The sequence below is a fragment of the Carica papaya genome, chromosome 9 (assembly GCF_054855325.1).
Source record: "Carica papaya isolate Zhongbai chromosome 9, ASM5485532v1, whole genome shotgun sequence".
Taxonomy (NCBI): Eukaryota; Viridiplantae; Streptophyta; class Magnoliopsida; order Brassicales; family Caricaceae; genus Carica; species Carica papaya.
In genome coordinates this window covers 21,282,235-21,354,323 of record NC_142317.1, presented here as the reverse complement: position 1 = coordinate 21,354,323, position 72,089 = coordinate 21,282,235, and the positions used below count along the sequence as shown (strand labels likewise).

Here is a 72,089-nt window from a genome sequence, read left to right as displayed (position 1 = left end):
TAATATTAAAAAAATAGTTTTACTTTTTATTAAAATATAAACTTTACATTTTCAGTGAAACTTAAACTCGTAAATCTTAAATAAAACACAAGTTTAAACTACTACTATGTTGTTAGAATTTATTATAATTGTTAATAGCTATAATTATGCAACCAGCAAAACAAATTTTTAATTAAGTAAAACTCATACTGTATAGTTCTACAAATTTAAATTCAGTTAAAATTTTCACAAAATCCATAAGAGAAAAAGATATATATAAAAATAAAATTCTGCAAAATATATAAAATAAAATATTACCTCAAGAAGCACTTTTATTTTTTCCTTCATCAATGTGAATTCATTTTTTATTGCATCTAATGCCACTACACACTTTTTTTTTTAAAAAAAGAAATTAAAAAAATTAAAAAAGCACAATAAATAGATATGTTAATTGATTTATGACGTCAATTATGTATGAAAGCTTACCCTTCCTTACTCTTTTCATCAGATGCTTTGATGAATTCCTCATATTTCAGTGCCAATCGACAAGCACCAAGGGTACAATTAAAATTAGCTAATTATTTTTTAAAATAATTACAATTCAACGCAACTTTCAAATGATAACACACATAAAAGTATAATCTCAGTCGAACTTATGATCTCTTGTAAAAGAATAAATGCATCAACTATTAAACTAATTAATTAATTAGTTAAGTATACACATATACCAATCAAATATATATCCTACTAATAGATATTTGGTTAATTAAATTATTAATTATTTATCTATTGGGTTGATATCTATGTATTTTTATCCTTATCTATAAGAGTATGAGTTCAAATCACACTATACATCTCATGACATATCATTTAGTTATTAAAATGTATGAATTTATACCAACAAAAATTATACTTGAGAATTTTTAGTATTAAATACATATTATTAGATCAATAATGACACACATAAATACTTTAAATTAAAGAGTTTTGAGCTGTAATGATTAGCATTAATTATATACCTTGAGGCAGCTTCTTTTATCTTGAAGTAAAGTTCGCAAATCTTAGGAAAATATGCACTAAATACTTTGTCCCTGCAAATTAAGAGAAGAAGACCAAATAATTAAAACTCATTAACTAATCAACGTGGTTAATAACAACTAAGATCTATATCAAGATATATATTATGTACACATATAAAGCTTTAGCCATGTCTGATAAGGTCATTTTAGATTCAGCTACGAAGATAGAGAGCATATCCGAGAAATAATTAGGATTGCAACCAAGTACACCTTTAATTTCATATGCTATTTCAAAAAAGTGATCTATCATATCCTTTAACAAATATTGAATCCAAATTAATCAATGATATTGATATATATACATGATCAATAAATAGATAAGAGAAAAATTGATAAGATGTTAAGCACAAAACCTCTTGTTCCATCGAGTGGATCATGCTAAGGAGTCGTATGCTTTGATCCATCCTTTTCGAGACGATTAGAGAAGAGAAAAATGGTTTTGCCAAGAGAAGGGAGATTGTTTTTTTCTTCGAATCTACAGTGCTAACCAAAGCAGCAGAGAGTTATAATGAGTATAGTATTTATAAGAGATTGCTAATAGTCTAGGTCATTTCTAGTAATTGATATTTAGGTTATCAATATTGTATGCATTAATGAATTTGCATTTTTTTGAATTTTGTGTTCCAAGTTTGGATTAATCTTGCTAAACATTTTATGAGAAATTTTTTTTTAAAAAAAGAGTTTTGTTTAATCAATTATAATATTGTGTAAAAAACAAATATGGTTTTTCTCTGAATAAATCACTTCAACTGATAAAAGGAATTATATTGGCACCTTTGAGAACAATTAATTACTGCTAAAAATTAGACAATAGAGGATAAAATTCTACCAGCAGATTTATATTGTCATTAAACGTAAAAATGCAACAAAGTAAATTTGCGACAAATAGGGGAAGCCACTTATCCATTTGAAAAAAAAAATTATTTAGCTTTTATATTAACAAAGAGAAATACAAAAGAAACCGAAAATAAAATAGTTTATCTTTATGTCAAAATCTTAAAAAAATTCAATCTCCTTTGTTGCAAGATACCAAAACTTCTCTCTCTCTTTGTTAGTTGCATCTCATTACAATCATCACCCATCACCTCTCATTATTCATTGAAATATCAGTTTTCCTTATCGGTCATTAAATTTTGTATTTTAAATAGTAAATTTATGTTACTTAACTCACTCATTTGTATGAGATTAAATTATTAATTTAAGTTAAATCATCATTATTATTTGACAGATTACAAATATAATCGTACTTCTTTCTAAAACTATATAAGTCTGTAAACAATGTAAGTTAGTATAATGACATCCAATAAAACATTTACTTTTTCATTTAAAAAAAAATCATGGATAAAAACCATTCTACTTAAGCAAGTGAACAAAAAACTAAAACTCATGAACTATATCTTTTAGAAGTCCTTACTACATCTCTAGCTATGTTGTATACTATCTAATTACACTTTTACATCTAATCATGAAAAAGAAAAACAAAATGTGGAATGAAAGTTACTTTTAAATCCAACTAAAAATTAGAAAATAAACGACACAATTTTAGTGGGTGATAGACATTGTCACTGAAAGTCAAAATATCACTAACTAAGTATACAACAAATAAAGGAAGCAACTTGTCCTTTTCATGCACAACCTATCCATTTCTTTACTTAGAAAAAAAATTTATTTAACTTTTATATCAGCAAAAAAATACATAAGAATTAGGAAATAAAATAGTTCATCTTAATGTACTCAAACCTAAAGAAAATTTGATCCCCTCTACCATAAGACATCAAAGTTTCTATCTTTGTATTAGTTGCTTCTTATTGCAGTCATCATCAATCACCTCTCATTATTTATTAAAACATCAGTTCTCCTAATCAATCATCAAATACTATATTTTAAACACTAAATGTACGTCATTTTATTTATTCATTTGTATGAGTTAAATAATTCATTGAAGTTAAGTTCATCTTTGTTATTTGATTAACCTACAATATTAGACATATTTCTTTCTACTATGGTATTAGTTTATGCAATGTAAGTCAATATAATAACATCCATTACAACATTTACTTTTTTTAAAAGAAAAATTCATCATCCGTGAATAATAAAGACCATTTTTCTCAAGTAAGTCAACAAAAAACTTAGGCTCATGAATAAATAAATATATTTCAATAGTCCTTACTACATTTCTAGCTAAGTTATGTACTATTCGATTAAAGTTTTAAATCTAACTAAGAAGAAAAGAAACAAAATACGAAATGAAAGCTTAAACATCCTTAAGTAAAAACCTAAACTTTAGAAAAATATTCATCAAGTGTAAAATTTGTACCTCGTACCTTTAAAAAATGTCCTATTACAATTAGAAATTATACAATAGACGATATAATTTAACAGTTGATTTAGACTATCACAAAAGTTAAAATGTTGCTAGGTAATATGCGACAAATAGAGGAACTCATGTGTCCATTTCGTGCCCACCCTATCTATTTCTTTACTTGAAAAAAAGAGTTGTTTAACTTTTGTATCAACAAAAAGGAGTACAAAAAAATTAAAAATAAAATAGTTCATCTTTGTCTTAAAACATAAGGAAAATGTGATCTACTTTGTTGCAAGATACCAAAGCTTTTATCTGTGTTGGTTGTATTTCATTGTAGTCACCATTAATCACCTCTCATTATTCACTGAAGTGTCAATTCTCATAATTGATTGTCAAATACTATATTTTAAACAATAAATATACATCCTTTGATTTGCTTATTTATTATAATATTAAATAATTCATTCAAATTAATTTCTATTTTATTATTTGATTGAACTATAAATTTAGTAGTAGTTACTTTTAATACTAATTAAACTTATACAATGGAAGTCAATACAATAGCATCCAATATAACATTATTTTTTTAAGATAAAATCATTATTCATTAACAATAAAAACCATCATGCTCAAGTAAATGAAACAAAAACTGAGGAGGTTCATGAACAATTATCTATCTTTTAGAAGTCCTTACTCATCTTTAGCTAAGTTATGTATTATTCTTATTCTACTTTTGAATCCAACTAAGAAAGGAAACAAAATGCAAAATGAAAGCTTATACATCCTCAAGTAATATCCTAAACTCAGAGAAATATTCATCAAGTAAAAAATTTATACTTGTTACGAAATTTACCATATAATTAAATAAAACAAAATTGATACTAAATTAAATTTTAGGACAACAAATTTGTATCTTAGTGCAACATAACATTAAGAGAAAAAAGAAAAGACTAATACCGCAGTTTTAGAGCTTTATTAAAACCTAATACATGCTTGAAACCTCATAGTTGTCTTACGATAGGTCTAGAATATGAGAGCAAATTTAAAACTCTACACAACCTTTTGGCAAAGCTATCTTGTAAGCTCATAGGTATCTCAAAATAGCTCTAAAAGCCAAAAGCTTCCTTATCCTCAACTACTATTGAACCTTAGCATTGTTTATCCCAAATTAGGTAAGCAGTCCTAAAGCACTACACAAGGACCCATGAGTTTCCCAACTTGGTATTATTAGGATGTTGATGCAATACATTTCGGTTTTATCCAAGTAATACCTTATAAAGAGTGTTACTACCTCTTATACCACTTGTTAGAGAAATTAATATTACTTTTAGACAGTTAAGTAAAGACATTAATTGAGAACAATTGAAAATGTTATATCGTTTGCTAGACAAAATGATCTAGTAAATCCTTAATTATATATTTTTATAAATATTGAACCTTTCAACATGAATTTCATTAAAATTTCTTGCCCCAATATATAAATTACTTAAATCTCACTTCTATTTAGTTATTAAAATTTGATATATATAACAAAACATATATCATGTAAATTAAAGAATAAATTTCTTACTTCCTAGTAATACTCTATTGAACTCTCTATAGTACTAGCAAATGCAACAAACTCCTAACAAGATACAGGAGGAGGAACAAATGGTAATTTTATTACATCTCAAATATGCCCAATTAAGCCCATCAAAAAATTGGTGTCATTTGATTGCCATTGCACCCATTATGGACCCCATTCGCCTGGTGGGGTCATTGATTAATAATCAAGTGATCAAATCCTTTGCTGGCTCCGAGACCATGGTTTCTTTGGGAATTTAGGTGCTCGAGCCACAATATTCGCTAGGGCCAACTCTTGGTCAACTTCCTTACATAGCGTCATCCCATATAACATTGTGAATATGAATATCCCTAGTGCCCACCAATCAACTGCATTTCCATGCCCTTCACCATACCCAATTTCTGGTGCTAAGTACTAGTGGGTCCCAACATAATACATTAATTGAACATTGATTGGCTCTGTGATGATTTCCACAGCTGCACGATGTGTTGACTTTTTTCTATTTGTGTTGACTAGGGCGTAAGCAGGAGGCTACATCAGGTGTGATACAGTTGACTAAAATGTATGATGAATTAGAAAAATTGGGTTTATGATCAGGATAACAACTTGTTTTGTGATTGATGATGTATTTTGAGCAGAAATTATGTGGATTATTGATGTCGGATTATCATCTTTTAATGAGAGATTGAAGTCGGTCAACGAAATGTAGTCGTCGAATCTTACTAACACATTTTTGGGTTTCAAATCATGGTAAATTATCCCCATCACATGTAGTTATTCTAAGGCCATTATGACTTCAGATGCATAAAACCAGTTCAAAAATGAGAAGGTTACAAATTTGACTCCAAGTAAGAATACACACAAAAATACAATTTGACCCGAGATTAGTCAAGTGACATACACTAATTACAATACAATACAATACAAATAACTTTCAAATGATGACTCACATAAAAATACAATCTGACTCAAACTTATAATCTCTTATAAAAGAAGAAACGCATTGACTATTAAACTAATTATTTAATTAATTAAATATACACATATATAGTTAATTATACTAATAATTATTTATCCATTAGGTGGATATCTAAGTACTTTTATCCTTATCTATAAGAGTATGAGTTCAAATAAGACTATACATCTCATGACATATCATTTAACTATTAAAATGTACGAATTTTTACTAGAAAAAATTGTACTTGAGAATTTTTATTGTTAAATGTATTTTATAAGATCAATAATAACACATATAAATTCTTCAAATTAAAGAGTTTTGAGCTGTGATGATTAGTATTAATTATATACCTTGAGGAGGCTCATTTAATCTTGATGCAAAATGCATAAATCTTATGAAAATCCGCATCAGATATTTTATCCTTGTAAATTAAGAAAAGAAGATCAAATAACTAAAACCCATTAATTAATAAAATATGGTTAATAACCACTCAAATCTACATCGAGATATATATTACGTACACATACAATGCTTTAGCCATGCCCGATAAGATGATTTCAAATTAATCCCTGAAGGTGGAAAGCAGATCATATAAATAATTAGGATTGCAACCAGTATCTCCTTTCATTTCGTATGCTGCTACAAGAGAGTGCTCTACTGCATCCTTAAACAAAAATCAAATGCAAATCAATCAACAACTTCAATATATATATGATCGATAAACAAATAAGAGAAAAATAGATTAGATGTTAAGCACTAAACCTCTTATTCCATCGAGTGGATCATGTGGAGGAGCTATGTGCTTCAATCCTCCTATTTGAAATGATTGGATAAGAGCTGTAACAACCCATACCTCCATAGTGAGTCAGGGTACCGTAAGAACTTATATTGCCAGCGAAAAATACAATAAACTTCTATTTCTAAATAAAATTAAGTACATCCAAGCACAGTGTTCACATCCCTCGCTAGTGAGGGTTAACCATTATATCTATCTAAAATCAAGAAAACATCTAATTAAAGTTTGTGTAACTCATACTTTCCTACACGTGCATCACAGAGAACACTGTCTCTACTCACCTAGATCGGCTCCCAGAGTTTATTTGTTCCATTGTCAATCCTATTCTGACTTCTAAATAACACCACTTTCAACCTTATAGAGAACACTGTCTATGCTCACCTAGATTTGTGTAAACGGCCCCGAAAATTTAAAGGAAGTGTATATAAAATTTTTAAGTGTAGAAGCGAAATAAAATAGATTATGGTTAACATTCCTTACACAATAACCAAAACGTATTAAACATATGAAAGAATAAGCTAACTAAAGTAAATACTAGAAATGAATACTATAAGGAAAGCTATAAAATCTTTAGGCATCTTCTCACCTTCTTCCTGAGGAACGGGCTCGGGAACCAAGTCCTCCTGATCTGAAATGGTTAAGTAAGGAATGAGCTACAATAGCCTAGTAAAGATTTCACACTATCTAACTATCACAGAATTCAAGGTTGGTGGAAAACAAAAACGACCAATAGAGCATAATTTATAACAAATTCATTTATCAATAATAAAATCCTTTATTGTCCACTTACCTCGGTGAGATTTATGAAAACAACTTATGAAAACAATAACATTATAATATTAGGAAATCATACGCACTCTGTAACATAACACATGTCATACTTTTAATATTTCAATCATCAGGCAACAAATTTTCTCTTTTACCAGCCTACCAGTATCCATGGGGATCCATAGGGGTCCCTGCTACACGTGAACCATTCACCTTAATAACTTAATTCCAGGGTCGTCTCCATACCCTGTCCGGTATGGGTGCCAAAATCATGAATCTCAATACCCCATCCGGTATGAGCGCCAAAACATTTAAAGTCTCTATACCCCATCTGGTATGAGAGACAACGTTCCCAGTAGGGTTCCCTATGGACCTGGTCCATCCACCATCTCCCAGGATATCTAGTGAGGCTGTCGACTTATCCATTTGTCAACTCACATACTTTTTCTATTTTTCCTTAGTTTTCTATTTCTCACATAATCATAAATATTTAAACCAGTAACGAGCATCCAACAAGGCAGACATATCATCGGATTCACAAAATCAAGCCATAATGAAGTAAACAGTGATTTATGCATTCAAAATCATAAAATAAATAGATCAGATACCATAATGCATTTAAAACTGGAAAATAACTAAAACAACAACTGACCAAAAATATATCAGATTCGAGCTCCATTAGCAACCTTAATTAATTATACATATCTATTAATTCATAAAATACCATTTTATCATTTATTAAGCTTTAATGTCGTGATAGAAAATAGGGTGAGAGATCCTTACTTGATTCGGAGTCTAAGACCGATTTTTTTTTCACTGCGCCTACGGGCTGCCGCTAGATTCTCTGAATTTTTTTCGAGAACCGAAACACACTTACAGTACCTACACGTGTCCCCAAATAACTCAAAATTAGACCCAGGGCCTATTCGGCCAATTTCAGAATTTCAGCATGGCGGCTCCACTGTTTGATTCATTTATATCCGTTTAATCATTCATATATTATGTGGGAATATATATATATATAATTGGGTGTGTATATATAAATATAGATAATTTTTCTCTTTATTTAACTTCAGTGAAAAATCGGAGGTGGACTTTCACAAGATTGGAGAACTTATTTTCAAAATCAAAGGGGCTTCTTCATGATAATCAATTATATAACCTCGGATAAACTATATAAATGATATTAATGTATAGATCATAATAAATATTATTGTGTGTGTGTGTGTATATATATAATCATGGTTACTATACTACTCTAGCATTGGTGCTTGTCGCATGGCACAGATCTGTCGTGAATTCCTTAAGCCTATTGAGGAACAATCTAAGCAACAGTGAGCAAACATTTATTTTTCTGTGTTTTTTTTTCATCTCTATAATATTCTTATACAAATATACGCACCAATACATATATATCTATTGAAATTTCATTTACTCAAATATTGATGATCAAATTAACTTTGGTTCAAAAATTCATCTTGAGACACTTGTGTCTTTTCTATAGGTGTATCTTTCAATTAGAAGCACTCAAACATGAATTCTCAATCTGGAAAGAAAAATTAAGCAATCTTCATGAGGTAATTAATAATTATTGTTGGTATTTTTTATAATGGGTAATCATTTCACATTTTCATTAATAATCTTTTTAAGCTATTATATTGTATATTTATTTTTACAACACAATTTCTCAATTACTAGTGTGATTTGACCCACAACCTAAATATTTCTATGTAATTTCTTCATTTACAAATTGAAAATATATACATATATATGAGATTAATTTCTATTGTTGTTGGAAATATATTTATTTTTTTATTTTTGATATTTTTTGTGGTACAATTTGAGAGAAGGATTGCGGCTAATGCTAGACCTAGATGAAGTAAAAGTTGTTAAATGCTATATGTTTAGTTTCCTTTATGAGCTGAGCTTTAGTTTCTTCTATGAATTGATCCCATAAACTTGGAAGTTTGTAACAGAGATTTAGTTTCCTTCATGAGTTGATGCTAAGAACTAAAATTCCAACAGCAATTCATACCCATAAAATGTTTTGATTAATATTTTTATTTTTCTACTGCATTCATTTCTTGTCTGCTATATTTTTCCTTGCTGCCGCAGTAAATTTGCCGTAAGTTTGAGTTTAACAAAGCTCTCTTCTCCAACAATAGTGGTATCAGAGCAAAGTTTGGTTGTAATTGGGCGTGCATCTCATGGCGACAAATGGCAATGTCGTGAGTATTTCTCAACCATCAATTCCTATTTTTTCATGGTGAAAGCTACAAATTTTGGAGCATTAAAATGAAAACATTATTCAAGTCTCAAGATTTATGGGACTTTGTTGAGAATGGGTATCCTAATCCTGATGAAGAAGGCAGGGTAAGAGAAAATAAACAAAGGGATTCCAAAGCACTATTTTTCATCCAGCAAGCAGTGCATGAATCTATTTTTTCTAAAATTTCAACTGTAAATACAACCAAAGAAGCATGGACGACTTTGCAAACAACATACAAAGGCTCATCGAAGATAATTATGGTAAAACTTCAATTTCTCCGTCGTGACTTTGAGATGTTGTAAATGAAAATTAGAGAATCGGTACAAGAATTTCTTTTACAAGTTACAACGGTTGTTAATTAAATGAGATCTTACAGGGAAGAGATTTCTGATCAAACCACTATTGCAAAAGTGTTAAGGTGTTTAACTCTAAGTTTTGATCACATTGTTGCAGCCATTGAGAAGTCTAAGGACTTAGCTACTTACTCATTTGACGAGCTGATGGGTTCTTTGTAATCCCATGGGCCAAGATTGAATCAGGTGAATGAAAAGACTGAAGAGAAGGCTTTTCAAGTGATGGGGGAGTCTCCCAAATAACAAGATGATTCAAAGAAGGCACAAGTAGAGAATGTCGTGGAGGAGGTTATCGAGGCAGCGGTAATCGAGGTAAAGGTAGAATTGCTTGACAAGTTGAACAAAGGGAGATGATTGGAAAACAAATAAATTACAAAAGTAATATTTAGTGTTATTATTGCAAGTGATACGGGGATGTAAAGGTAGACTTCTAGAAAGAGAAAAACAAGCAAATTATGTTGAAGATGAGGAGGAGATTGAGCTATTTATGGCCTATCAAGATGGCACCAAAGCATCAAGTGGCATATGATTTTTGGATAGTGGTTGTTTCAACCATATGGTCGGGATCAAATCTCTATTCAAGGAGCTAGATGAGTCATGTAAGGTGAAAGTAAGACTTGGTGATGATGGCAAAGGCACGGTGGCGTTAAGCAATGGTCATGGTAACACAAAACTCCTTCACAATGTCTATTTTATTCCTACTTTATCACAAAATCTATTGAGCATTGGGCAGCTTATGGCTAGTGGGTATTCTATAATGTTTGATGATATGTCTTGTGTGATTAGAGATAAAACATTTGATCGAATTATTGTTGGTGTTTAAATGGAACTTAATAAGCTTTTCCAACTTGAGGTTTTTAGTGTTAAAAACCATGCTCTTATTGTTAAAGAAAATAAAGAGTCAAAATTGTGGCATTTATGATATGGACATTTGAATGTAAAAGGTCTACAATTTTTGAGTTAAAAGGAAATGTTGTTCGGGCTACCTAAAATTGAGTCCTTAAATTTTTGCAAATGGTGCATTTATGGGAAACAATGTAAAAAACCATTTGCTATAGGAACGTCTAGAAGGGCATATGAGTGTGTTGAACTTGTACATACAGATTTGTGTGGTCCTATAAAAGCACAATTTTTTTGTGGAAGTTAATATTTTTTGTTGTTTACAGACTATTACAGCCATATTAGTTAAGTCTATTTCCTCCAATTCAACTCTGAAACGTTTGAGATCTTTAAAAAGTTTAAAGCACTCGTTGAGAAGCAAAGTGGAAGAAGCATAAAGGCATTGCGTACTGATAGAGGAGGGGAGTTTCTATCTGATGAATTTAATCAATTTTGTGAAGATCAAGACTTGCACAGAGAATTGACAGCACCACATACACCAGAACAAAACAAAGTGGATGAACATAAAAACTTAACAGTTGTTGAAATGGAAAAAAGCTTGCGAAAAGAAAAGGGGCTGAAAATGTTGTCGTTGCTATCTATCTATTGAATTTATCTCCTACAAGGGCTGTTCTCAACCAAACACCATATGAAGTTTTGAGTGGTAGGAGACCTTAGGTAAGCCACTTAAAATCTTGGGTTGTATTGCCTATTCCTTGATAGATTCACATAATCACAGCAAACTTGATGAAAAATTTGTGAAATGAATCTTTGTTGGTTATTGCTCTCAATATAAAGCATATAGGCTCTATAACCCTTTGAGTGGAAAGATAATTGATATAATTGAATTTTATAGATATTTTTCTATTTTATTTGAGTTGATTTTGATCGATTTTTGTGAGATATGCTGTTGGATTGTCTTTTGCACTTTTCAAGAATGATTTTAGAACTTGGAAGCAAATTAGAATGGGTTGGAACAAGATTTGGGCAAAAATGGGTTGAAACATGAAGATGTGGGAGAGATGGCCATAACACACAACTATGTGTTATGGAGCCAACATTTTTATTTCTTAGGAGGAGTGAGACATGGCCGTGTTCCTGAAAGACACGGCCATGTGCCCTATACTGGGTTAACACACAGCCATGTGTTAAAAAGGCAGCGTTTCTATTTTGTTCGACAAAAGAGACACAGCTATGAGCCTAGGAGACACGGTCGTGTCATGTCTAAAAGCTAAAAATTGACATAATTTCGAGGAAGACACAGCCGTGTGTCGATTCGACATGGTTGTGGGATGTGTCAGATTAGAAAATTAGGTTTTGAACGATATAAAAAAGAGAGGATCTGAAAAAGAAAAGGGGAGACTGGAGGAGGAGAGGAGGGAAGACAGCTGTAGACATCAAGAACTTCTTTTTGTCGGTCATTCTTTTCACGTTTCTTTTAGATTTCATTCTTGTAATTTTTGTTAGGATGTGTAACTAAACTCTTCTGTTGGGATCTTTGATGAAACCCTAAGGGATACTTTGTGATTTTCTTATTCAATCTATGAAAAGCTTTTTCCCCCAATCCCTATGTGTTATCTTGTGGCTTAATGCATAAATAGATTGATCACCTATTTATTGATTTATGATGAATGATTGGATTGAGAGATTGATTGTTCATTAGAATAGCAAGTTAGCATAATAGATTGAATGTGAGAAGAGATATTAAGCATAATCTGTATATTTGATGATTGAATGTTAATGCATTGATTCATACTAATCCATAGAGATATGTGTGTTATAATGAAGTAGGTAAGGTAATTGATCTTTAGAAAGAGATTAATATATGACTGAATGAAATTGGGAAAAAGTTCTAGTTGTAGATTGAATTAAGGAAATTCATAGTTGAACTTAGGGTGGATTCTAAGATCTTGACTATTATTATATCTTGATTATTAATTGAGAAGAGATTACTACATGATTGAACGAAATTGGGGGAAAGTTCTAGTTGTAGATTGAATTTAGGAAATTCATAGTTGAACTTAGGGTGGATTCTAAGATCTTGACCGTTATTATATCTTGATTGTTAATTAATCTTAATTCATTGTTTTTGTTGTTGTTGTTAAGTTTTAGTTTATACTCATTCTCTTAGTCATTGGCCAAATAATATCAATAAGTAGTGATTCTAGTAATTGTTATATTAGTCCTCGTGGGACGATATCCAAATTTATTGCTATAGTACGTGTTTGAACTAGTGCACTTGCTAGGTGAGTTCATATAACAACAAAGTTTTGGCTCTGTTGCTGGGGACTAATACTAGCAATATTAAAGTTGACTATTTTTTATTAATTTGGTATTTTTACCTTGTTTTTTTTTTGTTTTGCTAGCTATTTACAAGGGGTTCTATAGGGCATGACAAGAAGAAACAAAGAACCATTGATTTTTGATACATAAATCGAGAGGACTCACCACAGACTGAGAGCACAAGCAAGAAGTAGATTTCTCCCATCTCGTGTCAGAAATTTGTTGAGAAGAGGAACAACAACAATGGTTGATGAACCAGAAGGGCGAAGAGAGCACACAATGATGGATTATTCTATTCTACTCTTACTGGAATTGAACCGAGTGTCACATGGTTAGCTGTAAAAGCTAACAACTTTGAGATTAAGTCAGCCATCATCCAAATGATTCAGCAAAGTGTACAATTTTTTGGGTTCCCAGCTGATGATCCTAATGAGCACATTGCAAATTTTCTGGAAATATATGATACTTTCAAGCATAATGGAATGAGTAATGATGCAATCAGATTGAGACTTTTCCCTTTATCATTGAAGGATTGATCTAAGGCTTGGTTGAATTCATTACCAGCTGGTTCCATCACTACTTAGGAGGATATCACTCCACCTTTTTGAGCCAAGTACTTTCCACCTTCAAAGATAGGTAGGTTGAGGAATGAAATCACCACTTTCGCATAAATAGATGGAGAATTTTTGTATGAGTCTTGGGATCGCTATAGGGATCTACTAAGGAGAGTTCCTCACCATGGTCTACCTATGCTGCTTCAAGTACAGACATTCTACAATGGTCTCACAACCAACATCAAGATAATGATTGACATAGCAGCTTGAGGAACACTGAACAACAAGACACCTGAGGCTGCCTAGAAGTTGATTGAGAATATGGCAAATAATAGTTACCAATGGGAGAAGGAGAGATCTTCATCAAGAAATAATTGCAGCTTGCATAGTATCTGCACAAATTGAGGCCTTAACTAAGAAGATAGACAGCATGAATAGGGTGACAGCACAAGCAGTGCAAGTTCAGAATTATGAAGTTCAATAAGGGAATCCTTATTCTAATACTTATAATCCTGGATGGAGGAATCACCCTAATTTTCCATGGGGCAACCAAAATAATCAGACACAAGCTTCCCCGCTAGCTTTAATTATATATTTTTATAAATATTGAACCTTTCAACATGAATTTCTTTAAAATTTCTTGCTCTAATGTACAAATTACTTAAATCCCACTTTTGTTTAGTTATTAAAATTCAATATACATAAAAAAAACATATATCATGTAAATTAAAGACTAAATTTCTTGCTTCCTATTAATACTATATTGAACTCTCTATAGTACTATCAAATGTAATAAACTCCTTGCAAGATACAGGAGAAGGAACAAATGATGATTTTATACATCTCAAAAGTTCCTAATTAAGCCCATCAAAAAATTGGTGTCGTTTGATTGTTGTTACACCCATTGTGGACCCTATTTGCCTTGTCGGGTCCTTGATTAATAGCGATGTGATCAAATCCTTTGCTAGCTCTGAAACCATGATTTCTTTGGGAAACTCAAGTGCTCGAGCCACAATATTTGCTAAGGGTAACTCCTAGTCAACTCCCTTACAAGATGTCATCCCATATAACATTTCGAATACGAATATCCCTAGTGTCCACCAATCAGCTGTGTTTCCATGCCCTTCACCAGACACAATTTCTCATGCTAAGTACTCGTGGGTCCCAACAAAAGGCCTTGATTGGACATTGATTGACTCTGTGATGATTTCGACGGTTGTGGGATGTGTTGATTTTTTTTTATTTATGTTGACTAGGGTGTAAGCAGGAGGCTATTGCAGGTGTTATACAATAGGGTAGAATGCATGATGAATTAGAAAAGTTGGGTTGATCATCAGGGTAACAACTTGTTTTTGTGATTAGTGATGCATTTTGATTAGAAATTATATGAATCGTTGATGTGGAATTATCGTCTTTTTGTGAGAGATCGAAGTCAGTCAATAAAATGTGACCGTCGAATCTTACTAACACGTCTTAAAATCACAGTAAACTATCCCCATCATGTGTAAGTATTATATGGCCACTGTGACTTCAGATGCATAAAACCCGTGCCAAAAAGAGAAGGTCACAAAACTTTTTAAAAAATTGAATAAATTTAAATAAGTTCAAAATATATAAAATTGAGTTTGATAAGTTATGTGAATAGCTTGTTTAAAATTTAACACTTTATTCCATTTAATATATTTGAGAATATGTTTAATACATTATTGAAATATAATAATCTCTTGAAATATTACTTAGATTAATAAAAATATATAATATATTTAATTTATTAATATATAAACAGGTTCATAAACTTGTAAACCAAATTCCTTCATATTTGAATTTGGCTCTTATACTTTAACATTTTAGGACCGTATTAAAATATGAAAAAAAGATTTTATTAATTAATAAAATTGAAAATGAAGATGGTATCTATATATACATATATATATTTATGCAAAAATATGATAGAATCAAGAAGGTGACATGGGGAAAAGTTAAAAACTTCAAAAAGAAGATACTTATAATTGGGAATTATATAAATATATAATGTGTGTGTCTATATATATATATAACCTTCTCAATTTATCAATATATATGTGTGTGTGTGTATAGATAATGTATGTACGTATATCACAATACTAACTGCGTTAAATGTCATAGTAATAAATTAATGATTCGTATAATCATTTAATATATTTTTATTGATACATATAATTAATATTGTTGTACGTCTGTAGCGGGCAGCAGCTTCATTGAAGCATTTATCCGGCTACCTATGATGGAGGATGTGAAGATAGCCATCGGGATAGAACTTAATGAGTAAACACGACCACCGATCACAAATGAACTTCATACCTATTGGTGCCACATATGATTGCTCATACACCATCATATATATGAATTATATGTTTATATATATATATACACGTGTCAAGACATGTGATGAAAGGAGTAAGGAAGGGTAAACTTTCATACATAATTAACGACATCATAAATCAAATCAATTAGTGAATATAGTAAATTAATTTCATACTTATTTTTTATTGTACATATTATTAATATATTTCATTACTAAGTTTTTTTAAAAATTGTTTTAAATTTTTTCGAAAAAAAGGTGCATAAGCAGTGGATGCAACCAAACATGAATTCTTAGTAATGAAGGAAAAAATAAAAATCTTTCTTGAGGTAATATTTTATTTTATAAATTTTATTTTCATATATATCTTTTTCTTTTATAGATTTCGTAAAAATTTTAATTGAATTTAAATTTATAGATTTATACATATAAAATATTCTACATTTTAATAAAAGTTAAAGTTATAAATTTTAAATAGAAAATAAGTGTTTTAACTACTATCATATTGTTATAATTTATTATAATTATTAATAGCTATAATTATGGAGCTGACAAAATAAATTTTTAATGAAGTAAAACTCATGCTGTATAAGCATGCAAATTTAAATTTAATTAAAATTTTCACGAAGTCCAAAAGAAAAAAGAAATACATGAAAATAAAATTTTATAGAATATGTAAAATAAAATAATACCTTAAGAAGGATTTTCATTTTTTCCTTCATTAATTATTTATTAAAAAATAAAAATTGGGTACATCTATTAATTAAGTGGTATGCATCAATCATAAGACAATACAAAAACCTCCAAGTAAGAATACATATAAAAATACAGTTTCATCCGAGATTAGTCAAGTGATATATACTAATTACAATACAATGCAGATAACTTTCAAATGATGACACACATAAAAATACAATCTAACTCGAACTTATAATCTCTTATAAAAAAAGAAACATATCAACTATTAAACTAATTATTTAATTAATTATGTATCCACATATATAATTAATTAATTTAATAATTATTTATCTTTTAGGCAGATATCTAAGTAATTTTATCCTTAACTATAAGAGTATGAGTTTAAATCAGACTATACATCTCATGACAAATCATTTAACTGTCAAAATGTACGAATTTTTACTAGCAAAAATTGTATATGAGAATTTTTATTGTTAAATATACATTATAAGATCAATAATAACACACAATAATACTCCAAATTGAAGAGTTTTGAGCTGTGATGATTAGTATTACTTATATACCTTGAGGAGCCTCCTTTAATCTTGATGCAAAGTGCACAAATCGTAGGAAAATTTGCATAAGATACTTTATCCCTGCAAATCAAGAGAAGAAGATCAAATAATCAAATCCATCAATTAATCAAATATTGTTAATAACAATAAACTTTTATCTCCAAATAAAAATAAGTACATCCAAGGGCAGTGTTCACATCCCTCACCAGTGAAGGTTAACCATTACATCTATCTAAAATCAAGAAAACATCTAATTAAAGTTTGTGTAATTCATCCTTTCTTACATGTGTATCACAGAGAACATTGTCTCTCCTCACCCAAATCAGCTCCTAGAGTTTGTTTGTTCCGCTGTTAATCCAATTCCTACTTCCAAACAGCATCACTTTTACCCTCATAGAGAACATGGTCTCACTCACCTGGATTTGCCTCCTAGAATTTTATATTTATATTGTTTTTAATCCCTATACAATTCGTTTCTTTTTCTCTACTCACCAATGCTACCATTTTCGAAACAGACATCAAGAGAATTAAATATAAAAGATAACAGAATAATAATTCCCAAATAGATATCAGATTCAGACCACAATTTCCCTTTTTTTTAAATTTCCTATCCCTCTCCTGTTCTCATCCTTTCAATTTTCCTCCTATGTTTTTAGCATATCTCTTATGTCCTCTCCTCATAGTTGTCCACACGATAATTCCATCGTTTTGTCCGATCTTCTTTTTATCCTCAGATCTCACTCTCCATTTTTTTTGTTTTTACTTCTGGTTCTAATCTGATTTCAAGAAAATGTCCCTATTCCAAGATCAACTCATTTCTTCCCAAAAATATCTCAAAGAATTTAAAACATAAATTCTACTCAAGTAGTGAGAGTCAAATTTAACTTTGTTCTCAGTGACGGCGTTAATTTGATTGTTGGATTCCTCCCTTATTCTGCTCCCAATTCCACCACTAGCTAATTAATATGATTGAGAAATCGCACATAAACTCCCTCTTAGTGTACCCTAGCTATGAATTTTCTTCCACTCCCTCTTCCCCTGCAGCCCGACATCCTCTTTGAAAGTGAAGGAGGAACCATCAAAACCATTGAGGATGGCAACGAAATCCCTAAATTAAATAAGATTACAAAATATTTTTTGATAATTGAGACATAATCAATATTTTTACTTTTAATAATTAAGGTAGAAACAATAATGTCTTCCTAAATATAATTATATAATTATATATTTACTTTTTGAAAAGAAAATTTTTATCTCTTTAACTGCTTAAGTAGTAATCAAAATTTTAAATTTTAAAGACTAATGAAGAAAAAAAATCTCTAGACTTTGACTTCTAACAAGCATTCAATTCTCTAATTTTAGATATTCTTTAAGTGTAATCTTATAATAGTTCTTTTATAGATAACATAATGAAAATAATGTTAAAACTCTAAAATATTTGATAACGACACTTCTAGTTTTTTTTTCTTCCTTGATGCTTTCAGTTTTTCTTTCTTGATGCTTTTAGTTTTTCTTTCAATCTTTCTTTAATGATATAATTTATATCTATGACGCAATGTTCATATAGGAAATGATAAAATAGTTTCTTTATAAAATTAGCTCTATTTATTTCTTCACCACAATATAATTTCTTCATAATCTGATCCTCACATTTATTACTGTGTTATGATGTGATCAATTTTAGGTGATCTAGAAATATAAAAAGAGTTAGAAAATAATTGGGAAGAGGAGGAAAAACATAAGGAAATGAGATAGGAAAATAAGAGTTAGACTATAAGTATTATAAAGTTAAGTTCTCTTTTATTCCCCTAACAAATAACGCATAATTAGGTAGTAATTATAAAGTAGATTCATTATAAGGATTCATATTTTTCAAACAGTTCCTAAGTTTTAGTTAACGACCGCGAACTAACTCAAATCACATATTTGACTTTTTATTAAATTACTTTTTTACTCTAAATAACAGAAAAACATAAAAGTACAATCTAAATTAAATACATCCGAAAATATATACGTGTACTTACATTAGATATTCTTTAAATGTAATCTTATAATAATTTTTTTTATAGATTACATAATGAAAATAATGTTAAAACTCTAAAATATTTGATTACATAAGTTCAAAATAATGAAAATAAGATTTTTATCTCTTTAATTTTTAAATTTTAAAGACTAATGTAGAAAGAAATTTCTAAATTTTGACTCCTAGTAAGCATTCAATTCTCTATATTTAGATATCTTTTAAGTATAATCTTGCAATAATTCTTTTAAAGATTACATACCTTAGAATGAAAAATAATGTTAAAACACGAAAATATTTGATTATAAAAGTTTAAAAATAGATTATGACACTTCTATTTTTTTTTCTTTCTTGATGCTTTCAGCTTTTCTTTCAATATTTCTTTAATGCTATGATTTATATTTATGATGCAATATTTAGATAAAAAACAACAAGGTAGTTTTTTTTATAAAATTACCTCTATTAATTTTTTTCACCACAATATGATTTCTTCATAATCTTATCCTCACATTTATTATTGTGTTACGATGTGATCAATTTTAGGTGATCTAGAAATATAAGAAAAGTTAGAAAATAATTCGGAGAACGAGGAGGAAAAACATAAGGAAATGAAATAGGAAAACAAGAGTTAGATTGAAAGCATTATAGAGGTATGTTCTCTTTTTTTTTCCTAATGCATAACGCACAATTAGGTAGTAGATTCGTTATAAGGGGTCATATTCTTCTAACAATTCGAAATTTTAGACCGCGAACTAACTCAAATCTCATATTTGACTTTCTATGAAATTACCTCTTCATCCTAAATAACTGAAAAATATAAAAGTACAATCTTCCAAAAGTATATACATGTACTTACATTAAGCGGTATTAAATCTATCTTGTTCATTTGATTCAATTTTTACTTTTTTATGTAATTATTAGTAATCATTTACATGTTGAATGAGGTATATATTCATTAATTTTATTTTTGAACCGCTTATATTTTTAGCTTGAATTCATTGAATGAAATTTTATTTCATAATTCTTCATATATAGGAAGATCAACTAGAATTTAGTTCATAAATAAGAGAGTTTAAATATTAAAATTGTGATATATTGTTAAATTATAAAATATGGGACAAATATCGCAAGTAAATTTCTTAAGAAAATGATGAAGCTTGTTTAGAAATTAAAGCAAATGGGACAATTAGCTACATATACAAATATTTTAACTTCTAATACTATACTATACTATATCTATTTTTAAAATATAGTTTCTCAATGAGTGGTGTAATTTGACTCACAACCTAAAAATTTCTACATAATTTCTTCATTTACAAATTGAAAATATATACATATGCATGAGGTTAATTGAAATTATTATTGTCATAATCGAGCAATAGAGTTAAAATAATATAAGAATATTCTCAATTTACAGTGAACTCTTTAAAAGAACACCTTTCACTCCTACAGTACTATATATATGATATAAAGTCTATAAACAGGAAACAATTTGTTTATTGTCCAATCCAGGAAGATGTTTCAAGCTAATGCTAATCCTAAATCAATATATCATCTTTACATTAAGATCCAATGATACCGAATCACTGGTCAAAAGCTTTAAACCCCCAAATAAAATGAAAAATAAACATTGTTATCATCACCATTATAAATTTAAGTTATTCAAATAGGTAAGTTAAGCCACAAATTGAAGTTAACTATCCTTTTGTGAAAGCAGCTTAAGAATCTTATATTATGCAAGTCTTTTGGGAGTTCTTCCGACCACACTTTTTCTTGGGGTTAACACTTATCATGCAAGAGAAGGCATTGACAAGCTCATAATCATCTTCAATTATCAGAATTTTGACTGCACTTGGGTCTGCAAGTAGAAGCTTAGCCACAAGGCATCCAGTAATTGACCATGTCTGGAATAATCGTGCTTGCTTCCTGATGAACTTTCCTCTTTTTATGTCATAGTATTAAGGTTAATTGTCTATTGATATGTGTCTTTCCGCAACTTCAAAAGATTTAGCAGTGATTTCTAGTCTTTTCATCTTTATGGGTGCAACAGTAAGCTATAAAAAGTCCATTTTTAAAATCTTAAGCCACATTGCCAACATTCCTTCATTATTACTTTATTTTATAAAACATCAACAAGGTGCCATATCCTATTGGATTCAAGTATGTGAACTTAAGAAACTTATACCTAAATATAACTTATACAAAGGGTTCTTTGGAGCAATGAACAAAACATTAGTAGCAGAGAGAATATTTAAGCATAACAAACTAACCTACCATAGCAGAGTTGGCCAAGAACCACCATTGTGGTAAGACCAAGGCCTGCATGAAAAGGAAACATAGTGAGAAATGCTGAAGATAATGAAGAAATAGATCATAAATAAATAATACGAGAGTAGATTCTTATGTGTTCTTAGGATCACTACTAGTGATTATTTGCCACACCTAACCTTCAAGAGCAGGATAACATATATTGAATAACATATCTGCTACCAAATCTACTTCGCTTCAATAAGATCTAGTATGGCATGTGACTAATCAACTGTTGTCAGACTGCTTACAACAGACCACATGTTTCTTAGAGAAAAAAATAAAAAATCCATATGTGCTGGTTGTAAGTTTCCAATTAGATAACCTCCTTTATTGGGCATCCATTCCACCAACCAAGGAGAAATTTGATCTGGGTAATTGTTGAACTTATTAACTGCATCATATGAGTACTCCTCAGTCTTGCAACTATAAATCTCTTTTAGTTTTCGCAAATTAATCAAATAATACTCCCTGATGTGGAATGAGAGAGCAAGTAGGCAATTATTCAGAGCCGAAACAAATCAGCTGATCCATCTTCTTGAGCAAGCATTTCACGTGCACAGAGTAAGGTAGATTAAAATAGTGCCTTCAAGAAAAAAAAAGGATTAACTAGAGATACCACAACAAAAAAAGGTAAACAAATAAGATCTCTCTATTACCAACTTATAAATTTAAATAATGGTCGATTCATGTAGGCTAGTGAGTCAGATCATAATCTGTTGTTTGAATCCAATTTGCTAAAACATGGATCAAAACTAAAACGATTGGGATTAGTTCTAGATAAAAGTAGCAAAACTCCCTCAGAAATTCCCATAGACATAATGATAATCAAATAATTATAACCTTCTCAATCCTCAAACCCTTCTTTTATCAAAGTGAACCCAAGAAATTCTTGACTCAATTGAAATAATACCTTTTTCTACTTCAATTTCAAGAATGATTAACCTTAAATCAGAAAATAAGCAAAAGAAACAAATCAAGGCATTAGATTCAATGTGAGTATTTTAGTGAAAACTTTCAACTAAATCAGACATACAACCCAAAAGTTAAAAAATCAACAATAAAAAGGAAAATAAACTTTGACACTCAAGGAAAACTAATGAAATGATGCTACGAATATACATAATACGTCTCTTTTTCCCCTTTATTTTTAGGAACCATAAAGAATTATCTTCTAATACCTAGAAGTCATATAATAAGAGTACTCAAAAGGTGAGAAAAACCTGATCAAAAGCCAAAAGCTAACGATTACAAGGCACCAATGCAATTTTTTTGTAAGAAACAACCAGAAGCATCTAAATAACTAGTCAATTTGTGATAGAACTTAACAAAAGTCTTACTATATGGACCATTCATAAATCAAGGATTCCAAAACAAGAAAAAAAAAATCATAGCTTAAATCCAAACCTAGATGAAGTGATATTAAAATGAACATATGGAACTCACTATTTCCATGCCCCTTTTAGATAAGGAAGAAAATGAGGAATTGCAGGAAGTCCTACCTTCGGAAGTCTATGAGGATCCCATGGATCCACAAATCTGAGTGCATGACTGTTCCCGCACTCTAATGGATTCAATGGCATAGTGAAAGAAGTGGTCGTTATGTCTTGTATTTTGTAGTCGTTTCTAGCCTCAGTTTATGTATGTATTTGGAACATTATATATATTTGTAAGGAATTTATTATGGTCTGATTCCGCTACATAAATTGTATCATGCACTCATTATTTTGAATCTATATCTGATACCCATTTGCCTTAATTAGCACTTGGGATGTCACAACCCATGAGTTTTCCTGCTTAATATTATCAAGACCTTGATGCAATAAATGTCCAAGTAATACCTTAAAAAGAGGATTACTACCTCTTATACCAAATATTAGAGAAATTAATAATTGAATACCAAATGTCCATTACCATTTCAAATGAACCATAAAGGCAATTTTTTCCTTTCTTGAAATAAACAATTGACGAGCACATGCGGCTATTCAAACAACTGTTAGAACAAAAAACGAATCTACCCTGATGATTCCTTCATTCCATTTAATAGAGTTAATTACCTCCCCTTTTTCCCTGAGAGGGTTAGGTTTTGAAACTTACAAAAGTAAATAGAATGTAATAGGAATTGACTTAGTCTAGTACCAAGTTAGTGTTGGATGACCTCTTCTCCATTTTCTTTTTTTGGTTCCAAGAGGTATTGTTTCCAACAATGAAACCTTTTGCACCATAGACAAGTTATTGTTGTTTCTCTCAATAGTCTATCAATTGGCATGCAAAGGGTGACCGATGGATATGGTGGATGGCATGGCATCATTATTGATCGTAGAGGAAGAGGATGGGGACTTGGACTTAATTGAACTTTTCCCTGAACAACAAGAGTTGTATGACCTCTATTTGGTGGGAAGATTCCTGACAGAAGCACTTGTGAAGTTTAAACTGATGAAGAATACACTGCAAACCTGTTGAGGCCGATAGGGGTAGTAAATATTGTAGATCTCAATTTTGGCCGTTACTTGTACAGATTTTTCTACGAAGTGGATATCCGAAGAGTGCTCAACAGAGGGCCATGGACTTTTAATAACAACTTATTGGTTGTGCACCACCTTAGGGAGGGAGAATATCCAATGAAAGTAGCCATTGACACGAGCCTCTTCTAGGTGCAGATTCACTCACTCTCGCCAAGTTGTGTATCGAAGACAATGGCTAGGCAGTTTGGGAACCTGTTGGGGGGCTTTATGGACTATGACACACGTTTGTCTTCTATGGCTAGCCATTGATGTCTGAAAGCCTCTATTCAGAAGAAAGAGGTTCAACCTGAGAAATGGGGAATCAACATTTGCAATCTTCAAGTATGAACATCAGCCTTTATCCTACTTCCTGTGCGATTGGTTGGGGCATTCAGAATCTTTCTACAAACTCCACATCCATTCTAGTGCAGGAGAGGAGGGTTGATTCCTTCTGTGCAAATCCCCCACAGAATTTTTTCTCTGACGAGCAGATGGTTACGGGATGAAAAGGGGAAAAACTGACAGAATCATGGGCGAATATCCTGGCAAGTATCTTGGGGATAGGGGGAAGGAAGGAAGAGACGAATATCTCGGCCGAAGCGGGAAAGAAGGGAGATTCTTAAAATTTATTAAAAAAATATAAATTTATACATTTTTATTAATTATATAATACTTATCCAGTAATAATAACACAACTTATGAATAATAATATATAGAATGTATAGTTCATAGTCCGAACTATAAGTTCAACTTTTATAGAAAATGGTGAAAGTACAAATGATTTATCTAAAAAATATTAAACATTGATAAATTTATATTTAATTAAGTTGTAAAATGTTAAAATAATTTTTAAGAAATGAAAATTAATTTTATGTAAAATTAAAAGAAAAAATTTTTAAATTCTTTCAATTTTTGTTATTTTCTAATTCGTTTCATCTCGTAATTAAATGAAATATGAATTTATTAATCACCTTAGTGAATAAAGTGGAGTTAACTTATATTTGTTATGCTTTGATAATTGATACATACCTAATATAAGTAACTACAGTTATTTAACTTTTCATATCATCATATCTTCTTGAGAAATGCACACACAAACACACAAATATATATGTGTGTGTGTGCATTTTATAAATTTAAAGAGCTATTGTAACTTGATGTAATGCTAAATCACTATAAAATTTTCGGTGGAATTTATAATAGGAAGTGGATATGATGATGATGACTGTCATATCATACATGAGAATCACTAAATATATATATGAGAAAAAAATACATTTTTTGGTTCTGATAACTAAAAGTTGAAAAATAAAGGAAATAAAAATCTTAATATTTTGTTTGGTTTAAATTTATAAATGAAAAATAATTACTATAAGAAAGTAATTAATAATATCAGTTATTAATATAATGATGAGTTAGCTACCGAGAATCAAAATAGAATTTAAAAAGAAATTAATCCTTTCCTCTTTCCTCTTTTGTTAAGAGTTCTTGTGTGGAAAAAGATTTATCATTCATGAACAATAGCATAATTACTATTTAAATAATAAATAATAAATATTTTAATATTTTAGTATAAAAACCAAGTCTATTTCTTCTTCTTTAATATTTATGTTAATAAATAATTTAAGAAAAATATTAATTTGAATTTTTTCGTTTAATTGTTCTATTTAAAAGAATCTATTTGTTACAAAACATTATTTTCGCTTGGATATATCATGACTCTTTAGGACAAAATGCAATTTCATTACTATATCTCTACCAATGCAATCATATGTTAAATCTTTTGATTCTATTGAATCAAATATTATAAATAAATCATCATTAATCCATATAATTACATCTAAAAAGTGATTAATTTTACATTTTAATAAGATTCAGACTTGTTGTCTTCAAGAAAAATTTAAGAATCGTAACCATTCAAACACTATGTTTATGATAATTTATGAAAATTCTTAAAAACTTCATTGTAGTGTGTGCTTAATTGTGATAAATGAACAATTGTCACAAACTTTAATGGGTGCATTTTTGGTGCTTGAAATGCATGTTCCCATGTTAATGTATGTTAGTGGCTATTTTCTCTTTTTCAATGATATCGTCCTATGTTTACCTTATAAATAGTTAGCTCCTCTACTCTATCCTATCTTATTGCTACATATCTCTATTGCTCTCCCTTTTATGTCTTTTCTTTCACTTTCACTTTTCTTCAAATTTTCTTAAAAGATTTCTAACTTTTTTACTTTTCTAGTTGTGCAAATTAATAAAATCTATGATCTATAGCCAAGCTTATTGTATCATGCAATTAACATGTCAAAAAGCCCTTTTCTATACTCACCTTATCTGATTGAGAAAGGAGCACTATTTCACACACATAACCTGATAAATTTACAGAGCAATAAGCAAAAACTTAAGATTCAATCATCCTTATACGAAATTACAAATTATGAGGCTTATAAAATTCTTTACACTACATGACTATAATATAATTAAACTAACTTTACAAGATGAACTTTCACTGTCACTAAAGGTTCTACAAAGTCTTCCTTCGACCTTAAACTTACTCTTGATTTGGACTAATCTGCATTGGGGGGTGTTAATTGGAGTGAGATTCACGAACTTAGTAAGGAAAAAGGGCAATGCCCATAACAAAGACATGCAAACACTCAACCACACAAGATTTACAAAACATATGCATATTTTCTTAAAACCAATTCTAAAGCAATGCAGTAACCATAATTTCACATATCTCAATAATTCACTCTTTCACATGTGATTTCATAAACATCATAAATACTCTAACATCACATCTACATAAATAAACAATATTATTCACTAGTTTCATAGCACTTGCACTTGTACTTTCTGACAATCACTTGCACTTGTTATTGAATTACTTATCTTTGCATATGTCAATATGACTTTCACCTTACATTGTTCACTTATCACTTTTCAGTTATACTTTCATTCTCAGTTACCTTTCTATTAAGGTTTATAATTTGTATTTTTTTGTCTTTTAAGAGTTTCATAGTGCGATGCCGTTTTTGCTGGCATCAACGAAAGCAGTAAGGATCCCCTCTACCATATGAATACATTCCAATTTAATTCACAGTTCATAATTTACAGTACACAATATACAATTCAAAGTTCTCATTGCTTCACCACATCCGGCAAAATTCGTATCCACAGTTAGGGTTCACCACAGTCACATGCCAAAAGACTACACACACACCCACCCTTTATTGATACCAATTAAATGGATTTCTCATCTTTTAAAGATTCTTATGTTATTCTTTTACTAATCAAGTTCATCATTGGATGACCGACTCAGGCATGGAGCTACTTATATATCATATATGTTATACATCAACATGCTTATACAATAAGCATAATATATACCCTTTACATACACAGTTATCAACTCAAATAAATATATATGTACATGTAACACATATAACATGAATATACTTGTATATTTACACAATTCATATGTGTATCCTATAAGTAGGCACATACAAGTTGTTCACTCATATATATACACGTTACACAACCTACAATTATACATATATATGTATCACACACACTTATAACTCGATACTTAGCATGCATAAAATCTACATATATATACAAGTAACAATATGAATACATAAACATATGTCATACACAACATCATGTAGGTCTCCAATCATATACAATTGCACACATGCACATAAGTGAGTTCATAAAACTCGTGTTAGAAAACTTAAATAGTTTGCAAAGTCTGTAAAAATTCATTTTAATGGAAAACAAAGTTTCATAAAAATAATGGGGTTTTTGATTGAATCTAACCTAATCCCTTACCTACATTTGAATTGACAAGTTTTGGAATCCTTATTACCTCAGGTCTATGCTCTCTTCTAAATCCGATACTGTTTAAATAATTCTCTCATTTATAAATAAAAAATATGTGGGTTAATGATGGACACTTATAAAAATAATTAGAATACAAAAAGAAGATCAAGTTTTATCGTAGTGCGATCCTAGTCACCAGAATCACCACACGCCACCATACGCGTATCCTTGATTTCCTATGCATCACTGCAGAGAATTGCTACTGGATCATCATCACCAGAGCACCATTTGGCCATCGTACACCGCCACAAAACTATGTGAATCGACTGAAATTCACCACAAAATTCCTTGTGCACTCAGATCCAGCACGTATATGGTGAAATCGCACCAGAAAAAGCCAGAGATAAACCGAATTGTGCGACCAACTGTAGTGGATCTACTTCTTCTTTGAATGCATTTTGTCATATGATTCTCCTTCTGGTTTCTAATCGCGCAGATCATAGGCCACTTAGACTCCTCTACTTGTCGTGAGGAAAGTCATGCACCATCATAGACTGCCTCGTGCAGGTCGAAGGAAATTTTCCTCCCTCATTTTTTATGCCAATAATCTTTCCCCATCTCTCTTCATCTAATTTTGCAACTTGGTGCGAATCCAATGGTTCAAATATTCTATAAATTGCCCTTCTCTTTTTGTTCCTCTCCGTACTTCAACTTCTTCCATTTCTCAAAGATTTAGAGAGAGAGAGAAAGAGAGAGAGATAGTAAATTAGTGAGAGAAGAAGAGAAAGAAAGGAAAATGGTGAAGAAGAAAACATCAAAGTTTTGGTAAGAACTCTAGTATTACTTTCAACATCTTAAGGAGTATTTTTTAGATAAAAAAATTTAATATGATTGTTATTTTGTCTGTTTTACATGCCTTTATGTTCAATTGAGTCGAATTGTTCTAATTTTCAAACATGCTATGTGAATTACTGACATTTGATGAATTTGCATGTAATATATGTAACATGTAGTTCATAATAGTAAAAGTAAAAAAAAAATAAAAAAGAGAAAAGTGGAATGAAGCCTGCATGGTCTGAAGTGTATCTGTATTAACATGCATATTACATCAAGTATCTTGTTAGGCTTTTTATCTCTGAGGGGTATCGTTTCCCCTTGCCCTTCGGGGTATTTATTTTTTCCTCCTTTATCTGGTCTGGAAAGACGTAAGAGGACCACTCTTAGTGGATGACGGCGTGCCTTCTGACGAGAGTAGTATCGCACTATCTGTAGGGGCCACTAGTGGTTAAGTAATGTCGTGACTATAGATATCTATTAGGACCACTATAGTTAGTACGGTCATGGTCATAGATCATACCATGGTTTGGCTAGCCAGAAGTGGGCATGAGAAAATTGTTGTATCTCTATCTGATCTGGTCATTTTACTTAGGCAGTTAGAAATCTATATTTGCCCTTAGAGATGGAAGTTTGTAACGACTTCGCGAAGCATGACACGAAATATCTGTGCATTTCATGATTTATTTAATTTTCTCTATTATTTGGCATGATATATGATTTTATGTGCTAATGTACTATTTTGATATTCAAATAAATGTTTTCTTTTTCTAATGATGAGTTAGGTAAAATCGAAGCTAAACGATGAGATAAAATAAAAAAATTTTGAAATCTTACGAGGTTAATTTAATACTATTGTCCTTACTGAGCATATGAAAAACATTCATTCCATCTTCCTCCTAGATGAGGAAGAAAATGATGAACCGTAGGCAGACCTACCCTTATAAGTCTATGAGGATCCCGTGGATGCATAAGTGTGAGTGCATGACTGTTCTTGCATTCTGATGAATTCCAGTAGCATAGTGAAAGAAGTGGCCTTTATGTTTTGTATTTTGTTGCCACTTCTGGCCTCAGTAATGCATGTATTTGGAACATATATATATTTGTAAGGGATTTTTTAAGGTTTGATTCTGCTGCATAAATATTATCATGCACTCGTTATTCTGAATTTGTATCTAACACCCATTTGCCTTAATTGGCACCTGGGATATCACAAAAGCCCTAATTCTTTGATCTCTAGATTTATCACATTCTAACTCTTGTAATGTCTATCTTTTTAGGCTTTTGGAACTATAATCCTACTTCTTCACATTCACAAATGTTTTGGAGGAAGTTCCAAAACATCTCCTAAGGTGTGTATTATCTAATTTCTTTAGACTATAAACGTTATAAGAATCCTAAACCTCATGATATAAGGGATGGTTCCTAGGAACGTGGGCTTTGATACCAATTGTAACGACCCGCTTTTTTTGTTGAGAAATGAGCACTATTCCACACACATAACCTGATAAATTTATGCAGTAATAAGCGAAAACTTAAGATTCAATCATCCTCTATATGGAATTACAAATCGTAAGGCTTATAAATTTTTTTACACTACATCACTATAATATAATTAAACTGACTTTACAAGATGAACTTTCACTATCATTAAAGGTTCTTCAAAGTCTTCCTTCGACCCTAAACTTGCTCTTGATTTTGACTAATCTGCATTGGGGGTTTTAATTGGAATGAGCTTCACGAACTTAGTAAGGAAAAAAGACAGTGCCCATAACAAAGACATGCAAACACTCAACCACACAAGATTTACAAAATATATGCATATGTTCTTAAAACCAATTCTCAAGCAATGTAGTAACCATAATGTCACATATCTCAATAATTCACTCTTTCACATATGATTTCATAGACATCACAAATACTCTAACATCATATCTACATAAATAAATGAAATTATTCACTAGTTTCATAGCACTTGCACTTGAATTTTCTGACAATCACTTGCACTTATTACTGAATTACTTATCATTGCATATGTCAATATGACTTTCACCTTACATTGTTAACTTATCACTTTTCAATTATACTTTCATTCTCAGTTACCTTTCTATTAAGGTTTATAATTTGTATTTTTTTCATCTTTTAAGAGTTTCATAGTGCGATGCTGTTTTCACTGACATCAACGAGAGCAGTAAATATCCCTTCTACCACGTGAATACATTCCAATTTAGTTTACAGTTCACAATTTGCAGTACACAATATACAATTCAAAGTTCTCATCACTTCCCCACATCCGGAAAAATCTATATCCACATGTAGGGTTCACCACAGTCACATGCCAAAAGACTACACACACACCCACCCCTCTGTGATACTAATTAAATGGATTTTCTCGTCTTTTAAAGATTCTTATGTTATTCTTTTACTAATCAAGTTCATCATTGAATGACCTACTCAGGCATGGACATACTTATATATCATATATGTTATATATCAACATGCTTATACAACAAGCATAATATATACCCTTTATATGCACAATTATCAACGCAACACATATAACATGAATATACTTGTATATTTACACAAGTCATGTGTATCCTATAAGTAGGCACATACAAGTTATTCACTCATACATACACACGTTACACAACCTACAATTATACATACATCTATATGTATCACACATACCTATAACTCGATAACTATCATGCATAAAATTTGTATATATATAAAACGAACAATATGAATACATAAACATACATCATAGATAATATCATGTAGGTCTCCAATCATATACAATTGCACACACGCACATATGATGAGTTCACATAACTCGCGTAGAAAACTTAAATAGTTTGCAAAGTCTACAAATAATTTATTTTAATGGAAAATAAAGTTTTATAAGAATATGGGGGCATCTGAACGAGACTAACAATATTCGTTACCTACAGTTGAATCAAAAAGTGTCAGAATCCTTATTGTCTCAGCTCACCCAAATCAACTCCTAGAGTTTGTTTGTTCCATTGTTAATCCCATTCCTACTTCCAAACAGCATCACTTTTACCCTCACAGAAAACACGGTCTCACTCACTTGGATTTGCCTCCTAGAATTTTATATTTATTTTGTTTTCAATCCCTATCCAGTTCGTTTCTTTTTATTTACTCACCAATAATACCATTTTCGAAACAGACATCAAGATAATTAAATATAAAAGATAATAGAATAATAATTCCCAAATAGATATCAGATTCAGACCAAAATTTCCCTTTTTTTTAAATTTCCTATCCCTCTCCCATTCTCATCCTTTCAATTTTCCTCCTATGTTTTTAGCATATCTCTTATGTCCTCTCCTCATAGCTGTCAACACAATAATTCCATCATTTCATCCGATCTTCTTTTTATCCTCAGATTTCACTCTCCATTTTTTTTTGTTTTTACTTCTGGTTCTAATCTGATTTCAAGAAAATGTCCCTATTCCAAGATCAACTCATTACTTCCCAAAAATATCTCAAAGAATTTAAAAGATAAATTCTACTCAAGTAGTGAGAGTCAAATTTAACTTTGTTCTCAGTGACAGTGTTAATCTGATTGACAGATTCCTTCCTTATTCTGCTCCCAATTCCCTCGCTAGCTAATTAATCTGATTGAGAAATTGCACATAAACTTCCTCTTAGTGTATCCTAGCTATGAATTTTCTTCCTCTTCCCTTGTAGCCCGACATCCTCTTTAAAAGTGGAGGAACCGTAAAAACCATTGAGGATGGCATCAAAATCCCTAAATTAAATAAGATTACAAAATATTTTTTGATAATTGAGGCATAATCAACATTTTTACTTCTAATAATTAAGGTAGAAACAAATAATATCTTCCTAAATATAATTATATAATTATATATTTACTTTTTGAAAAGAAGATTTTTATCTCTTTAACTGCTTAAGTAGTAATCAAAATTTTAAAGTTTAATGACTAATGAAGAAAATAAATCTCTAGACTTTGACTTCTAACAAGCATTCAATTCTCTAATTTTAGATATTCTTTAAGTGTAAACTTATAATTTTTTTTTATAGATAACATAATGAAAATAATATTAAAACTCTAAAATATTTGATTACATAAGTTCAAAAATAAATTACAACACTTCTAGTTTTTTTTTTCTTTCTTGATGTTTTTAGTTTTTTTTTTCAGTCTTTCTTTAATGATATAATTTATATCTATGATGCAATGTTCATATAGGAAATGATAAAATAGTTTCTTTATAAAATTAGCTCTATTTATTTCTTCACCACAATATAATTTCTTCATAATCTGATCCTCACATTTATTATTGTGTTACGATGTGATCAATTTTAGGTGATCTAGAAATATAAGAAGAGTTAGAAAATAATTGGGAGAAGGAGGAAAAACATAAAGAAATGAGATAGGAAAATAAGAGTTTAGAATATAAGTATTATAAAGGTAAGTTCTCTTTTATTCCCTTAACACATAACGCATAATTAGGTAGTAATTATAAAGTAAATTTGTTATAAGGATTCAAATTTTTCAAACAGTTCCAAAGTTTTAGTTAACGACCGTGAGCTAACTCAAATCACATATTTGACTTTTTATTAAATTATTTTTTACTCTAAATAACAGAAAAACATAAAAGTACAATCTAAATTAAATACATCCGAAAATATATACGTGTACTTACATTAGATATTCTTTAAATGTAATCTTATAATAATTTTTTTTATAGATTACATAATGAAAATAATGTTAAAACTCTAAAATATTTGATTACATAAGTTCAAAATAATGAAAATAAGATTTCTATCTCTTTAATTTTTAAATTTTAAAGACTAATGTAGAAAGAAATTTCTAAATTTTGACTCCTAGTAAGCATTCAATTCTCTATATTTAGATATCTTTTAAGTATAATCTTGCAATAATTCTTTTAAAGATTACATACCTTAGAATGAAAAATAATGTTAAAACACTAAAATATTTGATTATAAAAGTTTAAAAATAGATTATGACACTTCTATTTTTTTTTCTTTCTTGATGCTTTCAGCTTTTCTTTCAATATTTCTTTAATGCTATGATTTATATTTATGATGCAATATTAGATAAAAAACAACAAGGTAGTTTTTTTTATAAAATTACCTCTATTAATTTTTTTCACCACAATATGATTTCTTCATAATCTTATCCTCACATTTATTATTGTGTTACGATGTGATCAATTTTAGGTGATATAGAAATATAAGAAAAGTTAGAAAATAATTTGGAGAACGAGGAGGAAAAACATAAGGAAATGAAATAGGAAAACAAGAGTTAGATTGGAAGCATTATAGAGGTATGTTCTCTTTTTTTTTCCTAATGCATAACGCACAATTAGGTAGTAGATTCGTTATAAGGGGTCATATTCTTCTAACAATTCGAAATTTTAGACCGCGAACTAACTCAAATCTCATATTTGACTTTCTATGAAATTACCTCTTCATCCTAAATAACTGAAAAATATAAAAGTACAATCTTCCAAAAGTATATACATGTACTTACATTAAGCGGTATTAAATCTATCTTGTTCATTTGATTCAATTTTTACTTTTTTATGTAATTATTAGTAATCATTTACATGTTGAATGAGGTATATATTCATTAATTTTATTTTTGAACCGCTTATATTTTTAGCTTGAATTCATTGAATGAAATTTTATCTCATAATTCTTCATATATAGGAAGATCAATTAGAATTTAGTTCTGAAAAAACATAAATAAGAGAGTTTAAATATTAAAATTGTGATATATTGTTAAATTATAAAATATGGGACACATGTAGCAATTTAATTTCTTAAGAAAATGATGAAGCTTGTTTAGAAATTAAAGTAAATGGGACAATTAGATACATATACAAATATTTTAACTTCTAATATTATACTACACTATATCTATTTTTAAAATATAGTTTCTCAATGAGTGGTGTAATTTGACCCACAACCTAAAAATTTCTATGTAATTTCTTCATTTACAAATTGAAAATATATACATATACATGAGGTTAATTGAAAATATTGTTCTCATAATCGAGCAATAGAGTTAAAATAATATAAGAGTATTCTCAATTTATAGTGAACTCTTTAGAAGAACACCTTTCACTCCTATAGTATTATATGTATGATATAAAGTCTATAAATAGGAAACAATTTGTTTATTCTCCAATCCAGGAAGATGTTTCAAGCTAATGCTAATCCTAAATCAACATATCATCTTTACATTAAGATCCAATGATACCTGAATCACTGCTTAAAAGCTTTAACCCCCAAATAAAATGAAAAATAAACATTGTTATCATCACCATTATACATTTAAGTTGTTCAGATAGGTAAGTCAAGCCACAAATTGAAGTTACCTTTCCTTATGTGAAAGCAGCTTAAGAATCTTATATTATGCAAGTCTTTTGGGAGTTCTTCCGACCACACTTTCTCTTGAGGTTAGCACTAATCATGCAAGAGAAGGCATTGATAAGCTCATAATACTCTTCAATTATCAGAATTTTGACTGCACTTGGGTCTGCAAGTAGAAGCTTAGCCACAAGGTATCTAGGAATTGACCCTGTCTGGAATAATCGTGCTTGCTTCCTGATGAACTTTCCTCTTTTCATGTCATAGTATTAAGGTCAATTGTCTCTTGATATGTGTCTTTCTCCAACTTCAATAGATTTAGCAGTGATTTCTGGTCTTTTCATCTTTATGGGTGCAACAGTAAGCTGTAAAAAGTCCATTTTTAAAATATTAAGCCACACTGCCAAGATTCCTTCATTATTACTTTATTTTATAAAACATCAACAAGGTACCATATCCTATTGGATTCAAGTATGTGAACTTAAGAAACTTATACCTAAATATAAATTCTACAAAGGGTTCTTTGGAGCAATGAATAAAACATTAACAGCAGAGAGAATATTTAAGCATAACAAACTAACCTACCATAGCAGAGTTGGCCAAGAACCACCATTGTGGTAAGACCAAGGACTGCATGAAAAGGAAACATAGTGAGAAATGCTAAAGATAATGAAGAAATATATCATAAATAAATAATACGAGAGCAGATTCTTATGTGTTCTTAGGATCACTACTAGTGATTATTTGCTACTCCTGACCTTCAATAGCAGGATAACATATCTTAAATAGCATATCTGCTTCCAAATCTAATTCGCTTCAATAAGATCTAGTATGGCATGTGACTAATCAACTGTTATCAGACTGCTTACAACAGACCACATGTTTCTTAGAGAAAAAAATCAAAAATCCATTTGTGCTAGTTGTAAGTTTCCAATTAGATAACCTCCTTTATTGGGCATCCATTCCACCAACCAAGGAGAAATTTGATCTGGGTAATTGTTGAACTTATTAACTGCATCATATGAGTACTCCTCAATTTTGCAACTGTAATCTCTTTCAGTTTTCGCAAATCAATCAAATAATACTCCATGATGTGGAATGAAAGAACAAGCAGGCAATTATTCAGTGCCGAAATAGATCAGCTGATCCATCTTCTTGAGCAAGCATTTCACGTGCACAGAGTAAGGTAGAATAAAATAGTGCCTTCAAGAAAAAAAGAAGGATTAACTGGAGATACCACAACCAAAAAAAGTAAACAAATAAGATCTCTCTGTTACCAACTTATAAATTTAAATAATGACCGATTCATGTAAGCTAATGAGTCAGATCATAATTTATTGTTTGAATCCAATTTGCTAAAACATGGATCAAAACTAAAACAACTGGGAATAGTTCTAGATAAAAGTAGCAAAACTGCCTCAGAAATTCCCATAGACATAATGGTAATCAAATAATTATAACCCTCTCAATCCTCAAACTCTTCTTTTATCAAAGTGAACCCAAGAGATTCTTGACTCAATTGAAATAAGGCATTCTTTTGCTTCAATTTCAAGAATGATTAACCTTAAATCAAAAAACAAGCAAAAAAACAAATCAAGGCATTAGATTCAATGTGAGTATTTTGGTGAAAACTTTCAACTAAATCAGACATACAACCCAAAAGTAAAAAATTCAACAATAAAAAGGAAAATAAACTGACACTCAAGGAAAACTAATGAAATGATGCTACGAATATACGTAATACGTGTCTTTTTCCCCTTTATTTTTAGGAACCATAAAGAATTATCTTCTATTACCTAGAAGTCATATAATAAGAGTACTCAAAAGGTGAGAAAACCTCATCAAAAGCCAAAAGCTAATGATTACAAGGCACCAATGCAATTTTTTTGTAAAAAACAACAGAAAGCATCTAAATAACTAGTCAATTTGTGATAGAACTTAACAAAAGTCCTACTAATTGGACCATTCACAAATCAAGGATTCCAAAACAAGAAAAAAAAAATCATAGCTTAAATCCAAACCCAGATGAAGTGATATTAAAAATGAACATACTCCAAAACTAAATCTAGAAAATAAAAGAGAAAGATGAATACCTTGTTGAAATAAAAAGTGGGTTTGTATCGAAGCGATGTTTGGGAGCAGAAAAATCTAGAAAAAGAGAAGATAATGTTGTGTCGTTTCAACATCTCCACATAATCAATAATAATCCAATTGTATGTATTGTATTTACTTTTGTTTTTGATAGTTGTGGATTATTATGAATAAATAAGAAATTATATGAAGATTCCGCTTGCTCTTCTTTTCTCATCTTGTCCCTTTATTTTATTTATTCATTTCATTTGATTATTTTTTAATTCTATATATAAATTTTCTCTCATTTTTCTACTTGCTTTTCCTTTTCTCTCTATTTTTTCTTTTCTCTGAATCACATGGTTAATGATAAGTATAACATATGTGCAGACGGAGGAGATATCTTGCGATGAGGGTAAGCACACTATAAATTCATGCACCCTCCATTTTCATCAATTTACCATTAATTTATTCAACTTATATGATCAATGATTTGTGTTGACCAGATTTCTTGTTTGTTTGTGTACAATAGTTCCCTCAATAATGATATACTCATAATCTTCCCTCTCTTGCTTGGTTAAGATAAATCATGAAAAACAACATGCAAGCAAGCTAGAGAAGAACAAGTGCCTGGAATTCAAAAGCTTCTGCAATGAACTTTAGAATCATAAAAAATAATTGATATGTGAACCAACTAAGATGAAGTTGTTTTTTTTTTGTTTTTAGATTTTCATGATTCATTAATGAAATTTGAGATATGATCACACTTTTATATGAGATAATAAGAATCTATAAGTAAGAATCATTACTTTGTTTCTAAAGTGGAGGTTTTATAATCTGAATGTTTTTGTTTTCTTTATTAAAAGAATTGAAATTAAACTATTTTATCTTACATTATTTTTTATTAAAATACATGAGATATTGTTTTAGTATTGTAATAACAATATATATTCATATGAGTTTGTGAAAAAAAAAATCAAAACTAAAGGTCTTTTATATGTGTGTAATAAGAAGACAAGAGATCTTCGACTTAATGAGAGAAAATGTAGGAAATCTCACCCTTTATATGTAGGCATTTTGTGAGTTTTACTTTAACAAATTTCTTCTTCTTTAATATTTATGTTAATAAATAATTTAAGAAAAATATTAATTTGAATTTTTTTGCTTATTATAATTGTTTTAATAAAAGAATCTAATCATTACAGAATATTAATTTCATTTAGATATGTCATGACTATATCTCTACTAAATCCAATTTCATTACTATATCTCTACCAACACAGTTATAAGTTAAATTTTTTGATTCTATTGAATCAAATATTATAAACAAATCATTATTAATACATATAATTATATCCAAAAAGTGATAAATTTTACATTTTAATATGATACAGACTTGTTATCTTCCAAAAAAAATAAGAATCTTAACCATTCAAACACCATGTTTATGATCATTTATGAAAATTCTTAAAAACTTCATTGTAGTGTGTGCTTAATTATGATAAATGAACATAGTCACAAGCTTTAATGGGGGCATTTTGGTGCATGAAATGCATGTTCCCATGTTAATGGATGTTAGTGGCTAGTTTTTCCTTTTCAATGGTATCATCCTATGTTTACCTTATAAATAGTTAGCTCCTCTACTCTATCCTATCTTATTCCTACATTTCTCTATTGCTCTCTCTTTTATTTCTTTTCTTTCACTTTCATTTTTTTCTAAAATTTTCTTGAAAGATTCTAACTTTTCCTTTTCTAGCTGTGCAAATTAATAAAATCTATGATCTATTGGTAGCTAAGCTTATTGTATCATACAATTAACATGTCAAAAATCTCCTTTCTATACTCACCTTATCTGATTGACCTAGTGCACACCTCAATCCGTATAATGGATCCTCAAACTTCAATTCCTATTTGTATAGAAAGTAAATGTCTAAAGTAAATTCTCCTATCTTTTTTCACCAAGAGATATTTACGTGAAACTATTAAATATCAACAATTCATCTCAACCAATAGCAACAAAATTTAATTTTTTTTGAAATAATACCTTTCAATTTGTAATTATCTATGCAGAATAAGTTTGAGTTTCAAAGCAAAAAATTAAAAGTTAGGTCAAGATTTTGACCTACCATAGTTCCCTCAACTAAGAGAACTTAATAATCATGAAATATTTTTTTCACCTAAAAACATAACAGGCACGTTGAGATTAAACTCAACTTAATCACGACATCAGCAACATAAAAAAAAAGTTAAGAGTTTAAATTTGTTTTCCATGAAAAAGTAATACTTATTACAACCTGCAGAGAATTTATTGGTATTGATTTTTAGAAGCTTTCATCCCCTCATCTGCCCAACAAAAGAAAACATAATTACTTTATAATATTGTTATTGAAAGAGATGAAAATAGTTAAAATACAACTAGTGAAAAATTAAATATTGAACTTAAATTTTATAAATTAAAAGGATAATAATTACTTTAGTTAAGTTACAGTAATTGAAGAAAAATATAAATCTTATTTTATTCTTAATTAATTTAAAAGCAAATTGAATTAGTTAAAAAGAAATTGTATTTATTACAATAACAAAGTATTTGAGAGTAATATTCTCCATTTACTAGAACGATTCAAATTAAAATATTAAGGAATTAAAAAAATAAATAAGAATCGAATTAAATAAGTTGTTAGAAGCAAGAGTACCTTCATTTAAAAGAGTACGTTTGCGCTTGCAAGGGGTGGCGCTAGCTTCAAACTGCATCACCATACATACCCATTCAGTGAATAATAATAATAAATATTTTAAAATCAAAATCTAGAATGTTTAATATTTTAGAAAAACAGTTTTACTTTTTATTAAAATATAAACTTTACATTTTCAGCAAAACTTAAACTTGTAAATCTTAAATAAAACACAAAAATTTTAACTATTACCATATTATTATAATTCATTATAATTTTTAATTGCTATAATTATGAGCTAGCAAAACAAATTTTCAATTAAGTAAAACTCATACTTTATAAGTCAGCAAATTTAAATTTAGTTAAAATTTTTATGAAATCCATAAGAGAAAAAGATATATATGAAAATAAAATTTTGCAAAATATATAAAATAAAATATTACCTCAAGAAGGATGTTTATTTTATCCTTCCTAAGTAAGAAGTCATTTTCGATTGCATCCAATTGTAACTTGATGTAATGGTAAATCACTATAAAGTTTTCAATGGAATTTATAATAGGAAGTGGATATGATGATGATTGCCATATTATACATGAGAATATCTAAATATATATAAATGAGAAAAAAAATATGTTTTTTGGTTCTGATAACTAAAAGTTGAAAAATAAAGGAAATGAAAATTATAATATTTTGTTTGGTTTAAAGTTATAATTGAAAAATAATTGAATAATATTAGTTATTAATATAATGATGAGTTAGCTACCGATAATCAAAATAGAATTTAAAAAAAAATTATACTTTCCTCTTTCCTCTGTTGTTAAGAGTTCTTATATGAAAAAAGATTTATCATTCATGAACGATTACTATTGAAATAATTAATAATAAATATTTTAGTATAAAATCCAAGTCTATTTCTTCTTCTTTAATATTTATGTTAATAAATAATTTAAGAAAAATGCTAATTCAGAATTTTTCGCTTATTATAATTGTTCTAATTAAAAGAATCTAGTCGTTACAGAATATTATTTTCGTTTGGATATATCATGACTCTTTAGGACAAAATTCAATTTGATTACTATATCTCTATCAACACAGTCATAAGTTAAATCTTTTGATTCTATTGAATCAAATATTATAAACAAATCATTATTAATCCATATAATTACATCTCAAAAGTGATAAATTTTACATTTTAATAAGATTCAAACTTTTTGTCTTCAAGAAAAATGTAAGAATCTTAACTATTAAACCACCATATTTATGATAATTTATCGAAATTCTTAAAAACTTCATTGTACTGTGTGCTTAATTGTGATAAATGAACAATAGTCACAAACTTTAATGGGGTAATTTTTGGTGCATGAAATGCATGTTCCCATCTTAATGGATGTTAGTGGCTATTTTCTCTTTTTCACTTAGATCATCCTATGTTGACCTTGTAAATAGCTAGCTCCTCTACTCTATCATATCTTATTGCTACATTTCTCTATTGCTCTCCCTTTTATCTCTTTTTTTTTTTTCACTTTCACTTTTACTAAAATTTTCTTGAAAGATTTCTAACTTTTACTTTTCTAGTTTTCTAAATTAATAAAATCTATGATCTATAGCTAATCTAATTGTATCAAGCAATTAAAATGTCAAAAAGCTCTTTTTTATACTCACCTTATCCGATTGACCTAGTGCACACCTCAATCCTTATAATGTATCCTCACACTTCAATTCCTATTTGTATAGAAAGTAAATGTCTAAGGTAAATTCTTTTATCTTTTATCACCAAGATACTTTTACATGAAACTATTAAATATCAATGATTCATCTCAACCAACAGCAACAAAATTTATAATTTTTTGAAACAAAACCCTTTAGTTTGTAACTATCTCTGCAAAATAAATTTGAGTTTCAAATCAAAAAATTTAAAATTAGGTCGAGATTTTGATCTACTATAGTTCCCTAAACTAAGGGAACCTAATAATCATGAACTATTTTTTTCGCCTAAAAACATAATAGGCACGTTGAGATTTAAGTCAATTTAATCATGGCATCGCCACTAACATAAAAAAAAGTTAGAGTTTAAATTTGTTTTCCATGAAAAAGGAATATTTATTACAACCTGCAGAGAATTTATTGGTATTGATTTTTAGAAGCTTTCATCCACCCCATCTGCCCAACAAAAGGAAACATAATTACTTTATAATATTGTTATTGAAAGAAATGAAAATAGATAAAATACTAATAGTGAAATATTAAGTATTGAAGTTAACTTTTATAAATTAAATAAAGGATTATAATTACTTTAGTTAAGTTACAGTAATTAAAGAAAAATATAAATCTTATTTTATTCTTAATTAATTTAAACTCGAATAGAATTAGTTAAAAAGAAATTGTATTTGTTATAATAGAAAAATAATTGAGAGTAATATTCTCCATTACTAGAACTATTCGAATTAAAAAAAATAAGAATCGAATTAAATAAGTTGTAAGAAACAAGAGTACCTTAATTTAAAGGAGTGCGTTTGCGCTTGCGAGGGGTGGTCCTTGCTTCCAACTACATCACCATACATATCCCATTAAGGGAATAATAATAATAATAAAGATTTTTAAATTGAAATCTACAATGTTTAATATTTAAAAAAAATATTTTTACATTTTAATTAAAATATAAACTTTACATCTTCAGTGAAACTTAAACTTATAAATATTAAATAAAATACAAAAATTTTAACTACTACCATATTGTTAAAATTCATTATAATTGTTAATAGCTATAACTATTAGCTGGCAAAGCAGATTTTTAATTAAGTAAAACTCATACTTTATAAATCAGCAAATTTAAATTCTATTAAAATTTTCATGAAATCCATAAGAGAAAAAATATATATAAAAATAAAATTTCGCAAAATATGTGAAATAAAAAATTATCTCAAAAAGGATGTTTATTTTTCCCTTCAGAAGTAAGAAGTCATTTTTTATTGCAAAGTACACAAATTTTAGGAAAATCTACATCAGATACTTTGTCTCTGCAAATTAAGAGAAGAAGACCAAATAATTAAAACCCATTAACTAGTCAAACGTGGTTAATAACTACTCAGATCTATATCGAGATATATATTATGTACACATACAAAGCTTTAATCATGTCTGATAAGGTGATTTCATATTCAACTACGAAAGTGGAGAGTAGATTAGAGAAATATTTAAGACCGCAATCAAATACTCCTTTCATTTTATATGCTATTCCAAAAAAGTTATCTACCGTACCTTTTAAAAAAATTGAATGCAAATCAATCAATAATATCGATATATATACATGATCAGTAAATAAATAAGAAAAAAAATAGATAAGATGTTAAGCACTAAACCTCTTGTTCCATTGAGGGGATCATGTCGAGGAGCTGCGTGCTTCGATCCATCCTATTTGAAACAATTATAGAAGAGAAAATGGTTTTACCTAGAGAAAGGAGACTATTTTTTTTTTCGTATCTACAATGCTCACCGAAGTGACGGAGAGTTATAATGAGTTTAGTATTTATAACAAATTGCTAATAATCTCAATCATTTCTAGTGATTAATATTTAGGTTATCAATATTCTATGCATTAATGAACTTGTATATTTTTGTATTTTGTGTTCCGAGTTTAGATTAATTTTGCCAATTGTTTTATGAGAAAAAATATTTTCTTTTAAAAAAACAAGAGTTTAATTTAATCCATTTATAATATTGTATAAATGACAAAGATGGTTTTTCTCCAAATAAATTACTTCAACTGATAAAGACATTATATTGGCACCTTTGAGAATGGTTAATTGTTGTTAAAAATTAGACAATAGATGATAAAATTTTACCAACAAATTTACATTTTCACTAAAAGTTCAAATGCCGCAAATTTAGAGGAAGCCACGTATCCATTTCATGCACAACTTGTCCATTTCTTTATTTGAAAAAAAATTATTTAACTTTTATGTTGACAAAAAGAAGTACAAAAGAAACTATAAATAAAATAGTTTATCTTTATGTTTTAAAACCTAAAGAAAATTCAATCTCCTCTGTTGCAAGATACTGAAACGTCTCTCTCTCTCTCTCTCTATTAGTTGCATCTCATTCCAGTCATCACTCATCACCTCTCATTATTTATTGAAGTATCAAATTTTCTTATTAGTCGTTAAATATTGTATTTTAAACAATAAATTTACGTTACTTAATTCACTCATTTATATAGATTAAATTACTTATTCGAGTTATACCTTATTATTTGACTGAACTACAAATTTAGCCATATTTCTTCCTAAACACTGTATAAGCCACTAAACAATGTAAATTAATACACTAACATCCAATACACGATTTACTTTTTCCTTTTTTAAAAAAAATCATGGATAAAACCATTCTGCTTAAGCAAGTAAACAAAAAATTGAGACTTATGAACAACTATATATCTTTCAAAATTCTTTACTACATCTCTAGCTCTGTTACATACTATCTAATTACACTTTACATCCAATTAAGAAGAAGAGAAACAAAATGTGGAATGAAAAGTTACTTTTAAATCCAACTAAAAATTAGACAATAAGTGACACAATTTTAGCAGGTGATAGAGGTTGTCACTAAAAGTCAAAATGTCGTTAAGTAAATAAATATACACCAAATAAAGGAAGCCACTTGTCCATTTCATGCACAATCTATCCATTTCTTTGAAAAAAATTATTTAACTTTTATATCGGCAAAGTAAATACATAAGAAGCTAGAAATAAAATAGTTCATCTTTATGTACTCAAACCTAAAGAAAATTTGATCTCTTCTATTGTAAGACATCAAAACTTCTATCTTTGTAATAGTTGCATCTCATTGCAATCGCCATCAATCACCTCTTATTATTTATTAAAGCATCAGTTCTCTTGATCAATTGTCAAAACACTATATTTAAACAGTAAATGTACATCATTTGATTCATTCATTTGTATGAGATTAAATAATTCATTCAAGATAAGTTCTATTTTGTCATTTCATTGACCTATAAAATTAGTCATATTTCTTTCTAGTATGGTATAAGTTTATACAATGTAAGTCAATATAATAACAACATTACAACATTTACTTTTTTTAAAGAAAATGTCTTCATCCATAAACAGTAAAAACCATTTTGCTTAAGCAAGTCAACAAAAAACTTAGGCTTATGAATAAATATACATCTTTCAATAGTCCTTACTACATTTCTAGGTAAGTTATGTACTATTCTACTAAACTTTTAAATCTAACTAAGAAGAAAAGAAACAAAATACGAAATGGAAGCTTAAACATCCTCAAATAACAATCCAAACTTTAGAAAAATATTCGTCAAGTATAAAATTTATATCTGGTACCTTTAATAAGGGTCCGATTACAGGTAGAAATTAGATAATAGATGATATAATTTTAGTGGTTGATTCAGACTGTCACAAAAGTTGAAATGTTGCTAGGTAACATGTGACAAATAGAGGAACTCATGTGTAACGGCCCCGAAAATTCAAAAGGAAATACATATAATAATAATCTGAGTGCAGAAGCTAAATAAAAGATTAAGGTTAACATCCCTTACACAATAACTTAAAAGTATTAAACAACATCACAGAATAAGTTCTCTAAAAGAAATACAAGAAATGAGAAAAATAAAGGAAACTATAAAGCATCTAGCACCTACTCGCAGTTTTCTTGTGAATCGAGCTCAGGAACCAGGTCCTCTTGATCTGAAATGGTTAAATAAGGAATGAGCTACACTAGCCCAGTAAGGACATCACACTATATCCCCGTCACAGAAGCAAAGATTGGTAGAAAACCAAAAACAACCAATGGAGCACAAATTTTAAACCAATACATTTATTTAAAATAAAACCATTTACCCTTTTTCTTACCCTTGGAGAACCTGTGAAAACAACCTATAAAGACAATAACATCATACAGATCACAATTTCATGCATAATCAGTAACATAAAACATATCATAAATCTGTATTCATTAACAATAACTAATTATCACCGTTTCTCATTTTTATCAGCCTACTAATATCCATGGGGATCCATAGGGGTGTCCCCGCTACACGTTAACCATTCTCCTTAACAATCTTAATTCTTGGGCCATCCCCATACCCCGTCCAGTATGAGCGCCAAGACGTTAAACCTCAATACCTTGTCCAGTATGAGGATGAAGCAGGCCGTCCCCATACCTCATCCAGTATGATCGCTAAATGACTAAGTTTTCATACCCCGTCCGGTATGAGACAACGTTCACAGTAGGGTTTTCTATGAACCCGATTGGTCCACCATCTCCCTGGATATCTAATGAGGCTATCACCTCATCTGTTTTTCCATAGTCTCCGTTACCAAGTTGAAGATAATCACATAAACAATAAACATGCACCCAGTAATACAATCATATTATAAATTCTAAAATCACACAATGGTCAAGTAAAACAGTAATACATGCATTTAAAACTATAGAATAGATAGACCAGATACCATAATGCATTTAAACTGTAAAATAAATCAAACAGGAATCGACAGAGAATAATGTCCGGTTCGGGCTCCATAAGCAACCTTAATTAATTATGCATATCTATTAATTTGCACAAAATACAGTATTATCATTCATTCAAACATTAATTCCATGATAGGAAATAGGGTGAGGGGTCCTTACCTGATTCAACGACAAAAACCAGATTGTTACTGCGCCTACGTGCAGTCTCTAGGTTCCCTGAATTTTTTCTCGGGAACTGAAACGTGCTTACGGTACCTACACATGTCCCAAATAACCCAAAAATCATACCCAGGACCTACTCGGCCAATTTTAAAATTCTGGCACGGCTGCTTCGCCGTGCTCGGGTGACGGCGCCACTGCTCGTGTCAATAATCTGCCTTGGTTTGGCTATTTTCGGCCGTTTTCGGCTAAATTCAGCAAAACTTGCATTGGTTCCTGTGAGAAAACACACTTAGGGCCCTCGGTGGGTCAAAAAAATGTAGAAAATTAAAACTCTCCAGCGATGGGGCTCTCCTGTGCGGCGACTCCTCCAGCTCATGTTGAGGTTGGGTATTTTACTCTGGTCAACCTGTAGAAGAGGAAACGGTGATCACAACGGTAGAAAAATCACATCGAATGGGAATTGGGAAGGGCCTCAATGGGGGTAAAAACTGAAACACCCCGTAGCCACGCCGTTGAGCTTCAGCGACGTTTTTCAGCCAATTGGCTGGTTCTTTCACTCCAATTTGGCCATGGGTGGGTTTGGAATCAAATTCTAAGTAAAGGGTAAGATTTTTACCTCGTTTGGTAGCCAGAAATTGCTCCGGTGCGGCGGCGGGTGGCGGCGGTCGGCTCCTTGGCGGCTGGGTTGTCTTCTTAGATGAGGGGCTCTGGCAGCTAGGGTTAGGGTTTGGGTGCAGATGAGTTTATTTATACCTATCTGCTTTTGATCTGGGCTGTCCATCGCATTTAATCTGGATCGTCCGATCGCGATTAAATAGGGAGTGAATCTGGACCGTTCATCGCGATTCAATCTGGACCGTCCGTGCGCGATTCAATCTAAACCGTTTGTGTGTGATGCAATCTTGGCTATCCGTGCGTGATGGAATCTGGGTCGTCTGTGCGCGTTTTTCATCTGGGTCGTCCGTTTGCGCAGGAACGAATCTCAGTTGTTCGATCGCGCGCACGCGGGTCGCCCACGTGGCTCGCTCTTGTGTGGCCTCCCGCATCAGCGTCTCTACCACCTGGCGCGTCCTGGTTGGTCAGGGCTGTTGACCAGGCAGTTGACGTGGCGTAACTTTTTTAAATTACGTTTTGACCCCCATTTTCTGATATTTCTTTCAAAAATACCACAGAACCTAAATTTTCACCCCTTTTTCCCAAAATTGTTTTCAATTAAATCCTCAATTATTTTTTTTACCCTTTTTATTATTATTATTACTATTATTTTCATTTAATCAAATTAAATTCAATTAAATTCAATTAACACATATTTATATTTATATAGAAATAATAAAATAACATAAAAATAATTCAAAAAAAAATTGGGTGTTACAACTCTCCTCCCCTTAAAAAGAAATTTAGTTCCTCAAATTTGTCTCTTACTCTCGATCGAACAACTGGGGGTACCTGGCTCTAAAGTCTGATTCTAGCTCCCACGTAGCCTCCCTTGGTGTGTGGTTCTGTCATACGACCTTTACAAAGAATATTTTCCGATTGCGGAGTAATCTACTTTTTTGATTTGTAATGCCAACTGGTACTTCCTCGTAAGATAAGTCCTCCTGGAGTGGGAGAGGTTCGTGGGCCAAGACATGAGAGGAGTACGGATTGTACTTGCGTAGCATGGACATATAAAACACATTGTGAACCTTGGAAAGTTCTGGAGGCAGTGCTAGGTTGTAGGCAGCGGTACTAATCCTGTCAAAGACTTCAAATTGTCCAATAAATCGGGGGTTCAGTTTCTCCCTCCTGCCGAACCTACTAATTTCCTTGAAATGAGTGACCTTAAGGAATACCCAGTCGCCTTTCTCAAATGCTAAATCTCTCCTCCGGGTGTCTGCATAACTCTTCTGCCTGCTTTGAGCTGTCTAAATGTTCTTCTTGATCTTAACTATTTTGGATGTAGTCTCCTCTACCAGCTCCGGGCCGAACAGTTTTTTATCGCCCACTTCTTTCCAACAAATCGGCGATCTATATAGGTGCCCATATAATGCCTCATACGGAGCCATGCCAATACTCGCTTGCTAGCTGTTGTTGTAGGCGAACTCTATCAGGGGTAGATGGTCATCCCAATAGCCCCCAGAGTCAAGGACACAAGCTTGGAGCATATCCTCAAGTGTACGGATTATCCTTTCTTACTATCCATCAGTCTGATGGTGGAAGGCAGTACTGAGGGACAGCTTCGTTCCCATGACTTGCTGAAAGCTACTCCAAAACTGAGAAGTGAACCTGGGGTCCCTATCGGACACCACTGTCACTGGGACTTCATGCAATCTGACTATTTTTTGGATATACATTCTTACCAATTTGTCCAAGGGATCAGTCATCCTGGTGGCTAAAAAGTGGGAAGACTTGATAAGCCGGTCAACAACTACCCAGATGGCATCATGTCCTGAGCGTGCCTTAGGTAACCCTGTCACAAAGTCCATTGTGATATGTTCCCACTTCCACTCTAGGATCGGTACAGGCTGAAGTAACCTGCCTGGGCACTGATGCTCTGCCTTGACCTGCTGACATACGAAGTATTTAGACACAAAGTCAGCTATGTCTTTTTTCATCCCATTCTACCAAAACCGGGGTTGCATGCTTTGGTACATTTTAATGCTTCCGGGATGCATGGCAAACTTTGAGCTATGGGCCTCTGTCATGATGTCTCTCTTTAACTTATTGTCACCTGGAACACACACCCTGTCCTAGAATCGGAGTAACCTGACAGCGGAGACTCATAATTCTGAGCTAACTCCCTGTTGTGCATCATTCTTGAGGGCTACTAGGACGGGATCAGCTGACTGAGTTTCCCTTATTCTCTGGATTAACTCAAGCTAGACGGTCAAATGGCCCAAACATGTGACTCTCTTCAAGTTCTGAAGTCGAATCTGTTGTGTGGCCCCAATTTGTCTGCATTCTGAAACTATCAAATGGGCTAAGATACCTGCACTTTTTTTGCTGAGTGCATCGACTACCACGTTGCCCTTACCTGGATGGTGCAAGATGTCACAATCATAGTCCTTACGAAGTTCTATCCACCTTCTCTGACGCATGAAGTCCATAAGTAAAGTGGGCTTGGTGAGGGGTCTAAAATTTTAGTGGATTGAATCTAATGAAAGGAAAAATAAAGAAATAAATAAACAAAAAGGGAAAGGAAAGCCCAACTCGAATGGGTTGAGCTCGTAGGAAGAATAAAGGAATTTCAGTGATGAATTGGGCCAAACCTCAAGAAATTAAGCAAAAAACAAGAAGGAAATTAAATCTTGTGGACCTAGCCTATAGGAAGGGGATAAGAGTAATTAAAATTTAAGTGAGCCCAGCCTTTAGGAATGGGTTAAGACAGAAGGATAAAATTTAGTTTGAGAGGTTACATTAATTCAAAACAAACAAAGATAGGAAAGAAATAGTAATATTGAGAAACTAACAAATGGGTTGTTTCATTGGGGTTCTAGTCTATAAGCAAATAAAGTAAATTTGAATGAAATATGATATGGCCCCTAGTTGTGTTGGGTCAACGACGTTTCAGGCAGTGAATAGTAACTAGTCAAAAAACAACAATGATTATGATGGGCTTGAGATCTAGAATATGGGTTGAGGAAATTAATTACGACTTTGGAAAGATAAATTATATAAAATGAGACATTATTAATGAATATAATGCCTTAAATAAATATTAGGTATGTGATTTGGTTCAATAATTAATGGAGTTTTGAGTAATCTTGCCAACAATTTTATGAGAAAAATTATTTGAGAAAAATTATTTTTTTTTAAAAAAACAAGGGTTTAATTTAATTCATTTTAATATTGTATAAACAACAAAGATGGTTTTTCTCAAAATAAATTATTTCAACTAATAAAAGGCATTTTATTGGCACCTTTGAGAACAGTTAATTGCTGCTAATAATTAGACAATAAATAATAAAATTTTACTAGCAAATTTATATTGTCATAAAAAGTAAAAATGTCGCAACATAAATTTGTAACAAATAAAGGAAGCCACTTATCCATTTCATGCACAACCTGTCCATTTCTTTATTTGAAAAAAAATTAAACTTTTATATTGACAAAAAGAAGTACAAAAGAAACTGAAAATAAAATAGTTTATCTTTATGTTCTAAAATTTAAAGAAAATTCAATCTCCTCTGTTGCAAGACACCAAAACTTCTCTTCCTCTGTTAGTTACATCTCATTGCAGTCATCATCCATCACCCCTCCTTATTCATTAAAGGATTAGTTTTCCTTATCAGTCATTAAATATTGTAGTTTTAAAACAGTAAATTTACGTTATTTGATTCACTCATTTGTATGAGATTAAATTATTTATTTAAGTTAAATCATATTTTATTATTTGACTGAACTACAAATTTAGTCGTACTTCTTTCTAGTATTGCATAAGTCAGCAAACAATGTAAGTTAGTACAATAACATCCAATACAACACTTACTTTTTCCTTTATAAAAAAATATTGGATAAAAACCATTTTGCTTAAGCAAGGGAACAAAAAGCTAAGAGTCATGAACAAACTACATATCTTTCAGAAGTCCTTACTACATATTTGGCTATGTTATATACTATCTGATTACACATTTACATCCAATTAAGAAGAAGAGAAAAAAAATATAAAATGAAAGTTACTTTTAAATCTGACTAAAAATTAGACAATAAATGACACAAATTTAGCAGCTAATAGACGTTGTTACTAAAAGTCAAAATGTCCTTAACTAAATATACAACAAATAAAAGAAGTAACTTGTCCATTTCATGCAAAACCTATCCATTTCCTTATTTTGAAAAGAAAATTATTTAACTTTTATATCAGCAAAAAGAAATACATAAGAAGCTGGAAATAAATTTGTTCATCTTTATGTACTCAAACCTAAAGAAAATTTGATCTCCTCTACTATAAGACATCAAAGCTTCTATCTTTGTATTAGTTGCATTTTATTGCAGTCGCAATCAATCACTTCTCATTATTTATTAAAGCATCAGTTCTCCTTATCAATCGTCAAATACTCTATTTTAAATAGTAAATCTACATCAATTTATTATTCATTTATATTAGCTTAAATAATTCATTCAAGTTAAGTTCTACCTTGTTATTCGATTGACATACAAAATTAGTCGTATTTCTTTCTAGTACGGTATTAGTTTATACAATGTAAGTCAATACAATAATGGCCATTACAATATTTTCTTTTTTTTTTAAGAAAAAATCATCATACAATAACAGTAAAAGCCATTTTGCTCAAGCAAGTCAACCAAAAACATAGGCTCATGAATAAATATATATCTTTCAATAGTCCTTAGTGCATTCCTGGCAAAGTTATGTATTATTTGATTAATCTTTTAAATCTAACTAAGATGCAAAGAAGCAAAATACAGAATGAAAGCTTAAACATCCTCAAGTAACAACCTAAACTTTAAAAAAATATTCATCAAGTATAAAATCTATACTTGGAACCTTTAAAATGGTCCTATTATGGCTAGAAATTAATTAATAGACGATATAATTTTAGCGGTTGATTCATACTAGCACAAAAGTTGAAATGTTGCTACGTAATATGCGACAAATAAAGGAACTCATGTGTCCATTTCGTGCTACCCTATCTATTTCTTTACTTGAAAAAAAAAGTTGTTTAACTTTTGTAGCAACAAAAAGGTGTACCAAAAAAAATTAAAAATAAAATAGTTCATCTTTGTCTTAAAACCTAAAGAAAATGTGATCTACTTTGTTGCAAGATGTTAAAGCTTTTATTTTTTGTGTTGGTTGCATTTCATTGTAGTCACTATCAATCGCCTCTCATTATTCACTGAAGTGTTAGTTCTCATAATTAGTCGTCAAATACTATATTTTAAATAATAAAATACATCATTTGATTCACTTATTTATTATAATATTAAATAATTCATTCAAATTAGGTTCTATTTTATTATTTAATTAAACTATAAATTTAGTAGAATTTTTTTTTAATACTAAATCAACTTATACAATGGAAGTCAATACAATAGCATCCAATATAAAATTATTTCTTTTAAGAAAAAATCATTATTCATTAACAATAAAAGCCATCATGCCTAAGTAAATAACCAAAACCATCATGTTCAAGTAAGTGAAGCAAAAACTGAGGAGGTTCATGACCAATTATCTATCTTATAGAAGTCCTTACTCATATCTAGCTAAGCTATATATTATTCTTATTATACTTTTGAATCCAACTAAGAAGGGAAACAAAATGCAAAATGAAAGATTAAACGTCCTCAAGTATAAACCTAAACTTAAAGAAATATTCATGAAGTATAAAATTTATGCTCGGTACAAAATTTACCATATAACTAAATAAAACATAATCTATACTAAATTAAATTTTAGGACACAACTTTTGTTTCTTAGTGCAACATAACATTACGAAAAAAAAAGACTAAAACCTTAAGATTTAGATGTAACACCGCAGTTTTAAAGCTTTATTAAGACCTAATACATGCTCGAAACCTTATAGTTGTCTTAAGATAGGTCTAGAACCTGCAAAACTTGAGTTAGATAGTGGGCATGTTCCTCTTTGCGTTTTGAATAAACCAAGATGTCATCAATAAACACAATAACAAACTGATCCAAGAATTGTCTGAAAACCTTATTCATCAAGTCCATGAAGATTGTTGAAGTGTTGGTTAGTCCAAATGGCATGATCAGGAACTCATAGTGTCCGTACCTGGTTCGAAAGGTTGTCTTGGAGATGTCTTCTGCCCTGATTTTTACCTGATGGTAACCTGAACACAGGTCTATTTTGGAGAAGACCCGGGCACCCTGCAACTGGTCAACGAGGTCATCAATCCTGGGGAGGGGATACTTGTTCTTGATCGTGACTCTATTTAGACTCTGTAATCAATACATAACCTCAATGTCCCATCTCCCTTTCTTACAAATGTGACTTCAGCACCCCAAGGGGACACACTTTGTTAGATGAACTCACTGTCCTGTAATTCAGTGATCTGTTTCCTCAGTTCCTCCATCTCAACACGGCTCATACAGTAAGGAGCAATTGAAATCAGTTGGGTGCCTAGCTAAAGGTCTATGGTGAATTCGACTTCTCTGTCCACTAGTAATCCATATAGTTCATCTGGAAACACATCTTGAAAGTCTTAGACTACTAAAATCTCTTGAATACAAATCTCTTTCTTGGGTTTGCCTAGTTAGAGAAAACAACAAGGTTAAAGTACTTGATAATAAGAAAATTTTTCATGAGGGAACAAATGCTAAACGATTTTATTAATTTATAAATGGCTTCTCATTAAGAGGATTGAATACAACCTTCTTTCTAAAACAATCTACAGTGGTGTGATACACCCCTAGCAAGTTCATTCTTAAAATTACATCAAAGTCCCCCATGTCTAATTCTATTAGGTCCACACTCAATTTCCTATCTACTATATCTACGACACAGGCTCTATATACAATTTCTTCCAATATTGTCGTACTCCCAACAGTAGACACAAACAACACAAAATCAAGTTTATCAGGTAATACATTAAATTTTGATTCAACAATAGGTAAAACAAATGAATGCGATGCACCAGTATCAATCAAAATATGAGCAAGATAGTTACAGATAGTATACATACCCTGTACCACATCCGGGTTGGCTTCTGCATCCTGCTGGTTGAGATTGTAAGCCCTACCCTAAATAGGTGGTCTAGCCTGATTCTGATTCCTCGGGCACTCCCTCGTATAATGTTGGGCACTACCACATATGCGACAAGTGTTATTGAGGCGATAGTAGGGTTGGTCCCCATGATCCCTGCCACAATGCTGACACATCTTACCGCGTCCTGCCACTAGAGCCTGAGGGGAAGCCTGAATCATCGGTCTGGGACTCTTGTTTTGTTGAACAGGTGCAGTAAGTGCTGGTCTGTGGGGTGGAGCTGAGGGCCTGAGGTTCCCTGCTGCTTGAGAGAAGGTATGGAGGCTCCTCTCCACTAACTGTGTCTTTGCCAGAACAGCCAAATAAGTACTGAACTCAAACACAAACAACTGTTGGTTGATCTCTGGACAGAGACACCACTCCAACCTTCTAGCCTTCCTACCTTCATCCAACAATGTCTCAAGGGAATATCGGCCCAACTCTAGGAACTTACGAGCATATTATGATATAGTCATGTTCTCCAGGGCCAACTGTACAAACTCCATCTCCTTCAGATGTCGGAGATGCTCTGGAAGGTACTTTGCATGAAAGGCCACTCGAACTATTTCCAAGTAATTGGAACAGGCAGGGTGGTCTGTTTGACTTTCCACCAGTGGTCTGCTTCTCCCACTGGCATGTAGGTAACAAGGATAATTTTCTGTTCGGGAATCACTCCACTAGTCTTGAACGCCTTGTCTATCTCTGCTAACCAGTACTCGGCATCTTTGAAAGAGGATCCCCCTATTAAAGTAGATGGGTTTAATCTTTTGTACCTCTCTATGTAGCATGGGTCCATCATGGGAGGAGCTGGGTCCCATGGAAGAGGGACTAGGTCGTGCTGAGGATGGACTGGATGGCCCTGCGGTGGTACTTGCTGATACGGTGGGGGCACCAGATTGTACTGTAGTGGTGCCGGGGGGTATTGCGGCTGGGGCACTGGATCATACTATGGTGGTGCCGAGTGGTATTGTGGAGGAGCAAGGTCGTATCGGGGTGGCTCGGGATCCTCTTGTTGCAGGGGTGGCTCTACCCTGTGGCAGTGGGGGAGGATCAGGTAGCTCCCTCCTTTCCTCCTGGCCCTGCTAGGCAATAATGAGTCTCTCCAGCATCTCAAATATCTAGTCAACATCTTCTCTAAGCAAACCATCTCGAGCTGCTCAGTTTAGTAGGGGTCTTCCTCTCCTTATCTATCTGTACCTGTATTTCACAAGGAATGGTTGAGTGATAATCCATTGTTTTGGTGTTCCCTAAGGATTTTATACAAGAAATGGGTCCGAGGAACGTAGCTCTGATACCAACTATAACGACCCCGTAAATATCTAAAGGAAATAAATTATAAATTAAGTGCGAAAGCGTAATAAATGTTCAAGGTTTATATTCCCTACACAATAACTTAAAGAACCAAATGGGACTACGAATTTCAGTCTTAAAACAAAATATAAGAAATAAGGAAATAAACAGAAAATAAAGAAAACTAGCATCTACTCGCAATCTTCTTGCGGTTCGGACTCTAGAACTTGGTTCTCTTGATTTGAAATGGTTAAATAAGGAATGAGCTAAACTAACCCAGTAACAACATCATACTATATCACCGACAAAGAAAAAAAAGTTGGTAGAAAATTAAAAATCACTAATAGAGTACTAAATTTAGCAAATTCATTTATCATTCATAAAACTATTTACCCTCCACTTACCGTAGTGGAATTTTTAAAAATAACCTATACAAACAATAATATTATAAAATCATGATTATATGTATAAGCAGCAACATAGCACATATATAGTTATATATCCATCATCAATAAATCAAACAATAACTGTCAATCTTTTTACCAGCCTGCTGGTATATATGGAGGTTCATAGAGATGTCCCTGTTACACATGAACCCTTTCCTTTAACATTCTCCATTATGGGCCATCCCCATTCCCCGTCCGGTATAAGCGCCAACTTACAAAACCTCAATACTTCGTCCGGTATGAGGGTGAAGTGTGCCGTTCCCATATCCCATTCGGTATGAGTGCCAAATTGCCAAGTCCTGATGCCCCGTTCGGCATGAGACAACATTCACGGTAGGGTTTCCTATGTACCCGGTTCGTCCACCATCTCCTAAGATATCCAGTAAGGCTGCTGTTTCATCCATTCACTTAATCACACAATTTTTATTGTTAAACCTTCTTTTTTTCTTAATTCAGCCGTAAACACATAGAATAAACCATACATGCATTCAAAGCCATAAAATAAATTAATAAGATGCCATCATGCATACAAATTGTAAAAACAATCAACAAACAACAGTAGATAATTTTTTGTCTTGGCTCCATTAGCAATCCGTAATTAATTATGCACATTTTCCAAATTCGCCCAAAATACCGGATTATTATTTATTTAGACTTCAATTCTATGATAAGGAATAGGGTGAGGGATCCTTACTCGATTTGATGTCCGAAAAGCTAAGCTGTTCGACTGCGCCTACAGGTGATTCTCAGGTTCTCTGAATTTTTTTTAGGAATTAAAATGCTCTAATAGTACCTACAAATGTCCAAAACAAACCCAAAATCAGTCCTAGGGCCTATATGGCTAATTTTAGAATTCTGGCACGGCAGCTTCGCCATGCTCCGGCGGTGGCACCACCGCCTGCGGCGGTAGTCCACCTCAGGTTGGCTATTTTCAGCCCTTTTTGGCTAAATTTGGCCGACTTTGCATGAATTCCTGCGAGAAAATACTTTAAGGAGCCTTGGTTTGCTGAAAAAACATAAAAAATCAAAACTTACCAGCGGTGGGGCGCTCTGATACGGCGGCTCCTCTAGCTCAAGCTGCAGTTGGGTGTTTTGCTCTGGCCAACCTGTAGAGAAGGATACAGTGATCACAATGGTAGAAAAATTACACATAATAAAAATCGAGAAGGGCCTCATCGAAGGCGTTTTGTGAAATTTTAGGTAGTGGCGCCGTCGGGCTTTGCCTGTATATTTTTGCCAATTGGCCAGTCCTTTTGCTCCAATTTTGCCATGATTGTGTTTAGAATTTAATTTCGAGCAAAAGAAATTTTTTTATCTTTTTTAGAAGTCAGAAAGGGCTTCGTTGCGGCGGCAGGTGGCGCGGTCTCTTTCCTGGCGACTGGGTCTTCTTCTCCAGTGAGGGGTTCTAATGGATAAGGTTAGGATTTGGTGTGGATAGGGATTATTTATATCCGTCCGCTTTTGATCTGGGCCGTCCATCGTGTTTGATCTGGACCGTCTTATCGCAATTAAATCGGGAGTGAATCTGGGCTATTCATTGCGATCCAATTTGGGCCATCCATTGCGATTTAATATGGGCCTTTCGATCGCCCACGTAGCCTCCCACGTGGCACTGCATCAGCGTCCGCTACCACACAATGCGTCCTAATTCATCGGGCCTGCTAACCGAGCATTTGGCATGACAAAACTTTCCTAAATTACATTTTAGTCCCCGATTTTTTATTTTTCTTTCAAAAATATCCCCAGAACCCAAATTTTCACCCCTTTTCCCCAAAATTGTTTCCACTTTCATCCTCCTTCAATTTTTACTTCATTTTTACTCTAAATTAAATTTTTAAAAAATTAAAAAATTACATTTATTAATTTTAAATTACATTACAATTTCATTTTAGGGTGTTACATAATGAGCTTCACTAACTCAATAAGTATTATTATTCTCTCAACCCAGATAAAATATCATGCAAAACACACAGTAAGAAACAAAAGTAATAAAAATATTTCAGTACAAATTCATGTTCTTATTTTCACTATTTCACATGTTCCTGATCGATCGGATGAATTCTCTCGAATATCATATACAAACCTCAAAAGTTTATTCCCATACTCTCGAAAGTCATAAATGCACTCAAATATCAATCGTCATTTTGAAACATAATCGCACAGACAAAAGATCATAGATACACTCGAATATCGTTTATGATCTCGAAACATAATCACACACATACAAAAGATCACAGATACACTCGAACGGTCATTTCTGTGGTTTCATCGCGCGATGCCGTTTATGTCATCATTGAGAAAATGTGAAATGGATTCCCCCATCGCATGGATAGCACACACACAAATCACACAATGGCCACAGCAGCTATGTTTGCTAGGTGGCCTACACTCACACAAATGCCTATCCACGTCTACATTAGGTTTCAGACTCTATGCATGTGAAGGTTCACATTCTTGCTGAACTTCAGCCACACACACTCACTCTTTTCCTCGATTCAGACTAAACAAGAAGATATTTAGGGTTCCTACCCTATTCACTCATACCTTCTTATTCCAAAATTCTCAATTTGTTTAAATAATCATTTTTTAACCTCAATTATTTCTTTTCTTTTCTTATTTTTACAATTTTTTTTTCTTTCTCTTTTTCAATTTTTCCTTAATTGGGAATTTTTCTTTCAATTTCATATTTCATAAGTCAAAATAACTCAGTTCAGATAACTCTCAGTCCATTGGGTATGTTTTCTGATTTCGTCTCCCCATAGGGTTCTAATTGCTTAGGTTTACTGATCATAATTTGGGTTCCGTTTTTCCATCGAAATTGGGCCAATGTCCCTCCAAATTTTAAAATTCATAATTTTTATAAAATGAATGCACTTTTCAAAATTTAACCTTGTTGAGATTTAGAAATACTTACTCTCCTACGTGTCTTCCCATATCCGCCTAAATGTCCAAATTTTCCTATACACACGATATAATTAATTAAAATACTTTGAAATACTAAAAATTAATTTAATTAGATTACGGGTTCCAACAGCCACCCAATGAAATACCTGAATCTATTAGGATTCGCACCCAAAAAACCTTTTGGGTCCACATTCAGCGAATTGGATTCCAATTTTTTGAGAAAGAATTTTTAGCTTCCGAGGAAAACTAAATTCTCGTTTCCTGAGGAAGACTTTTTTAGCTTCCTCGATGAAAAATCGGAACCCAAAATGGTGGATCGGATTTCCATGCTCGGGGAAGACCCTTTGGCTTCCTGAATGGGTCGGCTATCCCCATTCTCGAAGAAGCCTCTCGATTCCTATGCGGGTGGGTGGCCTGGCTGAGCCAGCGCGGTTAGCCCGACACCAGCCCCACCCCACTGCCACTCAACCCCCATCAAAACATTAAAATAGAACGATTTTACCTTTCGATGTGGGCGATTTGGCCTCGGCTTTGCTCCCGATCGCTTCCTCTCGGTCACCCACGGCTCCCTTGCATGCTTGCAATTAGAATGGTGATTTTTACGCCTAAAAAATTGATTACTGCAAAATAGAAATAGATTGAATGGAAATAGGGGAAGAAAAGGACGAACTTTACCTCGCTTGCCTCGGTCTCCCCAGTCATATTGCGTCTCGATCGTTTCCTCTTCCTCCTTCTTCCTTTTGCTTCAGTTTCCACACTCTTCTGCCTCTGCCCCTCTCTTCTTTTCTTCTTCCCTCATGGCAGTCGCTCTTTGGCCCCCTTTTTGTCCCACTCGGCCCCTCCTATCTTTTCTTCTCCTTCCTCCTTTTTTACTCCTTTCCCTTCCCTCTTCCTTCCCTCTCCTTTTTTCTTCCTCTCTACTTCCCCACATGACCCTCTCTTCATCCTTCCCTTCCCGATTGCTATTTTTTCTTCTCCCTCTCTTTTTTTCAGCTACTCTTCAAAATGAAGAGAAAACCCTAATCTCTTCCCTTTTTATACCCGTTCCTTCAACCGTTGGATCTTTATGACTCGATCTGGGTCGTCCCTTTTCTTTTAAATCTCCTCCATCTGATCTCCTCAAGTGGGCCAATCTAGGCCATCCATCCTCCTTATTTCCTTTTCCCCCTTCCACTTCTCCTTAGTTATGTTTTTACCTCCTTTTTTCTTACCTACTTTCATTTAAGTCCCTAAATTTACTTAAAAGCTCAAATTTTTGAAAATTTCTTTCATTTATACCCAAACTCTAAATTTTATTTTCATTTCTTTTCCTTTAAGTGTATATTATAGTCCTATTACAGCTAAAAATTAGACAATAGACGATATAATTTTAGTGGTTGATTCAGACTATAAAAAAATTGAAATGTTGCTAGGTAATATGCCATAAATAGAGGAACTCATGTGTCCATTTTGTGCCCACCCTATCTATTTCTTTACTTGAAAAAAAAAGTTATTTAACTTTTATATCAACAACAAAGAATACCAAAAAAAAATTAAAAATAAAATAGTTCATCTTTGTCTTAAATCCTAAAGAAAATGTGATCTACTTTTTCACAAGATACCAAAGCTTTTATTTTTGTGCTGGTTGCATTTCGTTGTTGTCACCATCAATCGCCACTCATTATTCACTAAAGTGTAAGTTCTCACAATTGGTCATCAAATACTATATTTTCAACAATAAATATACATAATTTAATTCACTTATTTATTATAATATTAAATAATTCATTCAAATTAGATTCTATTATATTATTTGATTGAACTATAAATTTAATAGTATCTATTTTTAGTTCTGAATCAACTTATACAATGGAAGTCAATACAATAGCATCTAATATAACATTATTTTTTAAAAGATAAAATCATTATTAATTAACAACAAAAACCATCATGCTCATGTAAATGACCAAAACCATCATGCTCAAGTAAGTGAAGCAAAAACTGAGGAGGTTCATGAACAATTATCTATCTTTCAGAAGTCCTTACTCATCTCTAACTAAGCCATGTATTATTCTTATTATACTTTTGAATCCAACTAAGAAAGGAAACAAAATGCAAAACGAAAGCTTAAACATCCTCAAGTAATAACCTAAACTTAGAGAAATATTCATCAAGTATAAAATTTGTACTTGGTACAAAATTTGCCATATAACTAAGTAAAACAAAATCTATACTAGGTTGAATGCATAAAACCTGTGCAAAAAGGAGAAGGTCACAAATCTTTTAAAAAAATAAATAAATGAATAAATTTAAATAAGTTCATAATATATGAAATAGAGTTTGATAAGTTATGCGAATAGCTTGTTGAAAATTTTAATACTTTATTCTACTTAATATATTTAAGAATATGTTTAATATACTATTAAAATATAATTATTTCTTGTAATATTACATGGATTAGTAAAAATATATAATATAAATAATTTATTAATATACAAATAGGTTCATGAACTTGTAAACCAAATTCCTTCATATTTGAATTTGGCTCTTATACTTTAACATTTTATGACCATATTAAAATATGAAAAGAAGATTTTATTAATTAATAAAGATGAAAATGAATATGGTATCTATATATACATATATATATATATTTATGAATAAATATGAGAGAATCAAGAAGGTGCAAAGGGGAATGTAACACCCAAGTAAAATAAAATTTTATTTTATTATTTTTATTTTTATTTATTTGATTTTTATTTAATTTAATTTAATTTAATGAAAATAAAAATAATAATAATGATAAAATTGGGTAAAAATATTATTTGGATTTAATTGAAATTGATTTTGGGAAAAAGGGGTGAAAATTTGGATTCTGGGGGTGTTTTTGAAAAGAAAATCGAAAATCGAGGGTCAAAACGCAATTTAGAAAAATTGTGCCACATCAGCACCCACCTCAGCAGCCACGTCAGCGGCCCGGTAAGCAGCCCCGGCCAACCAGGACCCGCCGCGTAGCAAGGCAACGCTGACCAGGGAACGGGCCACGTGGGCGATCCGCGTACGCGCGATTGGACGGCCCAGATCCGTTCCCGCGCGCACGAACGGCCCAGATCAAACGTGCGCATGGACGGCCCAGATTCACGCACACGGACGGTCCAGATTCAATCAGGCACGAACGGCCCAAATTGCATTGCGATGGACGGCCCAAATTTAATCCCAATTAAATCGCGATCGAACGGTTCAGATTTAATCTTGATGGACAGTTGAGATTAAAAGGCAAAGGGTATAAATAATCCCACCCGCACCTGACCACAAAAACCCTAGCCACTAGTGCCTCGCCGGAGAAGAAGAACCAAACGTTGGAGGAGCCAGCTGCCGCCACCCGCCGCCGCACCGGGGAAGTTTTCGACCGTCGATCGAGGTAAAGTTTCTCCCCCTTACTCGTTTTTCGATGCTGAGTCCGCCTATGGCCAAACTGGAGCCAAACCACCGGTCAAACGGCCAAAAAACCTAGCCGAAGCCTAGCAGCGCCGCCGTGGCTCTCCTCAATTTTTACCTCCGATGAGGCCCTTTCCGGCCTCCGTTCAATGCAAATTTTATACCACTGTGATCATCGTTCTTTTCTCTACAGGTTGATCGGAGCCAAACATCAAAACGGGACTCACGCTGGAGGAGCCGCCGCACCCGAGAGCACCGCCGCCGGTAAGTCTTGGTTTTTCAAGATTTTTTGGCCCACCGAGGGTCCTAGGGTTGTTTTATCACAGGAACCGATGCAAGTGTGGCCGAATTCAGCCGAAAATGGCCAACTCGAGGCGAATCACCGCTGCAAACGGCGGCGCCGTCGCCGGAGCACGGCGGAGCCGCCGTGCCAGAATTGCGATATTGGCCAAAAGGGTCCCTAGGTCTATTTTGGGATTTTCTGGGTCACGTGCAGGTACTGGTAGTGCTTTTCAGTTTTCCAGAAAAAATTCAGGGAAATTAGGGACAGCCTGTAGGCGCACTGTAGAGTCGATTTCAGACCCTGAAACAAGTAAGGACCCTTCACCCTATTTCCTATCACGATATTAAAGCTAAATAAATAATTAAACTGTACTGTGTGACTTTATAGATGTATAATTGATTAAGGTTGCCAACGGAGCCCGAGTCTGATACAATGTTGGTCTATTATTGTTTGATTTAATTTCCAATATTAAATGCAGCTTGATTTTTAATGTAATTATGTTATGGTCTCGTATGCATGAACTATGGTTCCTTTTATTATGGTTTCTATTATGGTGAACCCGGTACTGTATTGTCTTATTTGGTGTCAATTACTGGTTTACATATTTTGTATGATTGAATGATTGAGATTAAGGAAAAAGGTAGAAAGGTTATGTGAATTGATAAGTGGATAATGTGGACAGCCTAACTAGATATCCTGGGAGATAGTGGATGGACCGGGTCCGTAGGGAACCCTACCGGGAACATGGTCTCTCATACCGGACGGGGTATGGAGACCTCATGTGTTTTGGTGCCCATACCGGACGGGATATGGGGACGGCCCGTTTCACCCTCATACCAGACGGGGTATTGAGATTCATGGTTTTGGCGCCCATACCGGACGGGGTATGGGGACGGCCCTGGAATCAGGTTGTAAATGTTAATGGTTCACGTGTAGAGGGGACCCCCTATGGATCCCCAGGGATACTAGTAGGCTGGTAAAAGAGGAAATCTGTTTCCTGATGATTGAAATGTAAAGGTGTGATATATGTTATGTTATAAAGTGTGTATGATTTCATGATATTATAAGGTTATTGTTTTCATATGTTGTTTTCATGGATCTCGCCGAGGTAAGTGGACAGTAAAGGTTTTTATGTTAATAAACGAGTTCGTTATAAATTATGCTCCATTGGTCATTTTTGTTTTTTACCCACCTTTACTTCCGTGGCGGTGAGGTAGTGTGATGTCTTTACTGGGCTGGTGTAGCTCATCTCTTATTTAACCATTTTAGATCAAGAAGACGTTGTTCCTGAGCCCGTTCCGCAGGAAGACGGCGAAGGGGACGCCTAAAGACTTTATAGTTATATTTATAGTTTTTATTTCGAGTATCTCTTTTAGTTAGTTTGTTCCTTCATGTTTGAGTATGTTTTGGTTATTGTATAAGAGATGTTAATCAAAATTTTTATTACACTTCCACATTTGAGATTTTTAATACATATATTTCATTTAAATTTCCGGGGCCGTTACAGGGAAAGGTTAGAAACTTCAAAGAAGCTACTTATAATTGGGAATTATATAAATATATAATGTGTGTGTCTACATATATATATATATATATAACCTTCTCAATTTATCAATATATATATATGTGTGTGTGTGTGTGTGTGTATAGATAATTTTTGTATGTATATCACGATACTAATTGCGCTGAATATCATAATAATAAATTAACGATTGTATAATCATATAATATATTTTTATAGATATAAATAATTAATGTTGTTGTATGTACGTACCAGGCAACAACTTCGTTGAAGCGTTTATTTCGCTGCCTTTGATGGAGGACGTTAAGATCACCGTTAGGACAGAACTTAGTGAGTAAACACGACCACCGATCACAAATGAATTTCATACTTATTGGTACCACATATGATTTGTGCCACATATGATTGCTCATACACCATCATATATATGAATTATATGTTTATATATATATATATATACACACGTGTCAAGGCATCCGATGAAATGAGTAAGGAAGGGTAAACTTTCATATATAATTGACGATGTCATAAATCAAATCAATTAGTAAATGAATTTCATACTTATTTTTTATTGTACATATTATTTATATATTTCTTTACTGAGTTTTTTTAAAGAAATTTTAAATTTTTTTTTAAAAAGGTGGCCTAGGCAATGAATGCAACAAAACATGAATTCTCAGTAATGAAGGAAAAAATAAAAATCCTTCTTGAGGTAATATTTTATTTTATATATTTTATAAAATTTATTTTCATATATATCTTTTTCTCTTATAGATTTCGTAAAATTTTTAATTGAATTTAAATTTACAAACTTATACAGTATAAAATATTCTACATTTTTAATTAATGTTAAACTTATAAATTTTAAATAGAACATAAGAGTTTTAACTACTATCATATTGTTATAATTCCTTATAATTATCAATGCCTATAATTATGCAACGGACAAAACAGATTTTCAATGAAGTAAAACTCATGCTGTATAAGTATGCAAATTTAAATTCAGTTAAAAATTTCGCAAAGTCCCAAAAAAAAAAGATATCCATGAAAATAAAATTTTATAGTATATATAAAATAAAATATTATCTTAAGAGGGATTTTCATTTTTTCCTTCACTAATGAGAATTCATGTTTGCATCTAATTCTTCCATGCAATTTTTATTCAAAAAAAGAAATTAAAAAAAAAACTCAAAAAAGAGATATATTAGTAATATCTCCAATAAAAAATAAGTATAAAATTCATTTACTACCCTTCTTTACTCTTTTTATCAAATGCCTTGACAAATTCCTCACATTTCAATGCCATTTGACAAGCGCGAATGCTGCAATTAATATCAGCTAATTATTTTTTAAAAAACAAAAATTGGCTACATCTATTAATTAAGTTATATGCATCAATCATAACACAATACAAATAATCTCCAAGTAAGAATACACATAAAAATACAATTTGACTCGAGATTAGTCAAGTGATGTACACTAATTACAATACAATACAAATAACTTTCAAATGATGATACACATAAAAATACAATCTGACTCAAACTTATAATCTCTTGTAAAAGAAGAAACACATAAGCTATTAAACTAATTATTTAATTAATTAAGTATACACATGTATAGTTAATTAAATTAATAATTATTTATCTTTTGGGTTGATATCTAAGTACTTTCATCCTTATCTATAAGAGTATGAGTTCAAATTAGGCTATACATCTCAGAACATATCATTTAAATATTAAAATGTACAAATTTTTACTAGCAAAAATTGTACTTGAGAATTTTTATTATTAAATATTTATTTTAAGATCAATAATAATACACATAAATACTCCAAATTAAAGAGTTTTAAGTTGTGATGATTAGTATTACTTATGTACCTTGAGGAGGCTCCTTTAATCTTGATGCAAAGTGCATAAATCTTAGGAAAATATGCATAAGATAATCTGTCCTTGCTAATTAAGAGAAGAAAACCAAATAACTAAACCCATCAATTAATCAAATATGGTTAATAACTACTCAAATCTATATCGAGATATATATTACATACACATACAAAGCTTTATCCATGTCTGATAAGGTGATTTCAGATTTAGCCATGAAGGTGGAAAGCAAGTCATAGAAATAATTAGGACCGCAACTAGAATCTCCTTTCATTTCATACATTGCTATAAGAAAGTGATCTATGATATCCTTTTAAAAAAAATTGAATGCAAATCAATCAACGACATTGATATATATACATGATCAGTAAACAAATAAGAGAAAAATAGATCAATTGTTAAGCATTAAATCTCTTGTTCCATCGAATGGATCATGTAGAGGAGTTGTGTGCTTTGATCCTCCTATTTGAAATGATTGGATAAGAGCTGTAACAACTCATACCTCCATAGGGAGTCGGGGTACCGTAAGAACTTATATTCCCAGCACGAAAAATACAATAAACTTCTATCTCCAATTAAAAATAAGTACGTCGAAGCATAGTGTTCACATCCCTCGACTATAAGGGTTAACCATTACATCTATCTAAAATCAAGAAAACATCTAATTAAAGTTTGTGTAGTTCATCCTTTCCTACATGTGCATCATAGAGAACACTGCCTCTCCTCACCCAGATCGTCTCCCAGAGTTTGTTTTTTCTGTTGTTAATCCTATTCCTACTTCCAAACAACATCACTTTCACCCTCACAGAGAATATTGTCTCTGCTAACCTAGATTTGCCTCCCAGAATTTTATATTTATTTATTTTTTAATCCTTTTCCAGTTTGTTTCCCTGTTTATGCTCAACAATACCACTATTTTCCAAATAAATGTCAAGGGAATTAAATACAAAAGATAACAGAATAATAATTTATAAACATACATCATATTCAGACCACTATTTCCCCCTTTTTTTTATTTCCTATTCCTCTCACATTCCCATCCTTTCAATTTTCCTCCAACGTTTCTAGCATATCTCCTCTGTCCTCTCCTCATAGCTGTCCACACAATAATTCCATCATTTCGTCCGATCTTCTGTTTCTCCTTAGATCTCACTCTCCATTTTTTTTATTTTTACTCCTGGTTCTAATATGATTTCAAAAAAATATCCCTATTCCCAAATCAACTCATTTCTTTCCAAAAAATATCTCAAAGAATTTAGAAGATTCTACTCAAGTGGTGAGAGTCAAATTTCACTTACCTTTGTTCTCAGTGACTGCATTAATCTGATTAACGGATTCCTCCCATGTTCTGCTCCTGATTCCACCACTAGCTGATTAATCTAATTGAAGAATCACACAAAATCTTCCTTTCAGTTTACCCTTGCTACGAATTTTCTTCCTCTCCCTCTTTCCCTGCAGCCTGACGTCCTCTTTTAAAGTGAAGGAGGAACCATCAGAATCGTTGAGGATGGCAACGAAATCCCTAAATTAAATAGAGGTTACAAAATAGTTTTTGATAATTGAGGCATAATCAATATTTTTACTTTTAATAATTAAGGTAGGAACTAATAACATCTTCTTAAATATAATTATATATTTATATATTTAGTTTTTGAAAAGAAGATTTTTATCTCTTTAATTGCTTAAGTAGTAATCAAATTTTTAAATTTTAAAGACTAATGAAGAAAAGAAATCTTTAAACATTAACTTCTAATAAGCCTTCTATTCTTTAAATTTATTATTCTTTAAGTGTAATCTTATAACAGTTTTTTTATAGAAAACATAATGAAAAAAATGTTAAAACTCTAAAATATTTAATTACGTAAGTTCAAAATAATGAAAATAAGATTTCCATCTCTTTAATTTTTAAATTTTGAAGAGTAATGTAGAAAGAAATCTCTAAATTTTGACTCCTAGTAAGCATTCAATTCTCTATATTTAGATATTTTTTTAAGTATAATCTTATAATAATTCTTTTAAAGATTACATACTTTAGAATGAAAAATAATGTTAAAACTCTAAAATATTTGATTACATAAGTTTAAAAATAGATTATGACGCTTTTATGTTTTTTTTCTTTCTTGATGCTTTTGACCTTTCTTTCAATCTTTCTTTAATGCTATGATTTATATTTACGATGCAATATTTAGATAGAAAACAATAAGATAGTTTTTTTATAAAATTATTTCTATTAATTTCTTCACCACAATATAATTTCTTCATAATCTTATCCTCACATTTGTTATTGTGTTACGATGTGATCAATTTTAGGTGATCAAGAAATATAAGAAGAGTTAGAAAATAATCGGGAGAAAGAGGAGGAAAAACATAAGGAAATGAAATAGGAAAGCAAGAGCTAGACTGGAAGCATTATAGAGGTAAGTTCTTTTTTTTTTTTTCCTAACGCATAACGCACAATTAGATAGTAATTATAAAGTAGATTCGTTATAAGGAGTCATATTCTTCCAACAATTCCTAAGTTTCAGACTACAAACTAACTCAAATCACATATTTGACTTTTCATGAAATTACCTCTCTACCCTAAATAACAGAAAAACATAAAAGTACAATCTAAATTAAATATGTCCAAAAGTATATACTTGTACTTACGTTAAGCGGTATTAAATATGTCTTGTTCATTCGGTTCAATTTTTACTTTTTTTGTAGTTACTAGTAATCCTTTACAGCTGAATGAGGTATATATTAATTAATTTTATTTTTGAACCACTCATATTTTTAGCTTGAATTCACTGAATGAAATTTTATTTCATAATCCTTCATATATGGAAGATCAACTAGAATTGAGTTCTCAAAAAACATAAATAAGAGAGTTTAAATATTAAAATTGTAATATATCATTAAATTATAAAATATTGGAGAAATGTAGCAATTAAATTTCTTAAGAAAATGATTAAACTTGTTTAGAAATTAAAGCCAATGGGACAATTAGATATGTATACAAATATTTTAACTTCTAATACTATATTATACTATACTATATCTATTTTTACAATATAGTTTCTCACTGTGACCCACAACCTAAAATTTTTTCGTAATTTCTTCATGTACAAATTGAAAATATATACATATATATGAGGTTAATTTCTATTGTTATTAGTAATATATTTATTTTTTTGTTTTTGATATTTTTTGTGGTATAGATTGAGAGAAAGATCGTGGCTAATGCTAGAACCAAATGAAGCAAAAGTTGTTGAATGCTATACGTTTAGTTTCCTTTATGAGCTGATGCTAAAAATTAAAAACTTACAACTCTGTAGTAATGCAAAACTATGTAATGAATAAAATATGAGTTTGCAAGAAATATCTTATCATCACTCTCTAATCACTCAGACAATGCTTTACATAGCAGTTGAATTTTTTCAACTGATCTGGACTCAATCGAGGAAATGTATTAAAAAGTTCTATTGTCAAGCATTAATTTAGATGGCACGGTGATGATTTATGAGACTGAAAAATACCATAACCAATCCAAATGATTTACAAGATATAGAAAATGTCATAATCGAACAGTAGAGTTAAAATAATGTAAGGGTATTCCCGATTTTGAATACCTTTCACTCCTATAGTACTATGTATATGATATAAAGTCTGTAAACAAGAAACAATTTGTTTAATCTCCAATCTAGGAAGATGTTTCAAGCTAATGCTAATCCTAAATCAACATATCACCTTTAAATTAAGATCCTATGATACACGAATCATTGCTCAAAAGTTGATTGTTATACATTTAAGTTTTTCATATAAGTAAGTTGAGCCACAAATTGAAGTTACCGATCCTTGTGTGAAAGCAACTTCATATTCTTATATTTTATAAGCCTTTCAGGAGTTCTTCCGACAACACTTTCTCTTGGGGTTAACACTTATCATGTAAGAGAAGGCATTGACAAGCTTAGAATCCTCTTTCGTTATAAAAATTTTGGCTGCACTTGGGTCTACAAGTAGAAGCTTAACCACAAGGTATCCAACAATTAACCATGTTTGGAATAACTGTGCTTGTTTTCTGATGAACCTTCCTCTTTTTGTGTCAAAGTATTCAAGCCATTTGTCTCTTAATATGCATTTTTCAGCAACTTCAATAGCTCTTGCAGCGATTTCTGGTCTTTTCATCTTTATGGCTACAACAGTAAGCTGTAAAAAGTTCATTTTTAAAATCTTAAGCCGCACTGCCTTCATTCCTTTATTATTGCTTTATTTTATAAAACATCAACAATGTGTCATATTCTATTGGATCCAAGCATGACAACTCAGGAAACTTATACCTAAATATAACTTCTACAAAGGGTTCTTTGGAGCAATGAAAAAAAATTAGCAGCAGAGAGAATATTTAATCATAACAAACTAACCTGCCATAGCAGAGTTTGGCCAAGAACCACCATTATAGTAAGACCAAGGCCTGCATAAGAAGGAAATGTAGTGAGAAATGTTAAAGATAATGAAAAAATAGATCATAAATAAATAATACGAGAGCAAATATCTTATGTGTTTTTTGCATCACTACAAGTGATTATTTGCGCTCCTAACCTTCAAGAGTGAGATAACATATCTTGAATGGCATGTCTGTTACTAAATCTGCCCATTTCACTTCAATAAGATCCAGTATGGCATGTGATTGATCAGCTATTGCCAAATTTCTTACAATAGACCACATGTTTCCTAGAGAAAAAAATTGGAAATCCATGTGTCGCCTGTAAGTTTCCAATTAGATAACCTGTTTTATTAGGCATCCATTCCACCAACCAAGGAGAATTTTGATCAAGGTAAATGTTGAACTTATTAACTGCATCATATGAGTACTCCTCAGTCTTGTAAAAATAAATCTCATTCAGTTTTCACAAATCAATCCAATAATACTCCCTGATGTGGAATGAAAAAGCAAGTAGGAGATTATTTAGTGCCTGGATAAGATCAACAAATCCATTTTGGAGCAAGCATTTCATGTGCACAGAGTAAGGCATAATAAAATAGTGGTTGTAAGAAAAAAATAAGGATTAACTGGAGATACCATAAGAAAAGAAGGTAAACAAATAAGATCTATTAGTTACCAATTTATAAATTTAAATAATGGTCGATTCATGTAGGCTAGTGAGTTAGATCATAATCTGCTATTTCCACCAACATGTTACAAACATACTTAATGCATAAACAATAACTCCATGGTGTAAAGCATGTAAGCTATGAACTATCTCAAAAAATATAAGCTATAAACTATACAATCTCCATCATTCTAGGGAGTTGCACCATTCAGAAGCAACCAAAAATACAATGAGTAATAATTCTAACAATTGAACATTTTCTGAATCAACCATATTGGAATCATACACTTATTAAGCCTGCCAGAAATTCACTTGAGAAGCACCAAGATATGATATCAATTTAACTCAAGCTTGTCAAGTACTTAATCCTAGCTTTATTTTAAAACTTCTAATATTGTTTCCCAAATCGATTTAGTTTTATAATTTCGCTTCCAGCATAGTTGTTGGAACAAGCCCCTATTACACCATGTGCAGAATTATTTTGTACAACCACTCTTTTGCTCCAAAAAATCAAAAATCGAATACCAAATGTCCATTACCATTTCAAGTGAGCCATAAAGACAATTTTTCAATTGCTTGAAATAAATAGCTGATGAGCACATATGACTATTCAAACCACTTTTAGAACAAAAAATTAATATGCCCTAATGATTTCTTCATTCCATATGATAGAGTTAATTACCTCCCCTCTTTACTATGAGTATTAGGTTTAAAAACTTACAAATGTAAATAGAATGCAAATAGGAATTTACTTGGTTTAGTTCGAAGTTAGTGTTGGATGACCTTCTTCTCCATTTTCTTTGTTTGGTTACAAGAGGTATTGTTTCCAGCAATGAGACCTTTTTGAACCATAGACAAGTTATTGTTGTTTCTCTCAATAGT

General features: G+C 31.4%; 2 pseudogenes; both read right to left on the bottom strand.

Annotated features, from left to right (window-relative positions):
* Positions 1 to 14,590: 14,590 nt before the first annotated feature.
* LOC148240173 (protein kinase G11A-like) lies at positions 14,591 to 55,092 on the bottom strand (annotated as a pseudogene).
* A 14,901-nt stretch (positions 55,093 to 69,993) lies between these two features.
* LOC148240172 (alkaline/neutral invertase E, chloroplastic pseudogene) lies at positions 69,994 to 70,822 on the bottom strand (annotated as a pseudogene).
* Positions 70,823 to 72,089: the final 1,267 nt, after the last annotated feature.